Source organism: Topomyia yanbarensis, chromosome 3 (genome assembly GCF_030247195.1).
Source record: "Topomyia yanbarensis strain Yona2022 chromosome 3, ASM3024719v1, whole genome shotgun sequence".
Taxonomy (NCBI): domain Eukaryota; kingdom Metazoa; phylum Arthropoda; class Insecta; order Diptera; family Culicidae; genus Topomyia; species Topomyia yanbarensis.
In genome coordinates, this window is record NC_080672.1 from 89,737,358 (window position 1) to 89,809,446 (window position 72,089).

The following is a 72,089-nucleotide window of genomic DNA, read 5'->3' on the forward strand; positions in this document are numbered from 1 at the left end:
CACCAAAGACACTTATACTCTATATCTTATGTAGATGGTGCTACATGACTTTAAAAAAAATACTCGAAAAAATGAATTTTTGCATTGTTTTTAATGGAAAAAACTCTGGATTTTTTAATTTTCGTCCTCCTAAACGAGTAATCATACATGATATTTCAGAAGTGACAGGTAATTTTATGCAAATACCTGCTGTATCTCGTGCTTTCTACAATTTGCCAAATTGTAGTTCAGACATAAGCCAGTGCTTATTCTTTACAATAAATGTTTTGTATGAGCGATTGGAATTAAGCCACTTCCGCTGTATTTTTGAACACTCTCTCACAACAGCTTTTCTGACTTTTTTCTCACTTTTGAGATTCAACTTTTTTTTTGATCTGCTTGGAGGCATGTAAATACCTTTTACTCCAAGATTCGCTGATATGCTCGTTAAGCATTTCAAATATGGCTTTTCTGTTTGTGCGGAACATTGCGTTCATTCAACAATTTCACCAGTACTCACGATACACCAAATCAGTACAACAGACAAATCATTAGAATCTGACAGAAATAGTTCCGTACACACTCGTTAGAAATTCCTATAAAATGAGTTTTTCTCACGCAAATTTACACATTCTTTCTAATCAAAAAATCAGCAACTCTGTTTAGAATATATGAACTCGTCCTTACTATTGTCATGTATCTTATAGTTTGATTTACATAACCTTAAGCTAGCTTTTAACGCTTACAAAGATTATAGTTTCAACTGGCCACATACATAATTTCAGCTGCTGTCGCACATTAAGTAATGATGGCGAAATTCGAAAACGGGCTATTTATTGTAAAAATACATTATTTTCACCTGAACTAAAGGTCCTGTAGATAAAAAGCCCCACCTTGCCCCACTTTTTTCTCGTCGTGGTTATATAGTTCAAGGTCTCGACTAGTCACAAACAAAATTTCAGCTGCCGCCATCTGCCGCTTCTTAAGTTACTAAAATTTTTGTGGGACATATTTTTTCAATATTTATTATGAAAACTCCCCTTAAAGGTCATGATTACATTTATCACTCTTCACAACCTTTTTATTATTGTATATTTAAGAGAAATAAGAATAGAAAATAAAAAAAATCCAGAGTTTTTTCATTAAAAAATGCAAAAATTCATTTTTTCGAGTATTTTTTTTGAAAGTCATGTAGCGCCATCTACATAGGATATAGAGTATAATTGTCTTTGGTATATATGTTTAAAAGATCAAAACAAACAACTCTACTGAAGAAATATTTTTGATAGGACGCTCCTGTAAAAAGATAGAACTGATCTAGATCAGTTTCTGCTTATCTAGATCAAAACCAAAGTTGTCAAAATAATCCCAATTTGTACCCAAGATACTTTGCTGAAGACACTAATCCTTTAGGATGTATACCCAGGGCGCTAGAGGTTTTGAGCGTCGAAAATGACATTCTGCCCCACTGTGCGCCGTGAGCATTGGACAAACGATACCTGCTCGATCGTTCCAGCATAATTTGGAAACGAATGCTTTACCACATCGAACTCCCTATTCAGCGTTCCCGCCGGGTAAAGGAAAATTCTTATGCGTGTTTCTACCCTAATTCATATTATTAGTGGTAGACAAACGGAGAAGTTTAGAGGGGAATTATCGTCCAATGCTGCTGCTTTGGCTGTGGAAGATATCTACCTGCATACAACCATTGCGTTACGAAGCATATGACAGTTTTCATCGATAAAACGTGAAATTGATGTGAAATTCTCAACGGGAAAATTTTTGTATAAGACCAATTTCTCTTGAGCATAAGAACACAAGACCATACATAAAGTATGGTTTTTTTTAGTGTTTCGGATTCTCCTCGTCAGTAACTAACACCAACTTAATACCAGTTAGATTAGTCCAAATTACTTGTGTGCTAACTATTGAGACGTCTCGGTACCTGTGAGTTGTTAAGCGTTCACACAAGACGTGTGACTTTTTGTATTTTAGTGTCTAACTGGTGCTGGTTTGGACTTATCTAAGTAGCATTTAGTTGGTGTTATTTACTGACGAGAAGAATTCGAAACACCAAAAAACCAGACATTATGTGAGGTTGATCTATATCGTATATGAATACAGATCACAAACAACAATGAAGCTCATACCAATATTACTATTCATCCATGCATTTCTAAGTCTTATCATGAAATCTTCTACAAATCTTAATTATTTCAATTACATGGTTTAGAAATGCGCGGCGTAATTGTGGAAATTTCGGGAGACAGAATCATATTTTTGTTCTAAGGTTCCCGTACAAATAGTTCATGCTTTTAAGAGTAACACAGAGGCGACAAATTTAATATTTGGGATAAAAATCCGTGACCGAAGAGACATCTTTGAGAAGCTAAGAGCAAGAGTGGGTTAAAAAATTAACAGCGAGCGAAACCGGTTCAAGTAACAGTGAGAACAGAAATGGGATAAAAAATCTTAGTGCAAAAATGGATTATAAAGATATACGACTTTTGCCATTAGAGGAGAACTATTCCATTTTTATCATAAGCATGTTTCAGATAATCAATATGTGTGTCATTTTAAAGGCGTTGGTCAGTACACATTGGAAATTGGATGATTGACGCCATTTGGAAATCCAACATGGTGACCTCCGGTTACCACAAACCAGTGAACACCAACATCGAAATGGATGTCATTTAAAAGGGGTGGTCAATAGAAAGTAGTATTGTAGTAGTATTGTTGAAATATGTAATTTGATAACCGAATACAAAGCTTAGTAAGACTCATGGAAAAAACCGCAATCGAGCTTGACCTTCTTTTTTGATAGACTTCGCAACGGATTCTTAGTATACATGATGTTACATAACTAGTGCAGCGATCCTAGCCAAACTATGGATTCTTCCTGATTAAGACTTGAAATTACAACATTATTTTGTGATGTGAATAGATGACACAATTTGAATATAGAACATAATAAATATGCGTATTTTTATTAATCACAGATTTGTGAAAATATTTATCCAAATTTATTCTTTATTTAACGTCACAGTCGTCACTTGCATAGTCGTAATTTTTATTTTCAATGACTGATCTTAACTGCATGTAGAACGATTTGTTTATTGAGTCAATCCATGTGATCGGAGCCACCAAATCATCATATTTTTGTTGAGTTATTATATTCCCCGAGGGGTATAAAAGAAAAATCTCGTAGTTAGGAATCGTTTTCGTGCAATGTTTACGTGACGGAATTTTTCATCAGAGTCGTGCATAAGAAAAAGATCGAACAATTTCACTTTTTCATGTCGAATTAGCCAAGTTTTCATCGAGTTGATCTTCTGTTTGCAAACATCAATTTTTCTGTTGACAACCATGATTTCCAACATGTAAGAAGTGGAAAATTGTTCCTTTTCCATTCCTGCTACTTAAAATTTTTGTTCTTTAATTTCGGCATGTAGAATAGCTCCAATCGACTTCCCCAGTGTTTCAATACCTTTATTTTTATTCCTTGTCAACAAGGCAAAGATTTTATGTCGCAAATTGTTGTTTATAGTAGGCAAAGTTGTCCGACAAAGAGGGTCTATCCTGCACTTTTTGAAGATCAAACGTCAAGACGACATTTTCAGTAAATTCTTTGAAAATCTTTTCTGTCAAGCCATCATGCGCTGCCTCAGACTCCTTAAAGCTTCTCATAGACTTTTGTTGTCCTTGTTCGCCAAGAACGTGTCGCAAACATTGCATGTACCGGAATGGCGTTTTTTGAAGCCCAAGTTGAAGTCGATTAAAAATTTCATGGAAAATATTTTCAAATAAAAATGCAAAATAAGATACACAATTCTTATTCTGCATTCCCTAGAAGTGCTTCAAGTAAATTTTGCCACACCGAGATCCATGTGTAAGTTCCCCTTTTGTGGTGAAAACGTCCCGTAGTGCGACTCGTACGCTAGAAATTTCTTTATAAAAGCTCGGTCCTTATTTCTTGCTTCATTACTGGTGTGATTTCCCGAACTAGATTTTCCTCTTCTTTCTTCACTTCAACTACATCAAACCTCGTTGGTTTTGATGTTATTGAAGTGTAAAATCTGTTCAACGTTCTATAACTGATTTGGATACAATTTTGTAAGAAATTCTTGCAATGTTGAATGTCATTGTCGTCTGTCAAGTGATCCATAAAATAACGGCGATTTTTTTCGGGATAAGTGGTAAAAATAGGTTACTTTTTTGGCGAACAGAGCCAACTTCAACAGAGCTTCTAACCAGCGCAATCTTTTGAGAATAGTTTGCTGCATTCTAATAGCTGTTGAAGATAGTTTCTTGTCGCGTAAAGTCAATTTTGGAATCAAAATGCGTTTTACAAGTACACAAGGTTTGACCTTAAAATGTTTTTCCGATAATCGTTTTCTGCAGTTTTTATTCCGCTTCCTCTTTCATCCTTTTCTATGGCAAGGTATTTTTTGTATGCTTGCGGTTGTCTTTTTCATTTCCGAGAGTTTTTTTGCTGGTTGCGGTGTTTCCAAAACAACAATAGAAAATTCACAATTTAATCATTTTTGCTGAGAGATATGACGCTTGATATTTTAGATTGAGAAATGAGTATGTAATATTTTAAAGGGGTAGTCCATATGAGGTCATGGAACCGGGTGGAAGTTATGAGCGACACTATATATTTAAATCGCTAGTCGGATTTGGGTTTACAGCGCGTAGTACGTCTCGAGGCGAGCAACGAGCACCTTATGGCAACACCAAGCACTGTTTAGTGTATATCGGTCCAGCTGGATTCACAGTGCTCTACTGCGAGTGGCAACTAACGAGCACCGACGGGTAACATCATACACCACGAAATTAGTTAACGAATTTACGTTTCAACTTCGTCTCAGAATCCGACGCTAACTTAGTACAAGAACTAAGCTAGTGCCGGTTTGGGGCTAGGTCTAAAAGCGGAGACAAAATTCGTGTTCCTGTGCAAACCGCTAATAAAGCGTGATGTCCCGCGTGAAAAAAGTTCTCATAAGTTTAACAGAGCTTCCACGCTGCATTAGAGATTTGCTCAGTAACACAAATTGTGTCTCAATTTTTGGAGCTAGCATAGCAATTCGGCGCTAGCCTAATCCTGGCACTAAGTTAGTATCGGATTCTTATGAAACGAAGTCGAAATGCCAAATCCATAACTAATTTAGTTATAGGCTTAACGGGCAATCCAATTTTCTTCTTAGTGGAGAAAAATTGATTTCAACCTAAAACCTCCCTATGGCGAATTATAGCATAGCCCAGACCTCACGTTTTTGCGGTGCCAATTCGATCGCCCCAACTATGTTAATATTCACATGGAAGATTTTTTCTTTAATTTCTTACAAACTTTGGTTTGTAAGAGCCCCAAACCCTGCTCCCCAGTTCGGTGCGTATGGCAGTGGAATTTAGTAAGACAATTTTCACACTTAAAAGATTTTTTGAGAAAATAAAAACTAAATAAAAATTGAAATAAAACAAAAAAAGGTTCGTCAACAATTTGATCTAGAGTTTCTAAATTCGATTTCGTTGTGGTAGATACTTTTGTGTGTGCCCACGCAGTGTTTTCCGTAGAGTGGAGATTGCAACTCCGTTGAGAAAGCCTAGATATGGTAATATTCCAATTAGCATTTTTAGTTTTATATCACACTACAAGTGCATTTTAAGTTTTAAGAAGGGCTTCAAGAGTGCCATAAGACAACAATTGTTACTGGAGTATAAACATTGGATGTGCCTGAAGATAGATCATGTAGACGAAGCTCGATTGCATCGTCTAAAACGCGCACGGGGATTTTGAGTCTAGCATTATTACAACTTTTCTTTTCACTACTTTAAACAAAGATTTCTATTGCGATTACACCCAGACGGTTGGCCGATTTGGCCCCAACCAAAGGGGACAATAAAATCATGTTCTAGTTTATGTGGTTAGTCAGTATAATAGTGTTATTTCCAGGTAGATATTAATTTATTGTTTGAAAGTCGAACTGAAAAAGAAAGCCAATTTAAACACGAAAGGGGCAAATAACTGATATTCTACTAAAAACGCCAGAAGACTACGCTAAGACCATGTCAGTCCAATTAAGATTTATTCACAATAAACGGTGTTGTTCTCAAATATAAAGTGGATAGACTATTAAACAACGTGCGATTTCGAGTTGCGGGACCCAAAAATTTCAACTGTTCAAAATTTAAATAAATAGAAATAGCGAAAATTGTTGCAAACTTTATCGCTCGTTTTTCAATTTCATAAAAACAGAAATGGCATAAATATGTGGTCATGGGTAGATCGTGGAGCAAGCTAAATCAATTATCATCGCGAATACAACCCAACGCCAACGTTGCCTACGCCGTACCGTGAGAATTGAAGTCTCCTAGATGGCGGAAGGAGTTCATAACGCCTAACCTAGGCTCAATCAGTCATATGCTATGATAAATCTCTAGCTGAAATGTCAGTTGAGATTTTTGGTGTTTCTGGAAACGCTGCAAACTCCTTGTTTGGTCTCAAATATCTAAAACCACGGGCTGTTTGCTTGGGCTTTGTGTCGAAGTGACCTCGAGCCGCCACTGATGAGAAATAATTACGCCTTTACGAGCAATCTTATAAAAGTCGCACTATTTCTGAATCAACAACGTATTATGATTTGTCGTGGGGAATGACGTAACTTTTTTTTAATATTTCTTTGACCATATTGTTCCGGCCAGTGCGATTGCCATTCAAAATCATCGCTTACTAGAGCAGGAGGTCCTTAAAAGAGCCAACTCCGTGCTTCATGGTAAACTCGAATCGGTGACTACACCGTCGATCTCAACTTTATATTCGGGCATGTAGACGCGACAGTCCTTCATATATGGCTTACCGCCAGTAACGTAATCCGCTTATTCCGACCAAGTTCAATGTGTATGATTTTAAACGGGCAGTCGGAGTCTTCAATGACGAATCTTGTTCAACAAGCATCCTACCATCAGCTATTTTTTTGCAGAAAAGTATAGTTTTGTGCGAGCCTGGGATCCAGCGCAAAGTGATAATGTAAGATAAATGAAGGAAGAGACAAGATGTATTTTTGAGGTCAAATGTCTCTGAATGTCTTGAAACGTAGAGATTTGGTTTCGAAAGAAAACATTTTTTGAAAAAAAATGTCTCTCTGGAACATTTGGTATCAAGAAATTGAAAACTTCCTTTCCAAACTCTTCCCAAGTCTCAACTTAATTCAAAAAAGTATCATAAAGATTTTTTTTCGTTTCATTAATTCTAAGAAACTTGACTTCAAAAATACAAAATCTATTTCTGAAATTCCATGGGGTTCTTCCTTTGGTGTTCTCTCACGTTGACACCTGACCGTTCTGCACGCCCCACAGTTATTCCACTTCATATAAGAGTCGGAAAAAATTAAAAAATATGTTGAAATATTTCCAAGCTATAATTTCTAGGCTAATTTTTGGGTTTTTCATGTTCGAGATCTAAATAGCCCTAATCACTGAAAGTATCCTGATAAGAAACGGTACGGAATCTCGGTAGGGTAAAATCGTAAAAAAGAAGAGCTTGTGAATTTTTGATTGCGATATTGAGTGTTAGTATATTCAGTCAATTTCTGTATTAGAATGCAACATTTGAAAAATATTTTCCTAAATTTTCATTTCAAAATAAAAAAAAGTGAGCGAGTGACAATGAAATTTCGGTGACATTTCGAAAATAGTGTTGTTTGGAGGTGTACATCAAAATCTATTGGACCAATCGTTTTGAAATTTTGTATAATATTTCTTCACATAATTTTCCAAGCAACTACGCAGTTTTGATTCGATTAATTCGGAATGATCCAATTGGATAAATTAAGGTATGATTAGTTTAACGACGCACGTTAATCATCCGTTCCCAGTAAGCGTAGCACGATCAAATTCTAACAGATTGCAATTGTCGTAGATGGTAAATCATTATCATTTGCTGGCATTTATATGAGTTCAAGTTGTTTGATTGTATGTTACTTGTGTACTTTTTCTCTACATCATTAATCTGTTTTTGCTGTACTTCTAGTAGTTTACTTTTCTACTACACATGTATATCAAAAATAATATCGGCCAATTTATACGCTTTTATTTAATTTATTTGCATCTTTTTTTCTCTTTATTCGAACTGTTATTTTTCCCTTCATCCCTATATATTCAATTAGGTTCATACTAACACTTACTTACACCATCAATTGCATATTCACTCAGATACACTCACAATTCCAAACGTACAAACGCTCGCGGCCTTCGCGATAACCCGAACGCGAACATGCAATTGTTATCATCCACACATACTTACTTCCGCGATCTCGCCAATATTTAAACACCCCAGTAATTAAGTGAACGTTTCAGCATGTATACATTTATAACGTCGTCTCAAGCATTAACCCACCGTCCGCGCGATAATGAATCGCTCACGTCGGTTTTAGTAGCATATGTCCATGCCTTCAGTTGAATAAATCAAAAAAGTGACGCTTATATCCACTAAACAACGCGTCCCATGGTGAGATGACCGGGAACCCTAGTGATATGGGAATCTCACTCTCTTCTAGCATCCAGCAAGTTAGCATACAAACGCTTGAGACCTTCGTGATCATCCATGCACACCAAAACCTGTGGTCTCGCAAAGATTATAGCACCCCGATGATTGAGTGAATGATTTAGCACTAAAAACCTTACTACGCGGTTTCAAACGCGAACCTATTAACGCCCATATTCGCGCGATCATTCATCGGTCACGTTCTGAAATCTCTTCCTTCGATCTTGGCAGCCTTGATCCATGCCTTCAGTTGGACAAAACATGACGCTCATATTCACTAGACAACACGCTCCGTGGCGACATTACCGGAAACTCCAGTGATATGGGGAAACGTACTCTCTTCTAGTTTCTGAGCTACCACTAAAAAATACACGCAAATATGCGAATTGCCACAAGGTTAGGAACCATTCATAAATTACGTTACGCTTTTAGGGGTGAAGGGGTACGAAAAATTGTGACATGTTTCATAGAAGAAAAAAAATTTAAAGGGTTTGTTACGTAATAGGAGAGGGGAGGATAAAGAAATTTGTGACAATTTGTTGCATGGAGGTAGGAGGGAGTCTACTTTGGGCTATATATGCGTTACGTAATTTATGAATGGTCCCTTATAAAATCAAATTTATTCACGCAAAGTGTAAGTAGCGGGTTGCTTACTACTCTGGTTCTTATTTACCTGACCACTTTAATAGTGCAGCTTAGGTACTATTAGAATTCCGGATTTTCGTAACACAATTAACAAAACAGTAAACAAACAAATCCAAATTTTTACCGTGTTTAATTTTCACCGATCCTCTCCACTTCTGCTGCTGGGCGGAAAGGCATGTGCTCTCGTCCGACCAGCCGGGACAGCAACGACGAAGTTCTCCCTAAGCACCGCAGTGACCTATCTCAGGAGGAACCTTTGTCCGGCCTGCTTCATTCTCCTGTGCGATTAACTGTGAAAGAGAGCTGGACTTGTACGGTTGATCCTCCACAGCGAGAATGGTACTGGTGTCACTTGGGTCTTTTTTATTAACCCGGGGGAGCGAGTGGCTCCTTGTCGGTTAGCTTCCTGTATCGGCGACGCCAGTATGTTTTACGGATGCCCGGACCACACACCGACACTTTTAACGGATTTAAGTTGCGGTGAGCACTGAACCCAATGATATATTTCCACCCAGTGTTAAATTGTTACCCTGATGGGTTATTAAAGTTACATACAGGCTACCACACGCGACAAACACGTTAACATACAAATGCTCGAGCCCTTCGCGATAATCCTCACATGTACACCCTCGGTCTCATAAATAGAAAAACGCCGCGATGACTAAGTAAACGTTTCAGAACTCATAAATTTACAAACGCGTTCTCAAGATTGAAGCTACAAACACCCGTTCGCACGATCTCGTACCAGTTATGTCCGTAATTGCCTAGTCTCGGCCCTCGAAACCAAGGTCCATGCCTTCAGTTGAACCAATAACAAATGACGCCCATATCCACTAAACAATACGTTCCATGGTGACATGACCGGGAACTCCAGTTATATGGAAGAGCTCACGCTCTTCTAGCTTCTTCTAGCACAAGCGACATACAATCGCACACGCGATCGAACACGTTAACGTACAAAAGCTCGACCTCTTTCCCATGATACACGAGATCTACGCTCACATATATCTGAACCATACAATGAATATCCAGGCCCGCTGCAATTGGCCTTAAGCAGCGTTTTACTGGGGGACATTTCCCGTCTCGTCTGCAATTGTAGTGATTGATTCTGACGAGGAGCCGTTCCAAGGCCATAGCTCTACAGCTCCAGTAATTAACTGGATTAGTGTTTCAATATGAATAACTTAACATTATTGTGATTCTTTGAATTAGACTAAAGGCTGTTCTATATTGATTATTTGGGTTAGTACGATGTTTTAGCCTTTTTTAATTACACAAGCCTATCCCCTCCCTCACCAAAATTAAATTTCTGGTTACGCCACTGCAGCGATCCTAATAAAGCAAAAACGTCGGCACCTTAACGTTGCATATCCCTCCCTTCGCTTGTATTCGTTCGTAACTAAAAAGAAATGGACTCGACCACCCTAGCCCGTTTGTATACGACCATTATTATTATCTAGCTGCAATAGGAATAAAAATGTATCTTCCTTTTTTCCAGGAATAGCGCACCCTTTGCTCGTTTCTGTAATTATTGCTACAATTAGCCCGATGAAATTTGGAAATTATGCCCCACGCACACGCAAGTGTATGTGTGTGTGTATGTGAATAAGCGGAACGAAACGAACGAATAAAAAACGCCACCACCACCAGACATGTGTAATTATTATGATGATGAGTGAGTTCTCCAGTTTGTTCACCCATATCGGGCCACATCGAAATGACCAAGGGGTCGGCCGGTGCAATAAAGCTGTCTGTCCGCCCATATTGCTAGAGTCATTAATTTGTTTGTTCTAGAGAAACGTGTGCCGCGCTGGCTGCTTTTTTGTGGGTGGGTGGTAAAAGTGGGCCGGGAAGTAGGTGTGATGATAATTAATTGAATTGGGGTATGTGCTTTGAACTGCGGGTAGCCGGACATACTTTTGGGGTCCAGTTGCATGAAAGTTCAACTGGTAAGCTTTTTAATTGATCATTTGGTAAAGAAATATTATTGTTTAAATTTTTTCAATCAGAATTAAATTGAATTTAATGATTAGCTGTTCGATCAATAATTATAATTATAATTATTGTTTATTTCTTTAAAATATACACAATGTAAACACTGGTCTCACTAGACCATTCTGAACCTGACTCTGAACTTGGCAGAAATGGTTACAAACTAGTTTTCATCCAATACACACCTTGCTATCCCTAAAAAAGGCTTACTGTTTCCTTCCTTCTTTTGAAATTAAGACTATTAAAATGCATCTGATTAGCTTAATAAAAAAAAACCAAATCCTTTGGTATTATTCGATTAAAACTGCAAAATCTTCTGCAGACACCGCACGGTGTCTAATAAATACACCGAAGAAAATCACCTAAAATAAATACGAATTTGAAGCACCTTTAAATTACAGAGGCGACTGAGTGACGATGTCATCGTTCTCTGTTGCATGCGCATTAGAGTGACGCATATTTTGTAATGTATGCAGATATCTACCCAAACGAGTTTGGACCAAATCGAAGAAAGAAGCTTTCAAATTGGCACCTGAGATTATATGGAACACTTTTTGTAAAAAACTCTCAACAATCCGGGCAACAGGTTGATCGTTGAGTTTTTTTTAGCGAATCATATTATTTACAAATGCTCCCCGTCAACATTGAAAAACAGTAACAAACACACCACCCTAACAAAATTACTATCGCGCGACATTTTTGAAGGAAATTTATAGACAATGCAAGCAAACAATAACAAAATCATTCATAACTGTTGACCAACGGTCATCGAAACCCTATCGACGCGTACGTGCCCTTTTGAACCCTATGACGGTTCAGTTCCTGTGTTCGCATCTAGCAAAGGTATCTTCAACGGTGCCATTTTTTTCGACCTCAACACACTGTCAAAGAAACCCATTGACAAAAAAATAGTTTCAAATCAAGGAAGTGAATGCCAGTCACGTTTTGTTGCCATTTTATAAGTAAGACATCACTCACCCTCACCTTAGTCGGTTGGATACGTTCGCGAGTGAATTCGGCATCCACACGCTAGTACCACACGGATCACTAGCCATGAAAGTTAGGCAATGCGTGCTAAGTGCACTGCTTGTGGTGATTCAAGTGCAATCGATCTTCACCCAAAACTGCGTCAGTGGTCCTCCAGATTATATGTGTCCGGGTGTACCAACATCACTGGAGGTGTATCTTCAGCATGAAACATTCTGCAATCGGTTCTACAAGTGCATCGATGGGAAGGCTATTGAAGGACGCTGCCCGACCGGAGCGTATTTCAATGCGAAGGAAAACCTTTGCTGTCCCGACGAAACTCTCTGCTATCGGTCGAATCCCTGCGTTCAATCGATCGCTGGCTGCCAGTCCTGTGCCAAAGTGTTTGTAAATACCGGCCTATCACCACAGGATTTCTACGTGTGCAACTGTGACGGTACCGGTGAAGCACGTCGGTGCTCGTGGGGAGTTGACTCAGTTACTAAGGCTAATCTGACGCTTAGATTCATCAATGGGCGGTGTGAGAATCCTGATGCCACGCTGTCGGCAGCCAAGGGACAAGGAGGGGACGGGAACGGAGATGGAGACGGTGACGGAGATGGTTCGGATGGAGATGATCATACACTTTCCCCGGAAGATCTGCTTAAACAAATTCAGGACTTGATCAATCAAGTGTTGGGTCAGCAAGGGAACGGAAATGGAAATGGGAATGGAAATGGAAACGGCAACGGTAACGGAAATGGTAACGGAAATGGTAATGGAAATGGTAATGGAAATGGTAATGGAAATGGTAATGGAAATGGTAACGGAAATGGTGACGGAAATGGTGACGGAGACGGAGACGGAGATGATGGCGATGAAGGGTTGGTGCAAGGTCTTCTAGACACCCTATTAGGAAGCAAGAAAACGACCACAAAAGCTACAACAACTCCACCCACAACAACAGCACCAGCGACTACGCCAACTACTGAAGCAACGACAACAGATTCTACGGTTACAACAACCACCGTAACGACGACGGCAGCGACAACTACGGCGGAAGCTACTACCGAACCAGCTACGACAGCTGAACCACCGCTTTCCTCGTCCGTATCAACGCCACCGGGCGCAGGGTAATCAACGAGAATCTGTCAAATGGACAAGCAGCATAAATGAAAGGTAGGTAAATATATTTTCTTACTTATTAAAACTGATGAATCGAACTGTCTGATAAACGATTTCAAACCAACAAAAAATTTGAAGGACAGCTGTTTTGTTTATCAATATCTAAACATTTCACAGATAAAATTAACGCTGGTCACCAGCCGCTAGCTAGTCCTACTAAAGAACTTTCACACAAAAAACTCAACCTTTCTCGATTCGATCTAAATTTTTCGGTGGTACCTATTCGGATTATAAATCACTATGCCGTTCGTTACAAAAAAAAATACGCTGAAAAATAAAAACATATTTCAAAAAATCTAAAAATTTTCGGAATACTTTGGATTTTTTGAAATTTTTGCCACGGAAAACTACGAGAAAATGCTACAAATATAAGCTACCAGTAAAAAACTCAATCAACAACATTGAACATGATTTTGAACAAGGTCCCTTGAGGCCCGAAATTTAGTTGTTTTTTGTGGGACGGGGGGCTGAATCGATTTTGAATTTTTATTTGTTATTGTGAATTTAAATTTTAATTTTGAAGAATGTAAAAACATTGCACAGTGTTTGAAAACGTCGTTTTCGTGCTCAAAATTAATAGCGTCTAAACCGTTGACTTTAGAGGTATAGTTTGTTCGGAGAAGTTGTTGTTCTTATGATTGCGCATCCACAGGAGTATATCGTTCGGTGACTAATTCACCTATGAGTGATATACGAAATTTATTTTCCGAACTAATTAAGATAGAGACTTTGTGCCTTCTATAATGAAAATATCGACATTATTAAACACATCCAAAACTACACTTTGATTTTTGAAAAGCAAACCATATGCATGTTATAGGCGAACATGTTCTATGCAATTTACCATAAAAAACATGAAGCTGTTTGTCGCAGTGCGCTTGAATATTTCATTTTATACCACTGCGATGGAATATTGTATTGAACATAACATTCGGGGAGAATCGCGTCGACTAATAATCGGGCCACTATATGAAAGTAAAAAGCTAGTACTTTCAGTATGTTATGATGTTGTTTGCTCCTTTTTGCTCCTTAACGAATTATTTAAGGTAGAAGTTACCCAAAAAAAATCGTAAAATTTGGAATATCTTTTAAAATTCAACAGATAGGAAGTAACTATGTTCGACAAAAATATGTATTTTGATATCGCAAATAACTTTGTGGAAGATTCTAAGAAGATACGAGAATATCTAAAAAAGTTATCATGAAAAAACTAATTTTAAGGGGTCTTCCATATAATATGTTCCATAACTCGTAAACTATTGAAGATAAATATATGATGTCTTCAGCAATTTCTTTTGTAGTAATATTTTCTACAACTTTGCCGAAGACACAAAATCTCTATCTTAATTAGTTCGGAAAATAAATTTCGTATGTCGCTTATAGGTGAATTAATCACCGAACGATATACTCCTGTGGATGCGCAATTATAAGAACAACAACTTCTCCGAACAAGCTATACCTCTAAAGTCAACGGTTTAGACGCTATTAATTTTGAGCACGAAAACGACGTTTTAAAACACTGTGCATTGGCGACCTTGAAACGTCATTAATCTCATAGAAAAAAATTGTTTACAAAATCGTGAATAAAGTGCCATGAATTCTGGAACAATCACGTTTTTACGTTACGTAAACAGGACTATGAACAAAAATCATGTGCTTTATAATTATGATCAATTTCCCTTCAGTTACACCCGGATAACGCTTTTATTAGTGAAAATATTTGTTTCTATTTTGTGAAGTTCAGTCACGGTTTCCGCCATGTTATTATCAAATCTATTTTCTGTACGTGAACTAGTTCACAACTTTAAGAAGATTTTTCATGAAACCAAAGACTCATGAATTTATTCATAGATTTAGGAACATTAGTTAACAAAATCAAGAAACTGGATATTTTCTCGTGAACTATATGCATTAACCTATTCAATCCTCGTGAACTAAATCATTATTTAATCAAATGAATCAAATTAATCAAATGAATAAAATAAATCAAATGAATTAAATCAATAAATTATAAAATAAATAAAATGAATAAATAAAAAAAAACAATTAGTTGCGACATCGGCATGGAGTTGGGTCTTGAAAAATGCCCATCTGTTAAGCTACTATCTAGGCGATTGGTCGACACTAGTAGCGGGACATGGTTCGTAGCAGGCCCGTGCGCAAGGAAAGGGTTTTAGGAACTCGAACCTCTCCCATGAGGGTTTTGAATTACCTTTAAAAATTGATTAACTTCCTGTTCAGGTATGAAATTATACAGCGAGCCGTGCCATTCGAGATCGGTCACTCTAGAAACAAGTCGCTGAAAAAAAAAAACAAGATGAAACCTCGCGAAAGTAAAGGGATGTAAGTTATGTTGGTCTCTGGACCGGTTCACGTTTCGGCACGACCGGTTCACGGTCAGCGGGCTAGCAAAGAGATCTAGGAATAAAGCATAATGTCAGAGAAAATCGAGATATCGTTATCTGCAGAAATTTTACAGCCGATGATCTCTCCGGAATAACTGTCAGCTAAATGGCTCGTGGAAATGGTCATCGGTATCTGGAGAAGTACCGCCACCGAGAAATTCTCAGCAGCAGTTAGCAAATAAATAGGAACGACTAGCGCCAAGAAGGATAAGAAACCCTGCGAAGGTTGTTGTAAAGAGATTTAAATCATTATAGTCGATACCTCCGGATCGGTTCATGTCTCAACAGGTGACGATATTTGCAGCAGACCGGAGCACGTCGGAGAAGGTTGGACAGCAAGCAAGAAAAAGCATCAATGAAAAAACCACATCAACGATTAACACAAAATAAAAAGAGCATGACCACAATCCCTTCTGAAGTAATGCCTACATGGAAAAAATCTGTTCATAAATTCATGAAAAAATTATCGCTATTTCGTGAACTAAACGACGAAAACCGTGACCAAGTTCCTGAAATTATGAATAATAAACCTCTTATCCATGAAACTATTCGTATTTCCACACAACTAGTTCACCGCGACTTCATACATCGTCGCTGTTGTGCTATCTTATGACAAGCGCCATTTAGCACATTTCGAGAAAAACGATTTTTAAAGTTTGAGATTGAATATCTTGAAACTTATAAATGGTATAAACAATCCAAAGAAGACAATTGGTGCTTCTATCTGTTCTGCATTAATCTCTCAAATATTACGAAGATCGGTTGACTATGTTGCGAGTTTTTACTATGAATGTAAACAAAAGTCGCACTCACACGTGTCATAGGCGTGTATTGATGACAAAATTTGTATGACGTGTCATAATCGTGCATGGAAAATTTTCCATAGAAAAAAATCATCACTTTTTAACTTTTATTCATATCTTTGGGTTCATATGGTCTATAAACATTCGGTGAAATGCATTTTAAAGGAAATGAGTCAGGAAATCTAGAAAAAATGGTTATTCTTGATTACAGTGTTGCCAAATATATTTTATTTCCAGTTCAAAACTAAAACTGTGTTTTTCTCACAACTCGTATAATTTTCTTTCGAAAATGTTTATGCCATTGTGTTCCTCAGACATTTTCACACATAAAACCGTCTAAAACTTCAATATAACTTGAGCCAATCCCTAGATATAGTGATTTGAAGCAAAAAACTCACAATTTCTTATCATGTTTCTAGCTATATCTAAGTAACCAAGTAGAATTTCAAAATTCTGAAAACGCCACTTTGTAGAGATTTTTCAAACAAGTAATGTGGCATATCTAACTCAGTTTACCCCAAAATGGCGTTTGTCATAAGATAGCACAACAGCGACGACATGTCGTTACATTCTAATGTTTCGTTAGGTTGCTGTTGTTCGCTGGACATGTTTAGTTTTTGACATGAGTCTTGTTCATAATTTGAGAATACACAGCCGACAGTCATGCGATTTTGACGATTTCAGAAAATAAACCCCGATTTTTGTGTTTTCTAATCACGTTACCGTGTTATATTCATGAGTTTAGTCACGATTTTCGTAATTGCTTTTCACTTTAACGTGATATTTCAGTCATAAGTAAAGTGATTCATGTTTATAATTTCAGGATACTAGTAACGATTTTGAATATTTCAATCACGTGTTATGTGATTTACGTCCATGATTGCAGGAACTTTATCATGGTTTTCATAATTTCTATTCATGTTGTCATGATATTTTAGTCACTAGTAGGGATTCATGTTTATTTATGTACAATTTATGTACATTGTACATAGTTTCAGAATGTTAGTGATGATTTTTGCTATTTTTGTCACGAGTTGTGTGACTTATGTTTATTATTTCAGGACCTTAGTACGATTTTTGTAATTTCTCTTATCTTATCTTGTCATCTTATCGTGATATTTTATTCTAGAGCTTACTTTCGAATTTGACACGTGAAGTAATGTGGCATGATATCAGCAGTTTCATCGTGGTATTCGTAATTTCTCTTCGCTTTATCGCGATCTGTTATTTTTTGGAAACTATCGGTTTTTTACTCGGTGTAACGTGACAAGGTGAACTGGACCATAAAAGTGTGGTTCGCGGTATCTTGTTCTTTAAACTATATAACGAACACGATTTGTGGCACTCAGCGCTGTTTTCGTTTTCTATCCAGACATTACACTAAATTCTTTCTTGGTCGTTAGCAGCTGGATATTTCATGAAAAAGTAAATGAAACAAGAATGATTCCATGACTAATACTCCAAATTTTGTGCAATTAGTTCACGTGAAAATTTCATTACCATGTTCCATGAAATTAAGTATGATTAAGGATATCTTCACGCAAAATAGATCGTGATCGAGCGAGAATATTTATTGGATCGTGACTAACATATTAGGAATCATGAACCTGTTTGCGATTACATGAATAATATTTGATGGCTTTGTGAACTATTTTACAAGCACGAATGGCAACTTGTAACTATTATACTAGATAAAATGAACCAGTTCACGACATGAATAACATTTTATAATTTTGTGATTTATTTCACGGGTACGCATGGTCAGTCGTGACTGAATAATATTTCATGATTTTGTGAGTTATCTCAGGAGCACGAAGGGTATGTTTTGACAAATACATTAGGTATCATGAATTATTTCACGAGGATTCAATGGGTTCATGAATAAAATTCCGAGTTTCGTGAAAGAGATCACGAAAAAATATTCACAATGTTCTATGAATAACATCATGAGTCAATTGACATTAATGATTATAAACAGATATTACATTTATCCTCTCGCGGAGAGGATAAGCAACGTTTTCCACCATTGATGATAACTTGTGCATTTGAAGCAAGGAGAGAATGCCATATGCCTATTCAGTGTCTATCGTTAACATAGCATGCATGTATTTTTCCTATATTGTTGGAGGAACGATTCTGATTTTTCCTTCTTTCGTTTATCGCTTCCTTATGGACTTTGATCTTATCCTCCTTCCGTAAGAGATGATAATTCTTTATCATCAGTCTAGAGTTGACGGTAAAGTCAAATAACGCGCGGTATTGTGGACTAGCTAACGAATTGATTTTTTTTAGCTCATCTGTTAGTACCTTTGCATATTATAACGTCATTTTCGATGGCTGTGCACCGAAGTAGTTTGCCAATGGAAACTGTAGTGTTATTCACTTTTACTCAAAAGTTCACAAGAAGTACAAAACCAGTGCGCGTAACTACACGGGTACCCATTAATCCATATTTTACAATCTTCTGGGAGAGAGGATAAACTGTTCTCGAAGAAAATGGGCTGCTGATAAAATCAACTCTCTGCATGGAAGGCAAAAATATTTTTCGCTTACTTTGGACGGGAAGATAAGATACTTCGTCGTTACCATGGGGACATAACATGCGAGCGACCTAGCTGTATCTTACGTGTGAATGATAATTTTAACCACTGATCATAAAGTTGTGAACTAGTTCACGCACAGAAAATCGATTTGGTAATGCCAAGGAAACCGTGATTGAATTTCACGAAACAAAAATCAATATTTCCACTAATAAAAGCATAATATTAGGGCGTTACTGAAGCAAAATTAAACATAATTATAAAACACATACTTTATTACCTTATTATTACTTTGTTGAAAATACTTAACCCGACTTTATGCGTCTGGGACTAGCTGTAAAACTATAATTTGAAATTTAACCTGCCTCAAGAAAATATGGTATAATTTCAAATTATTGTAGCGTTGCTGATTCATTGAAGGCCCGATTTATCAGCCCCCGATTTTATCAGTTTTTTACTCGATTTTATCAGCCAGTCAAGGTTATTAGGCTATGTCGTAGGGAAATAAACAAATATGTTTTATCATTGTTCCCATTTTATTAATCTAACATAAACCAAACCAATACCTAACGATTCAGACAATTGCCAGTAAATAATTGTTATCAAATTTACTTGTGTGTTTCAATAATACACTATTGAAAAATCCTTAAATCTACTGCAAACAGGCAAAACAAATACAATTTTCACCAACATGCGCAAGGCCGCCCCTAACACAGACATCTCAACATTCATAAGCGTCATATAAATTTCATCACTTGTATACAAGGAATCGGGGACCGAAAATTGTGAAAGAAATCTGTGACGTTACAGAAAAGTTGTGAATGTAGTAACCCTTCCCGATCAGAATGAAATAACAAGATTATAACAGAATACAATTTTCGTAACATATTGTGTTATAAATTTGGTCTCGTTAGTAGTTAAAATAACAGAAAATTATAATAAGTAACAACGCATGATATTGTTTTGAAATCTTTTTGTTATGTGTTTCTGATCGGATTCTGTTGGTAGAATTCCAACTCTTATTTGATGTTCGTAGGTTCAAGCGATAATGGCACAACAGAGGTGAGATGGCGAATTTCTGATTTATCTTGTGCGTATCCCGTTCCGAATAGGTTTGAATCGTTTCATAGGATTCTCTATCCGAATCACAAGTCATAGTTATTAGCAAACCGTCCTTATAACAGTTTTTACATTATGGAAAAAGAATAGAATTATAAAAATTATATGAAAATAGCATAAATATTTATTTTGTGATGAATCATAAAAGAAATTCAGCGTACGATTGCAAACTGTTTTCAACCATTTTTTTCTGTTTCACTGTATATATTACCACATTTGTAGTGTTTCAGGACAAACGGTATTTTATCAGTGATGATAAAAAAAACAAACAACCAATCTGTACAAATATTTCAGATAATCTGGACAATTAACTATTGACAATCTAGAAATCTGAAATTCTCGTGCATTTTCAGTGTAACCATTGTCGTTTCCCTTCAATTTTCTTAGAATTCTGAAACTTTGAGATCAAATCTAACCCACAGGAGCTAAAATTTTAAAATCTTTTTATATTTTTCTTTCAGAAATATTAAATAGTACTGTTGAAAATAAGGAATTCAATTTACTGCGCGTCCATCTTATAATCAACTATGAAAAAGCAAATTATTGGTAAGTCGTATGCGCCTTAAAACTTAACTTTCCTGCAGGACAAATTTGAATTTTTTTAGAATTATCTTCGTTATCGACAACCTAGACAGGAATGTGAAAAATTAAAAAAAAACATCAAATGACACTACATGATGAATACTTTGAACGATTTGTTAGTTTGGCCAAAAATGTGGGCCTTGTTGATGTCAGTCATTAATTTTCATTTAATTTTGACCGTTGTCCATTTGAACTATCATGAAATTAGCTATACTATTTTAACTTCAAAACTAAAAAATGGAATATATACTAAAAATTCAATAGATAAACACCATCTTAAAATCGATAAATATACTGATGATTCCCTATACTAAGGCAAAAAATATAGTGAATTTCGTTAGAATATCGCAAATTTATAGCCACAATTAGCGCGTATGTAAATCTTAAGATTATCCTACGGAACGGCATTTATTTGGTCAAAACTTTTTGCAATGATATAATTTTCCATTAGGCATCTTTGATTTTTCATAAGACAATACTATACATTTGTCGTATGTTTATGAGAATCATAAGATGCTGGTAAACTCAAGCGACTGGCATATGTTATACCTTATACAATGTTGAGATAATCATAAAAGTTTGTTTTCATATTAATCTTATGAAAATATAGTTAATTCTTATGAATTTCGCAATATGCAATACTCAGGCAGAGTGTAGAGATTCCTTCATTTTCGTTCTTCGCTTTCAATCTAGTTGTACACTCAGGCAAAACATATAGCGAAAATCATACGAATCATAACAAAACAAAACGATGTTTTCATAAAATTAATAAGAAAACATACGACTTTTATGATTATCTCTACAATTTATAAGGTATTGCATATGCCAGTCGTTTGTATTTCATACGAGCATCTTTTGATAAACATAAACATCAGAGAAATGTACCTATAGTATTGTCCTATGAACAATAAAAGATGCTTTATGGAAAATGAAATTTTGACTAAATAAATGCCGTTTCATAAGATAATGTTATGATTTACATACGTGCTACTTGTGACTAAAAAATACGCAATATTCTTATGAAATTCGCTATATTTTTAGACTGAGTGTAGAAATATAAAAAATATTTAGAGTTTGCGTTTATTAAATAAAATTATTTTATCAAGTGAGCCGCACCCCTATCCTTCTCGGTGTTAACGAGGCGTGGAATACGTTTGGAATACTCATAGCTCTATCCAACCCTACTATGAAGCACTGAAAATGTCGTTTTTGCAACGAACCGCACATAGGTGTGGCTTACATGCAAAAAAATTCAATCCACATGCCAAAAGGTGTTCTACGCCGTCAGACTGGTTTTGAACCAAGATTTTACTTATCACATTATTAACAGCGTGACAAAACAGTATTTGACATCACAACAGTTGGAGATCCGACCAGGCTACTTTGTTCAATGATATGTATAGTGCAATTAATTTGCCAAATCCTGCCCCGCAATCGATTGCCACCTTCTAAATAAAATCCTTTTTAACGACTAGCAAACAAATATCTAAAAACCTGTTTTAATCAACCAAGTGGTGCGATTGTACCTTTTTCATTTATACAAACTATGATTCATTAGCTGATTATGTTCAATATTATTGTGAAAATGTCTATTACAATTTTTTTATACTTAGCATGTATCCTACGACTACCACGAAAGTCAACGCTGACACACGATAATTATAATATTTAACCCTTTCATGCCCAACTTTTTTCTAGTGCATCTAGGGTTTCAAAACTATGTTTCCTTGAAAGCGGTTGGGTCAAGAAACACGAAAAGCCTATTTTCATAAAGATAGGTGCTTCCATGGCATTGCTAGAAGCTGGTCAATTTTTACCTTCTAATGCTCAATACAATTCTCCTAGAATAATTTCAATAGTCCAATTACGTGGAAAATGTAGTCAACGACAGTCTAAATTGATAAGTTTTATCAGTTTTCAATAATATTGCACCATAACGAAGATATATGAAAAAATCATTTTCCGTCGTCAACGTAAACTGTTCCTGGCAGCACTGCTCCATCGGAATCCAATCAGACTAATTGCAATAACTTCAGTTCTAGAGCCGATCCTTGTAACTGTTAATACTCAAATTAAAGGCAATAATCACATTAATGAGTCTTACTTGTTTTTGTGAGCAAATCTCGCCTCAATCAAAAGTTATAGCTATTTAAAAACGTTGTTGTCCACAAACAACATGGACATGAATGGGTTAAATAGCTAAACCAGCATGAGTTCAGTGTTATCTTCATGTGATCATGTTTTAAAATGCTGTAAGGGTTGGGGTTTGGAAGGGGACGGGTTAGTGGCTAGTAGAGTGAGCTTCGAGGATATGTCAGCAATCATTTATCTTGTTTCGCTAAGCGGGGTAAATGAAGGTAATGCAGGTGTGAGAGCGGTCGAGGGAAGGGGAGGGTGATGAAGACGGGATGTGTAAGGGTAAGGGAGGAGGGGTGGGATGAAGCACCTAACTGCATATTATATCTTCCATTTGTGATTTGGTTTGAGAAAATCGGTTTAGTCATCACCGAAGAATCGATGTGACTTTAACTGAGGAGTATACAGCGAAAATTCGTTAGTTGGGTCACGACTGCGCCCCAACTAGCGAATCGTATCCGTTAATTGGGGCAACTGATAGCTGGCAAAAGTTACCCGAGGGAAACGCTGACTGTTTGTTTTCTTTCACTAAAAAACAAACAGAAATATTTCACTGTTCACGAAAGTTGGCTGTTTCCTTTCAGTTTAAAGTAGATTTTTGTGACAAAGTATGTCATTAGTGGTCTTTTTGCCATTAATTATTTTTTTGATAAATTTCTTCACTTAAAACAGGATATGGATACATCATCGGAAAAAAAGCCGATAAAGCGCAAGCATACTACGTTGCCACTAGCTAAAAAAAATCATTGGGTAATGTATTCACATTAGAGATTACCTTCAAAAGTTAGTAAACTAACCTCTCTTCGATACAAACTAATTGATGCTGAATAGAACAAGCGTAACATCTAACACATTTATTTCACTAAAAGCATTTCGGAATATGCATTCAAGAAATTGAATTCCATTGAATTTCAAAGTATGCTTTTTTTCTAGATCACCACAGAAATCAACCAATATGCTCCTTGAAATCAATGACTTTCAAACGTCAATCAGTTTTTGACTTTCAGTTTTGACATAAGAGTGTCTTTTAGTTGGGGCATGCCCCAACTAACGAATTTGCGCTGTACCCGGAAGCCGGGACTTCCTGAATTGTATATATAGAGGAAAATATATTAAAAGAACGTTTGATTGGCAATCAGTGATCTAGACCTGCGAATCGATGTAATTCCAATAGATTTTTTGGCTCTGTTACACACGTTTTGTTTCTGGATAAGTAAACCTTTATTGACAGTCGGTTACAAAACCCTAAAAAATATTTTGTTAGAGATAATTCAAATAGCATAATAATTCATACATTTCTCGACAAACATATGATTACGGCCTAAAAGCCAACTGTCAAAATCCACTTTGATTGGAAATTTCGGACAAACCGTTACACGCCAATCACAAATGTTGGTAGTAAACGAAAGAGAAAAGTTTTCTTTTTCATAAACTCTTGTGAACTGTTGTATCGATTTTGTTGGCTATTTTCGGCAAATTTGAGACTAAGAGAAACGAAAGCAATGAAATTGAAAGACGGATAGGTATTCTAGAGCGAATCAGTTATAAACTTAGAACGGAAAACTAGAACTAGGCAGGCTCATATGGGCATGATCGAAAGGAAATGTGAAGAATTTTTTTGCCTTCTGCAGTTTAGGAGTTGGGCGTTTCTTGTGAACTGTGTTCGACTAGTAACGATTCGTCCGGAATTTCCATTCAAAGTGGATTTTGATAGTTGGCTTTTAGGCCGTAATCATATGTTTGTCGAGATTTAGTGCATCCAGTCCAATACAATGCAATCAGCTTTTCCCATTGAGGTAAAATTTTAGGTTATCCTAGGATAAATGAGATAATTTAGACATTTTCGTAGTTTTAAGTATAAGTGTAAATACCTAGCATATATTACTTAGTTTTAAGATTTATGATAATTCACAAATTCACTGTACGATTAATTTTAATATATTTTTAGAGAAATAGAACGTCTTCCACGTGATCTTCACTCCTTCGCACGGATACGTTTTGTTCGCTGTCAATCTCTATCGCCAGCAGCAACGACGCTGAATCCCTCTGGATAAAGACTCGACACGTCCATCGTTTATTTACCATTTATCTGTCAGTGTTATTCCAATCGAGCACGAAAACTGTCACTGGCCCTCGTTCCAGAAGGATTCGAAGCGATTTTCTTCTGATTAAGGGCTTTTGACAGGTCTCGTGCTCGATTGGTATGACACTTTCAGATAAATAATACGAATAAGATAGAGATGGCGAGTCTTTATCCAGAGGGATTCAGTGTCATTAGCCTGTAGTATCGATTCTCACCAGGATGATGAGGGGTCGCACAACAGCTCCTGAGGTGCATTTGAATGTTTAATTTTCTACCACTGCGATGGCATTTTGTTTTCAGCATAACACGCGCGGAGAATCGAGTCGACAAACAAGTCAGTCACTATATGAAAGTAAAAAGCTAGTTCTTTCAGCATTTTATGATGTTTTTTGCTCCTTCGCGGGTTATTTAAGGTGGAAGTTACCCTAAAAATATAGCAAAATTCGAAATATCCCTTGAAATACAACATATAGGAAGTTATATTTCTCCTTAGTGGGGAACAATTTTGGTAAGAACTATTAACATACAAAAACTATTTTTTCTCCATTAAGGAGTAAATCGTTTAACCACCTTTGCGCGTGAAGAGCACAAAATCTATAACTGAATTAGTTAAGTCGAAACTTCGTCGGACACATAATTATTCTAGGCATACAACTTTAAAAATTCAAAAAAAAATGTATATTAGCCCTATCATTATGGATAACACCCATATAACAATGAATCATATAACACTTAATAGGCCTTGAATACAGTTAAACGAGTACAATTCAAGCAAATATTAATAACACGGTGTTACAAAATAAAAAAAAATAAGGTACTTTTTAAGTTATCTGTTAAAGGTTGTATGTCAGGTCCAAAATGACACAAAACCACGTTTGATCAATTTATTTTACCCTCTAAATCTTGATTAGTACCGACAAAACTATTTTCAGGGCTTTCGGTACTAGAAAAATTTCTACGCTATCATTTTTCTACCAATTTTCGATTTGAGTGGCCTGGAAAGAAGAGGAAATGGCCATTTTAACGGTATGCTATGTTATGTTCTTCTATTAAAAACACTATGCAGTTTTGGAACAACAATATGAAAGTTACCATTATTTTGCGATTTTTTTACATAAAATATGAAAATTGCTCAACTATTTTATTTAAAAAACGCATTTGTTTTAATAAAAATTCAGAGATAATCCAAATCGGTTGAAAAATGGCAGTTATTATTTATTTTCCGAATTAGAAACACAATCGCATAAATTTTTAAGAGAACAGTTTCAAAAAAAAATGGAGTGCAATTTTTTATACTCGATTACGTATACATTCAAAAGTATTTGTGTAAACTTTGAAGTTAAAATTGGAAAAAAACGGCAGATTTAATTTTAGAATCCAATAGTGCGCGACCATGCCTCAATTTTCTAATTTGGATAAAAATAATAACTATTCCATTCTTCAACCGATTTTGATGATAAACAGGTCGTTAGATGTGGAATCAAAGATCTAATTCTTTCTAAATTTTTACTAAATTAATGACAGTCGAATGTTGAGAAATCTTCATTATTTTCATGAAAAAATCCCAAAATAATGGTTGTTTTCATACTGTTGTCCCAAAACCGCATTACTACCGTTGAAATGGTCAATTTTTAAGTGCCGAATGTCCATAGTTGACCATAAATCAAGATTTTGAGAGTATACAACATTTTTCATACATAATTGTTCCCTTTGATGATATCTACAACCTTTACTAGGTTACTTGAAAAGTACAAAATTACTGTAGAACCGTGTAATCAGTAGTGCATCTTCGTGCAGATGTAATTTTCCAGGCTCTAATTTAGAGGTTTATTGCGAAAAAATCAATTTTTTCGCGAGTTTTTTCTCCCTTTTTGTAACAATTAACTGAAATCTTCGTTGAGAATAACAGGAAAGATGATTTATGAGTGAATAACAGCACGCGTTTTAAAATACGTCTACTGGTGAGGCAAGCCGGGCAGCCTTGATTAATTCGATTGTTTCAAAGTTATTGGAATGTTTCACGTATAGAAACGAAAATTTAACCATCAAACGTGGAGAACCTTCCAGATAACCGACATGCAGTAGACTACAGGATGTTCGTTTATTCGACCTAAACTACATACGGAATTCCTAGAATCTGGAAAAGGTATACGCAGTGTTGCCAATATTTTTCGAAGAAAACCTGGCTTTTCAACTAAAAATGTGTGGCAAAATCTATCTCTTGTTAGCGACCTCAAAGTCATCAAAACTAGGCATACATTTTGGTCTGCACAGAAGTGAATTTATCGAATATGACCCAGATTTTCAAAATATGCGTGCAACAACTTCTATAATTTAAAAATCTGATAGAATAAGACATTTCAACATTTGCTGGAAGCTGAAAACAACTCTGACTGTTCGAGATAAATCTTACATAATAGTATCTACGCTGGGGTGTAATGTAGAATACAAAATATCTGGAAAAATCCGGCAAAATTTTAAAAATATGGCAAAATGTCTGGCTTGAACGAATGTCTGTTCAGTTGGGGAAAATCTAGAAGATTCCAGATAAATCTGGAACATTGGCAACGCTGGGTAAACGGGCTATGTGCAATCGAGAAACTGGTGTTACCGATAGCAGCTTTAATGTATGACTTCCCAGTTTTTTTATAATAAGTGCTCATTGGAAGTGGTTTTATAGACAACGGTAAAAGCAATAAATGAAAATACAGCATTTGTTTCAACTCTAAATTTAATCACAAATTGTTGTTTTTCGTTTTGAATTGAACATATATACTAAGAAGAACCACAACCTATTTAAAACATCCATTTGATATTTTGTTTTGTGATCATCGTATCCCCAACATGTACGTTTCACCCGCAATCTGAAAAAAGTACAGATATTTCTTCGTTTTCTACTTCTTTAAAAACATACTTGACGATTATTTGTAATATAATTCAGCTGGATGCTCGAAAACCAACACAGGGATCTATAACATGGATAAATACATGTTTTTTTTTCTGTATCAAATTTGAGTATATCCTTAACGTATCTGTCTTACCCCCAGTTCTCCTAACCTCGAAATAAATTGTTTTGGCGAAAATTGACTTGATTGATTTCACACATTTTTGCTTATAATATAGAAAGGTTTTGTCAATCAAATCCAGATGAGGTATTTTGGATCTTAACAGGGATGTGTGGTTTGGGGTTACTCTCCCCACATATCACACCACTATTCCCTCACCCCCACCCCCCCCCCCCCCCCATCAAACCCACCTCAGACTACCACCCCATCCTATCTCCTATAGACTCGTAGCTCTCTTTTTCCCACGAGGCATACCAAAATAAGCTAGGTGGTAGTGACTGTGTTTAGTGGGTTTTTACTCACCCTTACACACCCACCGCCGCAGGATAAAATAAGTTAGTAAGAGGACCGAACTAATGCTGATTGAGCTAATTAAGTATGATATTTTTGTTTCAAGTGTTTCAGCGTTGACACGTAGCTCATAAAGTTCGTGGATGTAATAGATATTTCAACAATTATATCATGATATCACGCCTACGGAATGTATCTCCTTCGTTATGTGCCCAACAAAAAAAACTACTAGGATACTATTTGTGAATTTCAATGGAATCACATTCAATAAGCTGACTAAATCAAGAAGCCAACAATATCGGGGGTCCAGATCTTCAACGTATTCGACTATTACTATATGCAAAGCATTTACGTAAAACTGAAACATTAATTGATGCCGATACAATTCGATTAGTACATAGTATTATAACATCCTTTTTTTTTCTTTTCAGACAAACCAAAATTTATAGAAGATCTTCAGTATTACTATCCAACTAATGGAAGACCAGCAAAAAAATAAACCCACAGCAGAAATATCCGATTCCTGGCCTTAAATGTTTTGTATAAAACCAGTCAATAAACACACCAATAGCTATCAACGGTATGATCTCTCGACAAGACAAACAACTGTTTATCACATCAACTCTTCCACGATCCACACACAGCATTCCAAACGCATGTTCGTCTTGGGTGGCTAATTATCGCTTTGAAAATTGATGACAACACGCCTGCCTGCACGCTTTCGTAGAGCCGCCGCAAACGAAACCTGCACCGACAACGACATTTGCTGGAACAATCACATGCTCCCTCCCTCTGGTAGATAGTGTCACTTTGTCGCATTGTGCAACTATTTATGTACTTATGCCACTTCCCACTTAGGTTTCTATTTGTTTGTAGTTTTCAAACCAGCGTTTGATCAATCGTACTTTCCTCTATCCATTTCTTTGACAATTTACCGGTAGGCAGTTGAGCAAGTGTCATCAGAGAAACGTTCCTCGCTATGGGTGTATGGGAAACTCGTCAACTTCCCTGTCGCGATACGCATCGGCATACGACAGACCAGTGGAGTGCACTCCCGATAGTTGGGTGGGAACCCTTCCCGCTCTGTTTCACTAGCACCGGGCGGACCGGCTCTGCGCACAAGTTCTACTGCTGGGCCTAATTTGTAACGAGCTAGCGCAAATCATTTGTACCTATATGCTAATTGATTATTGCGCTAAACAGTTCGTGACGAATTTCGCTTTGCTTCTAATGCGCCCCTGTAGTTTGGCTCAATTTTTGAGAACGTGAAACTAGGTAAATACTATTGCGCTTGTGAGTGATTGTAGCATCTAGCATCGAACTGTTTTGATATAACATAGGGTAAAGTGCCTGTTTTCACCATACTAAGTTAATTTCTCACCCTACAATCAATGCAATGCGTAAAAATTTACATCAACAGCTTTGCTTCGTTGTTAAGAACCAATATAATAACACAAATGCGCTGATAACAGTAAAATTCTCGTGTTTGAGCGCAATGAAAACTCGAATCGAGTGCCCGTATTGTTGCGCTATCATTTGACTCAATGCGTTGAACAAAGATGGCAGACACTGCTCCAAGTAACACCTTCAAATGGGCAGGGTGATAATAGAAACATGGCACAAATAGGCTCACCACCCTATTTGTTTTTTTGTTGATATGCACTCACAAGTTCAAATATATTCAATAAATGCTAAAGAGGTGTGATTTTTTTAATCGCGGGAACGATTCCTTGTAAACGCACAAACCAATACCGTAAGTTGTTTACTTTGACACCTACTTCTTGGATATTACGACACCAGAAAATAATGCGATGACGAAAAATGACATTGAATAATAACGGAATACTTTTCTTGAGCCTACACCTTGGTTTTTTTTTACAAAAAGAAGTTAAATTCAAAGAGTCACTATTCGAAAGTTGGCAATTAGCTGATAGATTCCTGTTCTTCAAAGACCTTCATTTCTTACCTAGAAAATTCTTCTTGTAGCCAAACTGACCCTTTCATTCTTCAACATTTCAATCAATGGGATCAAAACCCAATTATCGTAATGAAGCGTAATCTGTGTGGATTCGTCTAGCCGTGTGTGTGTATCTGCACATTCGCGCACTTACTGTAATGTTCCTGTCCAAATCTGATTAGCATAATCTGCTTTCCCATTCCTGATTGCTCTTCGCTCGCCAATTGATCGGTGGATTAAACCCAGAGAAATACTGATTGCTGACTGACTTTCTACTTACCTGCTAGCATCTCTGCATCGATGGTTTGCCAATGCTTTTGATGGAATTGCTACAGCGATTTAGTGCCAACCCTGACTGCCGCACCGTTCCGTCTACACATGCCGACTGTCCGCCGGTAGCTATCATCCGGATGTTATACCTTTACGCAGACCAGTAGCGTGTAAATCCATTCTCCAAATGCCTTCATTTGTCGAAATCCGATTTACCAGTTGCTTACTTTGAAACTCTTGTTCCAGCAGTAGCCATTAGTGTCTTTCCCGTGGGTGATCAAATGTTGGGAGGAAATGGAAATAGCGTGACTTCACTTACGCAGATGAAGAAGGTAAATTCTATTCTTGACGGAGAATGTATATTTCAAGAGTCGCTTCTGTGTCAAGGTCGATTACATCTGTCACTAAACTTCCTACCAGAATACCAGAACTCTGGCTTGTTTATCTTTTTTCAAGGGCTCCACAAATTTCGCCCGTCGACTAGGTAAGAGACAAGTTGTTTCCTTTTAATGGGCCATTACATTACGTATGAAACGTGCTATGTATTGAACTTTTGGATACAATTTAAATACATCGACATAGGTACTATCCGTTTTCAGTTATGTATGTTTATTATTCTATGGCGATTTTTGGCGTATGCTGCATGTTATTGGTGGCACACCAATCCGTGGCCTTGTATCTGTAGTGGCAGGATGCCAATTCTGGCTAAAATCGCACGCAACATTTGTGTCGCTTCAGGACAACGGAAGAAATCTTGATCGTAACACCCTGTACAGTTCACCTCAAATCGACAAGTACACGTATGTGACAAAACAAGAAAGCACGGGAATACTATAGTTTGTCATTATGTTTAAAATTGTTTAAACATGTTTATACCACCTGTTGAGAGTAACAACAGACTCAATGCTTTAAAAGAACACTAGATATGTAAAATGAATTGCATATTATTGACGGAAATTAAAGCAGTAACCGATTTGTAGCTCAGAAATATATAATATAAAAGCCACCACTAAGTTTTTTCGTTAAACGTACTTTGCAGCGCACTGCGAATATTGTGATCGAGAATGCCTTTTACAGCTCCATCTCATCATTCATGACAATTGACCAAACCACACATTACACGTAGGCAACCTACGTCAACTATCAGCAACAGATATCAACAGTCCTTAAAATACAAATTTTATCGCGAAGCTCCAGTGTAAATAATTCTCGAAAACCTGCTTACAGTAACTTTTTAGTCTCATTACCGTACAAGGCCACAAGGAGTACCAGCGATTTGCACGAAGAAATATGCACCTTTAGACTTTAGTACTAATTGCATTCAGCACTAATTGCATGTACAGCCCTATATCGTAGTCACAATACGCCTTTTTAACTTACTACTTACATCATTATGACATGTCACAAGTGATCCAAGGTAAATAAATATTTTAGCAACCTCACACTACATTCCTTTCCACTTTGAACCAACACCGGTTTACCTACCTCGTTCTCATCCAGTCATCATGCAATTTATCTTGGCAGAGTTTGTATTCAGGCCTGCTTTCGTAACCTCTCTTTTAAAACACAAGAATGCCGTTCGCACTACTCTGCAATAGACGATGATGATATTGGGGCGACACCAAAGAGCATTCGAGATTTCGTGATGATCATTTCGTTCTATTGTACATCAGATCTTCGTATGGCGCCCTTATGCAACGCCTCTAACGTCTTAAACAAGCCGAATCTTTTTAGCTATCTTTGACTCGTATCAACGAACCGTACACTACATTAAAATCAGCAATCAGATGATGAGTACGCTTGTTGAATTTATAGAACTTATCAGAGTTGTAACATATGGTTACCATCCGGTTCATTGATTTCGAAGCTCGCTTTGATAATCGCCAGCTCGGTCTACTAAGTAGACCATATGTTAGCGTATGAGTGGCCTAAATAGTTATTCCGGACGAGTTTGTTTTCGATATGGGGATGCTCGTTGCAAATTCAACAAAAATGGTATGTAACGAAAAGTGGTCCAATTTTAAACGCTTATAATTCAGCCATCTTACGGTAAATTTACATTTCTTTTGCGCATATCGCTCAGAAATACTTCTAAGAATAGATTCCAATAGATAAACTCAAAGATTTTTGATATAATGGCATTAAAATTTTAAATAATGTTCAACATAGTTAAAATACCACGCATTTGCACACAGAAGGCTGCGCTTCCCTAGTCTGGCACGACAGATTTATGTACCTAACGCGCAATGCTTCTATGAATGACGTTACCATCGACTATTTAAAGAGCAGATTTGGTTGGGCAAGCTGAGTTGCCTCTTGGGCGGCAGGCAGAGCAGAGCACTGCGCTGCATGCTCCCACAGCCAGTGTAGCAGAGGCTAGCGTCGTGGTACTAGTTGTCTCTTTCGCACCACCCATCATCACCAGCGTTAACTCATTTTGCTTGGTGCGTATCTTCCATTCGTGTACGGACACGATGTACTGGCACAGCTTTTTGATTCAAGCACGGTGCACCGTTCGCTTGGGTTTATTGTTTGAGGCGAATGTGTAGGTATATCCAAGTGTTGCGTGTATGATAGAAATCTGAGCTTTCGTTGCGCGAAGCGAAAGCTTTCGGTTTTTCTTTGCGTTGTCGTCTCCATGACAGGCTAAGGAGACGAAAATTTCTTAGCAACAAATTCACGCGAATGGAGAGAAGAAAGTGCAACGAAGGTTTATTATTTACGTTTCATCAATTTATTGATTCCACCAGATTCATTTCCACTCAACCTATCCCACTTTGATTCTACCAATACATAGGTACTACAAAGCCTATTTATGATGCACTGTTACTCAAAAAATCGCTGCAAAAAATGCATCTAAGTCCATCCATAAAACTATTTTCAATTCTTGTATTTGTTTTGCTTCGATATATGATTAAGACCACTGCATTCGCTACATTTATGTGTACTTTATGAAAATTACAATAACGGCAAAATAAAACTGTGAAACCGTGAAAACTATACGAGAAATGTGACTGTAAAACATGATTTGTAAAACATGATTTTTAAGCGTCGGTCTGGGCTCACAATAGAATTTGTTTTAAATTTTAAAGCAGTTCCAGATATTAGTTCGGTTTTCCATCACAGTTTTCTGTCTGCTTTCTTTAATCGGATTCGATCGCTCATTGTAAATAAAATTACCTGATGAACAAGACGGTTTGATTCAGGAAGTGAACTGTAGAAAGAAATGTTTGATTAATTATCAATCCGAATGTAATAAGAAATTAAATATTTCACGTATTGCAGTCCTACGTCTGCAATTCGTACAACCCCATAGGGCTGTCCCTTGTAGTTTTTAGTTCGTCTTATAGTTTAAAAGGTATGCGGAATCAAATTGCATCACTTTCAAATTGCTGTAACTTTGTTTCCATTGGGTATTGTAGCCTATTGCATTTTTAGGCAAATTTAGTTCAATGTATATTATTTATATCACTAGTGCTTGTGCAACCGTTACGTAAATTGAGTCCGACGAACATCAGCAGCGTAAAAAAATTTGTTGCAAGAACTTATAAAATCCGAATCTTTTTCCCATTAGAAAGCTGGGCAAGGTTCAAGCTATAATAAGACGTGTTTTGAAACAGCACAGTGAACGCTTGACCGTCGATAGGACGGTAAAAGTGGCTAAAATGAATACAGGCCATATTCGATTATCCGTAGTCTCGACTATCCGTAGACTCGATTATCCGTAACTCGATTATCCGTAGAAAATGACTCGATTATCCGTAGTTCGACCATCCGAAGAAATTGTTTCGATTATCCGTACATTAATTTTTCTCATACTATATTACATTTACATCCATAATTTATTATTTGACACCAACTACAGTTTCCAAAGACTAAATATTTTCTAAAAAATAATGAAAACTGTGTAGAAATACAGAAATTTTTACTTATTTTTGTACACCAATCAATTACAATTGATACTAACTGCAGTTTCTGCAAGACCAGAATTTTATGTTCTCATAAAATATTCACAAAAATACGCAGAAATACAGAAATTTTACATTCTTAACAAAAAAAACTTTTTTTCTATCCCAATATTTAAATTTTTATTTTCTCGTAAAAATTATAATAATTTGGGAAAATAAAAAAAAATCTTTTATTTAAAAAAATATTTCAATTCAATACAATGTGCTATGAAATTTTATGCACCTATTCGATGGGCTACAAACTATAATTTCCTGTAAGCGCCAGCTATAATTACTGGAAGAACAAAATTTTAAAATCTGTGATTTTCTTCGTAATTTTTCGAATGATTACAAGGACCGATTTTGCTGCTCTATTATGTATTGAATGTGTCGTAACCTCTGTTTACTGAAGACACACACGCTCTTGAAAAAGTTACATTTATGTCACAGTGGTTGTGTCCTATAGGGAAGCCCGGGACTAGTTGGCGGTTGGGGTAAGTTGGCGGAATCCCCTTTTCTCCGTTTCTATTAGACATAAAGCGCTGTCTCTCGTTGTGAACCTCAAGTAATGTGAAATGCATTATACAATGTGTTTTTGTTGTAAAACATTTTGTTTTATAGAAGCTTTGAGTGATATTGTGTTTTTGAGCATACTTTGTAAATTTTCTTAATTTTAAACATTTTGTGTTATTTAAGGTGGTTTTAAATATATTCGCCGAATGATTATATTTTTCAATAGTGCGTGAAAAGAGCTTTCAATATCCGTATAGATATTACACCTATCTATACACAAAAGTAAGTTTTTAAATCCTTTTTTATAAAAAGTGCGGATGGGGTAAGTTGGCGGTGACGCACACGGGCAAGTTGGCGGTACTATTTACAATGCAAAAATAGTGATCAAATATTTTCATTTCTGGAATTCACTCCAAAGTAAGAGAAACTTTTTCTTGTATTTCTCGTCAATGCAGGGGACAATTATTTCGATCAATCGCCTGAAGAATTTTGAAAATTTACTTTTGAATATGGAGTACGCGTCGAAGTCAAAATGACGGGGTATTGAGACTGAAATATAACGAAAAGTGTCGAATAATATACAGTTTTATTGAAAAGACAATCGGCACATTTCATAAGAATCACCGATGTAATCGAATTTCCATTTGATTGCTTATTTTTTGGCATTCCGCCATCTTACCCCACACATACCGCCAACTTACCCCGGGGCTGGGGTAAGTTGGCGGCTTGCGTCACATATTTTTGTCTCTAGAAATAAAGACAACGTATGAAACATTTTCATAAAATTCAGAGATGTTGCCCACAGTCTGCCCTTTCATGCAACGTGTTCTATTTTGTAAGATCTACCAAAATCAAAGCAGTAAAAAATGAAAACTGAAAACACCGCCAACTAGCCCCGGTCTCCCCTACATAACCCTTTATTTTTTGTTTCATATAGATTGGGACTGTCTAAAGTATGATATAAAACCCTACACAACTCTTCGGAGTTGGTCCATTATCGCATCAGTTTATAAAAAAATCGAAACTTTTTAATCACTTTAAGAACAGGCTATTTATGACATTTTGAATTCTTAACACACTTTAGCAAAAGGCTTTCGCTTTAATTCTATCATGTAACATAAGAGAACTAAATCACAAGACTTTGTCTTATATTTGGTTGGAAAAAACGGGTCAAAAAGCTGACAAAATATATTGAAGCAAAATTAGGAGGCGGACAAACACGGGGACTAATAAAATAGGATCTTCACTGTAGTCAGTACATTGCACTGCTCTGAAAAGAACAGCGCTAATAATTCTTTACGAAGTAGATGCACTGAACAGCCTTTAAGACCAACGTTGATCTTTCGTTGGACAAACGTTGGGCGACGCCAAGCAGACCGTTCAGCAGGCGTCCATTATTGGACCTGTGTTGTTCGGTTTTGAAACAAATTTTTGGGCTTCTCAGTGGAATCTAGCGAGTTGCTTCTTTTAGAAGATTCCCGATGTTTTGTTGTTGTATACAAACCAGTGGTGCGTAATCTTAAATTCAGTTGTTATTTCTGTCTGAATTTACTTAAACCAGCATTAAGTTGGCTGAAGTTTAACGCAATGAATTTAGTTTTATGTGTCTTGATTGTTAGACTAAAGTATATTAATTCAATTAAATCGAACACAATACTTTAAAATAAAATAAGTTGGCAATATAACTTATGTCTTACATGTCTTACTATCACTTTATAGAATATAAAGTGATCGATATTCGTTTCACTTCTTTAAACGGTTTGACCAAAAAAAAGTTCCATGAATCAAACATTGTACCTTGTACCTTAGGTCCTGTTTTTCAACATATAGCAAATATATTTAATGAAGAAAAAACATTTGTTTTGATTCAATTATCCGAAGTGAAATTTTTCTGCACCTTACGGATAATCGAATCTGCCCTGTAGTAAACTTCCCCCACCGATATGCATGTTGCATTACAGACAGCGGGTGCTCTTCCAAGCTATCATCCCGACTGAAATGGTGGATTGAACGTTCCACTAATTTGAGAAGGCAGCTCAGGTTAATTGTTCTACAATACAAACATACCAATAAAGAATTTTGTAAGTTTAGGATTGTGTGTGTGTTTGAAACTAATCCCAACTCCCACTGGCTGGCAGTGGTTTACAGAAAAAAGATGTTTCCATGTATTTATTCATGCAAATAATTTGGTTCCAGGATTTCGGTAGGTGAATTCCGATGACCCATTTTGTATACAGGGCAAACCGTGTTTCGAAGCCATCATTCCATCAACCAGCCCCGCCTTAATATAATGTTTGCATCGAATGGATTAAACATTATTAAAAATACTTTCGATTCCTTACGGAAGGTAAGAAATCGACGCGTATCTAGTATATTTATTTGATTTTTATGTATAAATAAGTAATGTTGGGTGAATGTTACCAGATAGTTTATCACTCTTATTACTGTTTTTATCTTGTCTTCCTTCTTACGAGTGCTCTCTGCGGTTATACGATTTCGTTTCCTCGAACATTTGGTTCAGAGCTAACATAATGTTATTCCGTGTTAAGCAGAGAACAATTTGCCCGCGTATTTTTTCACTTTATCCCGTTATTATCCCGCCGTAATGCGGGTGGCGTCGGGAAAACTGTCGGATTGGAGTTGAGTGCAGCTTGAAGTAACATCTGATGTTATTCCAAGTGTATATAATTCAAGCTAACCTGTCTTGGATCCGCAGTCGAGCCTACATAGCCTGCATACCATACATAACTAGACTCACTGTTATCCCTTCACCCACAGTTACAGGACCGGGGTAAAGGTCATCTGATTTTCATGTCAATAGAGCTCGACGCGGCTTGTTGGAATATTAATTTTCTGCTGGTTTTTATTTATACTTAGCTTCTGGTTCCTAGCAAAATATTTTTTGTGAACAGAAATAATTTCTCTATCAGTTATCAGGTGTCGTCGAAATATTCCATATGAACATCATAGATGTGTTATTTATTAGTCGTCATTCGTTGATGATGCATGATTGCATCCACGTATGAATTGCATACGGGCAATATATTTTAAAATAACCTTAAACCAACATCCTATTCTAAATCGATGTGTGCTCAACCTCCAAAATCTGATGACATCCAAAATTACTTCTAGCGATCAATCCGACTTTTTTCGTCTACAGCTCACTCCAAAGCTCTCCTAAATAACAATTGAAGTTTTATAGAACGCTCCAAGTACAATCTAAGTTTTATGATTGGCTATAAAACCACCGTAAAATCTCAATTGTTACCTGGGCTCTGAATTTGGCACACAAGACACCGTTGCTAATGAGAACGTGCACTTTATTACAATTTCAGTGCGTATACATATTTGTATTAGTTTAGATCATTAGCTGGTGTAAAATCGCGCAATTCACTGATAAGCATATTTACGATAAAACCACAAGAAAAACGGTTTGGAATCCTGAATACGGATCAATCGGTTCAGGAATCTGTTGTTGCATTTGTGTACTTTCCGAATTCTAATTTGAACTCGTCGGATGGCGCAGCACCGAAGGAATGAATGAAACCCTCAATTCACTTCCGAGAATTTATTGCACAAAGCTTAGGTCACATTAGGCCGAAATTAGCACTATTTTCATGCACTGTGAAACTATTTTCCGTTCAGAAAACCTCACACTATAACTATATCACAACCTGAGAATCAAAACCATTACCTCCACCTCGATCATTTTTTTTCTCCATTTTCACTTCGAAACTGCCACCTATAGATTACGCAGTTCACTAATGCTCGAAAATGTAGCCTAAACGTACAAATTCGGAATTAAACAAAAAATCATAATTGTTATTTTACTATAAAATCTACCTACGATTGGTACACTGGCAGTGTTCTCCATAAATAGTACAAGTGAACTGCCATATAAAATCATTTTGTAAGCTTGTGATTTTTATACAAAAACCCGACTTAATCCACCTAGCAGTGAGATAAGACGTTGAATAATATAGAATGTTTGATACACATAGACTGATGTTGCGTTCATTATTCTGTTTCCGATATGCATTATTTTATTCGTGTGGCAGTTGTCGGGACGAAGGGACACAAAATTCCTAAATTCATAAACCGAATTAACCGTTATGAGTCCAACAAAAAAACACCTTTAACAGGCCAACGAGGGTACCCAGGCACCTACAAAATTGAAATGCTCATAACTATGGCTTCCTTCAACCGATTTGGACACTTTTAGATGTTTTGGATTCAGGAACTCGTCCACTATTTGATTCGGTAAAATGGAACTGGATGAATGGATCTGGCTCTTGGTAATCCGGATGTTCCGGAGTAATGTTCCAGTACTAGGGTATGATTTGTAAATTTTTATAATGTCCTAGCAATATGAGTATCAAAACTCTTCAAATTGTCTCGGAAGTCTGTTATTTATTGTTAAGGGAATTTGAAAAATGGAATAGGAATGGAATGGCCACTCACGGCCCCACGGGAACCTGCTCCAGAATGTCCGTTCTGGGGTCAAATCACCAAATGGTTCCAAAACCACGAGATACAGCCTACTGATGAAATTCCAAGAATTTTTAAAGTTACCCGATTTATTTTTACGAAGTTTAAAATTGGATGAGTTCCTGAATCCAAACACTTAAAAGTATCAAAATCGGTTGGAAATTACCTTAGTTATTGCCATTTCAGTTTTGTGGGTACCTCGATACCCACGTCGACCTGTCACGTAGTAAAAATAAATTCAGGAGCTCCTCCTCACTCCCCCTTACTATATCAACCATTTTATTAACCCAAAAGCTTGACTTAATGAAGTTCTAAGATGTCACTAAGTTTCAATTTCCAGCTATGGCAATTTCATTAATTGAAGCCTAAAAAGGTACCCGGGTACCGCGTCGGACACATAACGGTTAACAAAGTTTTTAAGGATACGTATTACAATAGCATCTGCATTTTACACACTTCGAATAAGATTTGTACTCGCATCGCGTCCTTCCAATGATGAATAGCATATTCCAGTTTAAATTCTGTAGGTTGAATCTACACAATATCATCCTGATATAAAACACTACTGGATTATAACCTATCGTTCATACGATGCTATCATCACTTGACATTCATACTCACACTGACTTCAATAGGATGTCATCTGAACTATGCTGGTGATGTTAGCTTTTCAAATCAAGTTTGGCCTATGAGGGTCGCCTACCAAGTAATAACCGAGAATGTCAATATTAAAGCATCGTAACGTATTGTGGTAAGACAGGTACAATTGCACCACTAGGTGGATTGGTACAGGTTTTGTGTGATTACGTTTATAGTATATTAACACCCATACTATTCAAAGAAACATCTTTGGTTGAATGAAATTTTCTCAGTAAATTCCGGAAAAGAATCAATCCCAATCTTCAACTACTCATTATTCCGAAATTGATACCATTAATCTAATATCCGCTCTAGTAGCACGACAAAAACAGATACCAAGCTACGAACCCGAATGATTGAGCGCTTTTGCTTGCGTCCGAACTAATGAAGCTCCTCAAGCAAGGGCACTACCCACTGCTGGAAACAAATTAGACACTGCGCCCGCAGTGGTTAATGTGCGCCTCTCGATATGTACGGGTCCAATTTCGAAGCTAGGCGAAGGTGACGCTGATGACCGCAACGCTTCCAGCCCCGTCGTCACTCCGTCAATCGTAGTAAAGCAGAAACGTTCCCAATCAACCGAGCAGAAATTAAATGAAGTGGTTCCTCCGATGAGAACTTTCTGAAAAAAACGAAGCAAAGAAGTAAAAAACTCGCAATCACACTCATAAAAACACAACTTCAAAGTTGCTTCGGCAGCGCAACGGATGTATAAATGGGAGTGTGAAGAATCTTCCAACTGGACCCGGATCGAACCGAGCCAATTGCGTCGATGCGACTTTAATTGAAGGTCATTTGCAGGCTACTCGGACTCGACCAGCCGGTTGGTCGAAAGCCGTGGAGCAGGGCGTGTAATTAAAGCCGGTAATTGTGTAACAGATTGTGAAATTGGTTTAATCAGCTAGAACGACCGCTTGATAGGCACTCTAATGGGATCAGACAGAGGATGGTTCGGGTGAAGGAATCAAATTGGCGCAGATGAATGGCTTTGTCTTTACTGTTAATCAGTTGCTAGAATGTATCAAATCTGGAGAGTCGTTGCCGATGTATTCCGTTGTTTTCGAGTATTTTTGTGGTAATTGAATAACGGGTTAAAAAATTCACAGAAAAAAGCTTGTGTTAAATGAATTCCACACGCGAATAAAACCACGAGCGGCTTTCCTTCATGTTCCACGCGGTCAATTCACCAATCGATACTGATGCTACATAATCGTGCTTTTAGCCGGACCCCGGACTGCAGCGGCGGTCATTTATCGCTTTTAGATTAATTTATACTGCCACGATTTTCAATGTGTCCTTTTTCAAAGCCAAATGCTGCCCTGACAACCGCCCTTTCGACCTTTGGTCACCGAGTTCCGTTGAAAAACGATCGGTCTGCTAGCAACCATCGGGGAACCGAAATTTATTCACAACAAAAACAGCGAACAAACTAGAAAAACAAGGGAAAAATGCAATAAAATGAAATTATCGTTAAATTAATTTGCGTTTAATGTGAATCGCTTTCTGTGTTTTAGCGGCGCTGCATGATCCACGGCGACGGCAAACGAAACACTGGAAACCGTGGCTATAGGGAAAATTATAATAAATATTTTCCATTAGCGTTTGTCCCTTAAATTGGCATTTACAGCCATAATCAAATGTCGTTAGGGTAATCGTGGAAAAATGCGTCTGCGAAGGAGCTCATTTGTCAGACAGAGAAGGAATATATCAATTCTGTTAAAGTTCCGTGAAATAATCGTGAGAATTAGAACGTTCGTTTCGGATCAACGATGCGACGCTTTGGATTTTCAAAACAAAATCCGTTCTACAGTACTTGGTCATTTTATTATGAGTAAGCTTTATTTTATACTCGTCGCTTAGTTGTACTATTTCTCAGAAAAACTCATATTTTCCCACTTGTGTTAATATTTGTACAGTTTAAGAGTACCTCCACATTTTTCTATTTAAAGGATGCTTTAGATTTTAATTGCATTGTTTTTGATAACTGAGTTGACTTTATTTTTTTTTTTTAATTACAAATTTTTGTGCATAAAATATACGCTTGAGCAGCGTCTCCAAATTTTGGAATTTTCTTTCATAATCAAATATAGGAAGGTGAGGAATGTTTTCGAGTCCTTTATTTGCCCTCATATATCAGAATAATTCGCTAACTTGACAAAAAATAATCTCCGTATCAGGGAAGATCAATCATTCACTCCAATCTGGACATAAAATCCCTCTTTCGGTATCAAGACAAACTGTCTAGCTTCTGAGCAAGTATAGTGAAGACATCAGATATCGACTTCGAATTTTTCATAAAATTATTCAAGAACATTGCTCGGCGGCTCAGTCAGCCATGGCTAAATCTGCACGGTAGAAGCCACTTCCCAACCGCCTCAATCCAACCAAAGGCCCAACATACGCGTCGTAATGCTTCAATTTCGTCGAGGCAATCAATCTTATCGCAGATGAATAGCGCATCATATGTAGGCTACACTCGACGCTATGCTGAAAGCGGTAGACGAAAAGATTGGATCCGAAAAATCCTAATCTTCATTTAGTGCAGGCTGAAGCTAGCTTTCGACCTCGGTGCAGAAGGAGAAAAAGCACAGAATTTTGAACCCAAAAAATAACGGAATGGCGCTTATCTTGCTACCTACATACACCACATACGTCTACTGATTTCGGTACAACTTGCATTTCATGAGACAGTCTGTCTTATGTCATTAGATTTGGATCAGTATTAAAGCGTGAAGCATCGTCTCGTTTTCATTAGCATAAACGGATTAGAACGTTCGCGTTCGTCTTGTTCAATGATGATTTTTTGTCTTCAGTTCATGCGGTGTCTGGAATTCGTTTGCAGTATGGAACAAGATGTGTTGGCTGAGCTATGCAGAGTAATGGCCATTTTTCAAAAACAATTAGTGTACTGTACCTACTTTGTAATGTGGATAGGAACATCGATTGTAAATTAAATGTTGGTTTAAGGTTCACCAATGAGCCGTAAATTCTTCTTGCACAAATCAATTCCGATTTGGTACCATCAGTATCTGATAGAAACGACTCTTTAGATCTTTGGATCTTTGAATTTTTGAATCTTTGGGTCTTTGGATCTTTGGATCTTTAGATCTTTAGATCTTTGGATCTTTGGATCTTTGAATCTTTGGATCTTTGGATTTTTGGATCTTTGGATCTTTGGATATCTTTGGATATCTTTGGATATCTTTGGATATCTTTGGATATCTTTGGATATCTTTGGATATCTTTGGATATCTTTGGATATCTTTGGATATCTTTGGATATCTTTGGATATCTTTGGATATCTTTGGATATCTTTGGATATCTTTGAATATCTTTGGATATCTTTGGATATCTTTGGATATCTTTGGATATCTTTGGATATCTTTGGATATCTTTGGGTATCTTTGGATAATTTTGGATATCTTTGGATATCTTTGGATATCTTTGGATATTTCTGCATATCTTTGGATATCTTTGGATATCTTTGGATATCTTTGGATATCTTTGGATATCTTTGGATATCTTTGGATATCTTTGGATATCTTTGGATATCTTTGGATATCTTTGGATATCTTTGGATATCTTTGGATATCTTTGGATATCTTTGGATATCTTTGGATATCTTTGGATATCTTTGAATATCTTTGGATATCTTTGGATATCTTTGGATATCTTTGGATATCTTTGGATATCTTTGGGTATCTTTGGATAATTTTGGATATCTTTGGATATCTTTGGATATCTTTGGATATCATTGGATATCTTTGGATATCTTTGGATATTTCTGCATATCTTTGGATATCTTTGGATATCTTTGGATATCTTTGGATATCTTTGGATATCTTTGGATATCTTTGGATATCTTTGGATATCTTTGGATATCTTTGGATATCTTTGGATATCTTTGGATATCTTTGGATATCTTTGGATATCTTTGGATATCTTTGGATATCTTTGAATATCTTTGGATATCTTTGGATATCTTTGGATATCTTTGGATATCTTTGGATATCTTTGGGTATCTTTGGATAATTTTGGATATCTTTGGATATCTTTGGATATCTTTGGATATCATTGGATATCTTTGGATATCTTTGGATATTTCTGCATATCTTTGGATATCTTTGGATATCTTTGGATATCTTTGGATATCTTTGGATATCTTTGAGTATCTTTGGATATATTTGGATATCTTTGGATATCTTTGGATATCTTTGGATATCTTTGGATATCTTTGGATATCTTTGGATATCTTTGGATATCTTTGGATATCTTTTGATATCTTTTGATATCTTTTGATATCTTTTGATATCTTTGGATATCTTTGGATATCTTTGGGTATCTTTTGATAATTTTGGATATCTTTGGATCTTTGGGTATCTTTGGATCTTTGGATATCTTTGGATCTTTGGATCATTGGATCATTGGATATCTTGGATCTTTGTATATATTTGGTTATCTTTGGATCTTTGGATCTTTGGATCTTTGGATATCTTTGGATCTTTGGATGTCTTTGGATCTTTGGATCTGTGGACCTGTGGATCTTTGGATCTTTGGATATCTTTGGAATTTTTGATTCTTTGGATCTTCGGTTTGAAATTCATACCAATGATGAGTTTCAAACTCAAGTGAACGAAAATACGATAAACTCAGAGGCAAAATAAGAACAACGGCTTCATACTTTTTTAAGCTTGTAGAGTCTTGATTTCCACTGCGACCATTTAAAGGAATATTGTGGTATGACTCAGTTTTTTCCTTCATAATTGAGATATGAAGAGACTTGGCAGATTTTGCATATTATCCCAGTGATAATTAACTCGTTTAATTATTCTTATTACCTTACTTGGATTTGATTGCCAAATCTCAGAGGGCTGTAGGAACCCTTTCCCTAGCATTTAATATCTGTAACTAACAAGAGCGCTGCAATTACAATGTAGATGAAACACAGAAACGACAACTCGGACTTTGAATCTTTCCAAACGGATACACACACTCAATATGCTTTTTTTCAAAAAATAATTATTCCATATTTCATACAATACTGACGCTGGCATGAGTAATTCCACTCATATTAATAGATTCGAGAAATTCCAATATTTCGATTGTAAAGATATTTTGGACCACTAATTTGTTAAAAAGCAAGCCAACATCGTGACAATAAAAGCAACTAACTAAAAACCGTAAAAGACCTCATAGATGATTCGTTTACAAGAAAGAGAAAACTAAAAAGGTGTCAGATACTTTTTAAGCATATTGCAACAAGAAGAACACGCTTTGGAACGAACAATAACGGAACGGAATATATTGAAGAGAAGAAAATATCAGGAATCAGAAATCAGAATGTATTGGCTCAATTAGCACGTTTCACATGTTATTCGGAGATTTGTGGCTTGTTATGTCGTGTCATCATTTTTCTGATGGGAAGGGAAAGAACTATGATAGAAAGAAGTAGAGAAATGGAACGTGAAAATACAAGGCAGACAGTGTTTCCACTACCGAAAGAATAATGAATCCTACTGATAAAGTATATAGCTCTTTTCCATACTGTGTTAACAATTATATAAAATCCTCCAGTTTTAACTAACTGCGCATAGGTTCATGTATGTTTGGAGAACCAAAAATCCGGATACGCAATTGTATTACTATAGGGCAGTTAAGTATCAAATGGTATGAAATTCCGAAATCGCATTCACAAAGATCATAAGAATAATATTCAGCACGCTGAATATTAGCCATGTGTTATTGAGTTTGCAAAATTCAGTCAGTGCCCTGACTAAAATATTGCAACTGTATTTGGAAAAATGAAACAAATTCAACACGTCCGAAACATTTTCGGACTCACATCCGATAGAAAATTGTCATTTGAAAGCAAGTTTTCAAGCTACGCCAATGGTTGGCATGTTCGAATATAGCCAAGAGCGGTTCTTGTGATTTATCCATATTTCCCGTAAACTCATACTGAGCAAAACATGCAAGCGCCCATGATCGATTCGGTTGTCATAATTCTACAAACAAATGCCCAAGAATTAGAACAACATGAAAAGAACCCAAGGGCAGTCGTCTGAAATGGTTTCGAACAGCCTGGAAAGTACTCATGCGCAGTACTATCAGAGCAGAAAGTTACATCTAACACCTCTTCCCGCCAGACCATGCAAATGTTGGGCAATTTTCTCTATCAAGAATATGAAGATTTGAACTGCCCAATTCAGTTCCTTTTCAATTGACATTTGAGCTGCCCCAAATTATGTAGTAGGCTCTTGCACAACTGCCGATTATGAGTGGAAATTATTTCTACCACAGTATGACACAATTCTTTTTCAACCATCACTAGGTAATGATTCATTACTCGTATCAAATATGCCGAACAATAGACGCATATCCTGTTTATGTCATATTAACCCTCCGGAAATCGCGCTTATGGCCCACTGAACGAGCAGCCGCTGGTGTCCTAAAACGATTTCGCTAGTATCTCAGAGCAGCGTGCACTCAGTGCACTAGCGCGACTTCCGGAAGGTTAACTGTGGCAGCACAAATATCGCGAGTTGTGAGGTCGGATATAAGGTCAGAGCCAGAGTTGTGAAGTTGGATATATCCACCAGAGCACTACACATCTCACTATCAGCACTTGTACTACAACTAGAAAATACCAAACTCATTGGGTTATAATCGCCTTTAGCGAACCCCAAAATGGGTACTAGGGACATGACCATTAATGGAGTTCCACGATTTGCGAAAAACAAACATCCACTGTGGCAGGGATTCGCTTCATACAGCATGGATAAGACCCACGACACTCCGTGTGCGACTGGCATATTTTAGTCATACCAGCCATTTAGTCCTCGGCACGATTCTCACGTATCGACTTGAGGACTGCTCTTTTCAGTCGCCTCTTCCGATATGGGAGCAGAAACCTAGTGTATCAATTCTTGGCTGAGATATTTAAACCCGCCGAATATCATACGGCCTTTAGGTTTGCTTTGTCCGGAGAAAGATAAATGGATGTTATCAACCTTCTAATGGACCCCAATCACATCTGTTGTCAGTCTCATCTTACGACATGGGAAAAAAAACCTTGTTGCTTTATGATGTGATTATGCTGATTTTATATCAAGCTGGATGGGTCCAAATCCTACTCGTTTGTGATGTTTGAAGAAATGAACTGGAGCGGACCCAGAAAAAATTTTCGTGTGGGGCTGAAAATTCAATTTAAAATTATTTAAAAATGAAACTGATTTAAAATTCCTGATCAAGTCCGGGGTTCCGGACCCACAGGACTTTTCTCTGGATCCGCCACTGTTAATAAATAATGATTTTTACGTAAACTGATTTATAAACGGTTTCTAATAAACTAACATTAAAAATCATACCCCATTAAATATCATCGAGGAAAATATGTGGTTCCATCAAGACATACACCACAGTCCGTACGGGCGTTTGCATTATATAGGAACCATCGTTTCATCCTGGGACAAAATTCAGAAATTCTCTTCCATTCGAACGTTTTGACCAAGAGAAATCAGCTCCACCAATCAGTATATACGAGTTTACCTAAAAGTCTGCTAACACAAGACAGGTTAGCTATCGAATCATTCCACTGAGACTGGCAAATATCATTTTTCAATCGTAATGGTATCGTATTTATTCGACCGAACACTGATGCAATGGCAAACACTGCAGTGTGGTTGGCTCCAACAGGACCAGAAAGCAAACCACCCAAATTGTGGCAGTCGTTAGCTAGGCGAAATTCTACGGCTCCTTCTACGAGCTGTTGAATTCCGGACCGTAAGGGACACTTCTGTCAGTCGAATACCGATGCATCGGTGCTGATTTAGAGCAGGTGATTTCTAGGCAAACCGCATTCTATTATCAACACTTTCACGCCTGTTTCGCTTTTTAATGGTTTTGAATTTCGGGACGTGAAGCTTGATGGATCCTTGCATGCTTGGTCCAACCTGGATCAGAAGGGAGACGGTTCGGTTTTATTCCCCAGATACGAACAATGAAATTGGACAATATTCAAATTCCGTGACTTTGAATAACCATTCGAATCTGGATCTCTTCCGGTCTGATAAGCTCCGTTGATTTGTTGATTTTAAAATCGGTTTGGGTTTGAACTTGTTTGGTTGTGCAGCGTTTTCCCTGCCGTTGCCCAGTTTGTCAGTAAGTCCATTCAGGAAGAACTTGAATGGTGGAAACATGACGGGGTTTAGGAACATAATAATTCACAGTAAACTTATTGATAGAGGGCGACACAGCGAAGGTTATTGGCTATGTGACGTCTACACAACCGACTCGAATTCCATAGAGCTAGAGATTTTTCTAACACGAAGAAACCCGATGACGGCTACATTTTCTATGATTAGGACCAGAAGAGAACATGAGTGTTATCTGCCATTGGTTGGTGCAGCAAGATGCAATTTTAAGCTGAGATGGATTAGCATGACTATAATTTTATTGTGACAGAGTGTTGAAGGATACGTGACTAAAAACGTTATCATTTTTGAACGTGCTTGAAATTTGTATGGGATTTTTCGACAATTTACATGAAGAAAATTCGTTAGCTCGCATTTTCTTTGCTGGGTGACACTGTATTCATCAGATTACCACTGAAAGTGAAAATAAGATAACTTAATTGTCTACAACTTTGTCGAAAACTGCAAGTCAATCCAACTTTGTTAGGAGAAGCTATTACATTTTTTACGAAGCAGATGTCTGACTAAGGCCGCTTACAGAGTGGCGGCGAGAAGCTGAGCTGGTGCTGGTACTGACATTAGAATGCGAGATGCGAGAAACCTGCCTGCAGCAAAGTAAAGGGATGATGTCAAAGTGAAAGCGGGCAGTCGGCGCAGATCCGCTCGGCTTTCACTCTGACACCACCCATTTGGTTTGCAGCAAGCAGGTTTCTCGCATCTCGCATTCTAATGTCAGTTCCAGCGCCAGCTCAGCTTCTCGCCGCCACTCTGTAAGCACCCCAACTTTCCATGGGGCTTAATCCTCCGGCACTCGCGCCATTACATACATTCAGGAACTTGGTGAATCAGTAGTCGATTCTCAGGAACTAATAAAATGGTTCAGTTTAGAAAACCAGCATGTGCAAAAGAATTTTAGTACATAATAGAAGTCATATTTTGGTTACAAAATTTTAGTTCCGCATTTCTTCGAACAAAGGGTACTATCGCTATCTTTTCAAATGAGAGAAATTGAATATACTTACAGCTTACATACTTTGTTTTGTCAAGCCTTCATTATCAGTTGGATTTTTGGTCGAGTTTTCCATAACAAAACAGTAATTTTACATAGTTTTTGAAATTCGAGTTATTCGTTTATTTCCTACATTCAGAAAATCGTTCTTTAAATAAAGATTACCAAAGAATTTCCCGCGCAGTAATTTTTTTTCACCAACGCACAGTGGTCAAAATGTGTAAATTCATGCCTTTAATTATTTAGCGGGAAAACTATAAGGTTCTGTGTTTTGGTGACTTCGGAAAAGTTGTTGGACCTACCAAGGCGGATTTTCGGAAGTAGACAGTCATGTTCCAAGATACAGTGTAAAGACATTTCTGAAATCTAACTATTTACTGGTAGCAGATAGACAGTTTCAGTCTTCAGCAAAGTTGTAGAGAATATTATTTTCAGCAAATCTTTCATTAGAACTGACTCTCTAACTATAGCCGTTCCAATGTTATGCGGTGTTTTCATGAGGACCCCCTTCAAAATTGGGTTTTTCATGATAACTCTTGTCGTATTTATTTCTCCACAAATATGTGTTCTGAAGTGTTTTAGATATTAAGAAAATGCACAACTTTTTTGAATATTTCAAGACGCTACTATGTTTTTGGAGAGAGTTACAACTTTTTTATGACTAATATTATCAAACTTCGTAGCCAGTTTCCTTAAAAAGTTGCAAAAATATGCAGATGAAATATTGTTATATTGAAACTATCATAAATCCCCTACAAAATCCTGAAAAAATGGTTTGTATCCGATAGTATCCTAAGATTCTATGAATAAATACGCATATATGTAAATATTCAATTTACACAACATTTCGAACGTTATTTCGTTTTCAATACAAGGATTTTGTTGATCGAAGTTACCCCGAAAACAACACATTAAAATTTACAACTAAATTATTTTATTTTTATGGTAAAAGGACATAAATCACTGAACAATTTTAACATGTTCAATCTAGTAGGGTAGACGAGCCCTTAGTCATCTCATTAATCAGGATGTCACACTATTTCGTTGATAACTCGACTTAGAGTGACTGGATTGCACTTAAATAGGTTTCATCATATTTGCTTCGTTCCTAAGAAGCAGTACAGTTAAAAATCTTACCTGTAAAATGTAAAATGCTCGCGGTTAAGCGAAGCGAAAAGTCGAGTACAACGTATCCTTATTCATCCTACCATTTGAGCTAATGCGTTGAATAGAGATAGCAAATACTGCTCTAACTGATGTGTTCAAATGGGTAGAATGAATAGAGAAGCTAAGATGAATTAGGGATCAGTAAGCCTACTTGTTTTAAAAATGCAAAAAGGACATCTGTAGGATTTCAACAAAGTTATTCGAATAACTTTTGAAAAAGTTCCCCCGTTTTACGTTTGATCTTATTTTTATTCCAATTCAATGAGGCTTTAAAATTAATTTAATATTGAGTCATTCCAAGCCAGATATACAATCCAATTTTTCAACTTCTCAGAAAAAAATTCCTCGCGCTTTTTAGCGCAAAATAATCAATACGTTTTTATCTGCAATCTTTTTTTTGCTTCAAGTTTAAAAAACATTTCAAGAATATGAAATTAGCTATTTTTGATTCCATGATAACTCATTTAAAGCATTGAAACTTTTTTACAAACAATAATAGTTGTTTTATATAAGCTAACCGGAATCTTTTTAAATACTTTTCGTTTATAATTTAACTGATGAATAGATTAAAGCCATGCCAGTAAATAAAAGAAAAATAAAGCACTAAGATGTTACACATATTATGTACTCGACGCATCGAAAGAATACAACCTGTCATAACACTCTGACCAGTAGCGTGTGGCAACATAATATTGAGAAACCCACTCAATTATGCAAAATTCAATAAAAGCAAGTGAACTTAAACTTTTGACTGGTACTGTACGTACACGGTGTGCGTACACGGTGTGCGTACACATAGGTTCGTGGAACCAGTTTTCTCTTTCTCTCATCATCACTAACGTTGACACTTTTTTTTTGCTTTCTGTGAATCGTTCTCGTGTACACACCCGGTGTACGTACACGGATGTTTGAACTACAGTTTGAACATCGTTCGCTTGGGTTCGATGTTCGAGGCGAACCAGTACATCGAGATGAAGCATGTTTGAGCTTGAACGCGTGCACGAAATTTTGTACACAGGTACAAACTTGTCGATGTTCATTGAAAGTCTGGTTTCCAAGCCCGTGACTTTCCAACCGTATTTTCCCGTTCGTAACGATTTGGAGGAGCCTTCTGTATTTTGTGCGTATGCAGTCCTTCCCAGTCCTTGATTCGATCAAAGCAAGCGTAGTGCGTCAGACGTGTGAAAATGTTCGCTCCCGTCAAGATTTGTTTAGAATGGATAAAGATTTTGAATGTTAGTTTTTCTCACGGTTTCCGGTTGATTCATAAATCTTGTCATTTGTTATTTTTTTGTTTATGCATAAATCACTCAAATATGAATAACGGTATGTGTAAGGCAAAACGGTAAGTCATGAAAACAATCAATTAAAATTTTAAAATACACGTCAATTCCGCGCACACTTATTCATGGGAAGGAATCGAAAGTTTGATTATAATACTGGTATAAATTTGATACATACATTATAACTGAACGGGGCTTGCCGACAGGAAAATGACCTCGGAATGTACTGCTAGGTCTCTGTCGCTCTGAAATAGGTCATTGGAAAATCGGAAAAGCTAACACCTATTAAATCCCGAAATCAGGTTATTTGCATGGGGTAACCAGACCTTATGCAGAAAACTTTTTTCATAATATAACTGTCGGACAGTGGGATTTAGTAAGTTCCCACACACACACGTATGCAGTCCTTCCCGGTCCTTGGCTCCCTGAACGAAAGACTTGGACAAATTCAACTTTTTGGCCAAATCCCTGACCGAAGCATTAGGATTCTGCTATGTTTAGCTTTCCATTTTTCAGTAGTTTTACACGTTTTTCTCAAGCTTTAATTCTATTTATTATTGTTATTTCCTATTTTTTCCATTCAACCTGCTTTGAAAATACTTTTTCTCTTGACCATTTTCGTATTTGTTTACTTTTTCCTTTTTTATATCTTCCTAAAAAACATTTGATTTTTTTTGCCATAATGCACAATTTTTCTTTGTTTTTACATTTTACATCGTTGTTTGAATTTATTTCAAATTTCATTTTTTATGTTTTTTCCTATCCTTTATATTTCGTCCGATTTATTTCTCCTATTCTCTCCATGTAGCGCGTTCTTATAGTATTCCATTCTGATTTTTTTATTATTATTTGCTTTTTATTCTGGACGTTTGCGTTCAATCTATACCTTCCAAATTTCTTCATTCTCAACATTTGACTTTGCGATTTTAATTTATTTTTCAAAATTTTCCGTTTTGCTAATTTATTTTTTTAAATTTTCTATGTTAATTTTATTATTATCTTTTATGTCTATTTCTCACATTTTTTTTGCATTTTTAGCGGTTTACTCACTTTTTCTATTACTTTAAATATTTTTTGGTTTTAATATGAAATATGTTATTATTTTCGATTCATCGAGTTTTTCTTTTTCATACAATTTTTATAATAATGTTTGTATTTTTTCAATAGGCCTCCCATTTTTTTATTCTAACAATTTTCCTACCTTTACCGATTATTTCATAATTTCCCACATGTGGAAAAAAAATTACAAAAAAAGTGTTTTTTACGCTGAAACCCTTACTCCCCTTCAAATTTAAATCGCAGCAACCTTTATGTTAAAATTCTTGCTTTTTATAATATATTCCAAATCTGGCACCAGTAGAATGTAGCCGAAGAAATTTTTAATCCAGCGATATCATTATCTCAGTTTTTTTTTTAAATTTGAGATTTTCCAATGTGAATACTATACCCTTCATTTACGACTAAGATTATGAGAATCGAGCCAGAAATATATGAGAAACAGGTGTGAATCTAATTTTGAAAATTGGCCATTTCCTCGAATTTCTGGGATCTTCAACAGATCTCAATATAGTCAAAGAGGCTTTGTTTTGCAATTAGTGATCAGAACCAAAAATTTCAAGCAATTTAGAACTCATTTCAATTAGTTTTGCATCATTTAGATATAATGATAGTACCGGTTTGTATGGAATTTCGAATGTGACCGCATACTTTAACCCGTAACATGGGAACCAGAACTCCAATTCCAATGAAATTTAATAGCAGTCAATAGGGATGCTGTAGCTTTTATTTAAGACTAAATTTGAGAAAATAGAGTCAGACATTTCAAAGAAGCAGATGTGACTTCACTTTAGGAACTTAGCCACTTTCCCGAAATTTGCAGTTCGCCGAAGATGTTTAAAATGGCCAACGTAGGTTTAATTGGGATGAAGTGAGCCGAAACTATAAATCCAAGCAATTTAGAGCACATTTTATGAGCATCTTTTAGATAACAATACCAATTTATATGGAAATTTCTTGTGTGATCGTAGTCCACAACTCGTATCTCCGGAACCGGAGGTCGGAATTGAGTGAAATTCAATATCATGGGGTGGGATACGCTGTACCTTTCATTTGAGACCAAGTTTGAGAAAATCGGTTCGGCCATCTCCGAGTAATCGATGTGCATATTTTTTATCACATACATACATACATTCGCACACACACAGACATTTGCCGAACTCGACGAGCAGAGTCAAATGGCATACGAGACTCAGCCCTCTGGGCCTCGGTTAAAAAGGTCGATTTTCAAAGTGGTTGCATAACCTTTCTATAGGAGAAAGGCAAAAATCGAATTTTTATTTTTAATGCAGAATATCTTTAAAATGCAAGAAACGTCATGATTTTAAGTAATCTGGGAAAAAATTGACAAAAATTGACAATTCTCATATGGAAAGGTAATGCAATCACTCTGAACATTGTCAACCTTATTTTTTCGACTGACATGGTGTTTTGAGGCCTAGCTACAGAGAAGGGTTTCGCCTCCCCCCCCCCCCCCCTCCTTTAAATTCTCCTTAGATCTTCCTTCAGTACACCCCCCTCAGACCACTACCCCATCCATCCCTCATATTCCCCCCTCTCTCTCAACTACATCATCCTTTTCCCATTGCTATATTACAAGGCATCCCAAATTAAACTGAGGAGTAGTTCGTTCGTGGCTTTTTCACCCTGCTCACACACCCACCCCCGCATGTCAAAATTAGTTATCAGGAAGACAACATTGAAGTAGTGCTGGTTAGGCTAATTAAGTTTTATATTTCTTGTTTCAAGTATTTCATCGTCGACACATAGCTCATCAGGTTCGTGGCTGGCGAGCCATTCTGTGCAGGTACAAGGTATACTAAGAATGTACTAGACATTTCCACAATTAAAACCAATATAACCAGCCATGGAATCATAGCTTGGAGAAATGAGAAAGGAACACTTGCATCACTAGGTGGATTAAAACAAGTTTTTGTACATTCTTTCAACATTCAGGTTTCTCAATGTTTTTTTATTTTTCCATTGATCTCTGTTTAGCTAACATTTTTAATTTTTGAAATTATGTATTACATTTCTAACCCGTCTATTTCCTCACTATTACTAATATTTTTCCGTTTTATTTTCAGCTCATTATTTTTTTAGTTTAGTCATTTTTTTTATTTTTTTGAACATTACCATTTTGATGTTTATATATTTTTCTCTATTTCTGATTAGTCCTCCTTTTGTATGTATATATTATATTTATCTTTGGGTAACTTATTTCATTTCATTGCTAAAAAGTGCAACGATTTTTATATAAGTAAAAAAAATAACTAGCATAAACAACAAATCAGGCATATTATTTTCACAGAAAGACTATATATTATAGTAATGTAGTCCTTTGACCGATCAGTTTAACAGACGAAACCATTGACATTAGGCCCCGAATAATCTTTTGCAAAACACCAACCTGAATATTCATGATAAATTGACAAAAATGGCTCTTTTCAAAGTCACCATAAATTTCGAAGAGTTATTAAAAATATTCCAATGTATTAGCCCTGCGTTTATTCTGTCATTGATACTACAAAAAAGTAGAGCAAAAACTGGTGCATAACCATAAAATTTCAGGGTATTTTACATAATATCAGTAAACTCCAATGGATTTCAAACTTCAACTTTCTGATACTCGGGCAATGTATAGTGGTGGGGCCGTACGTTGGACTCCCCAAGGTACTTGACTCGAGGCAAATTGACACCATTAACTCAAGTGCCGTATCAATTCTAGGGATGTTCTTTTCCACTTGACGTAAAAACAAACCACGAATATATTTCATCTATCATGATGTTACAAGTAACCGATAGAGAGTCAAACAAAAAATTTACCCTAAGTCGTGAAAAGTACGAATTACGTGCGACCAGACAGTGAACGTCGATGCTGGGGAAACAGCAAACACGAATCTAACCAAAAGCCGACAGGGGTAGCAAAACATTTCCTAGTGAAAACAGACTACAGTTAGCAATTCAGAACATCATCTTGCAACGGTTGTACAGCCCTGATAGTTGGGCATATCAAGCTCATCGTGCTGACATGTTAACATATTGGCCCGATATTTCAAACTTATTTGGTAATGATCTTATTTTCACCCTGTTTCCATTATCATCCTACGCATTTGAAGCCGTTCGTTAGAGCCGCCTCTGCGATCTTCATTCGTCTCATTGACTTAAATGGTGAGGTGGGCTCACGATTCAAGTTTTCGAGTGTTTTATTATTTTCAACCTATTGTTGTTATTATGTTGGGTCTTAGAAACGAAGGACAAATATTGATCGATTGAAAGCGAATTTTTTTATTAAAACATTGCTGCACCCTCCCTAGTAGTGTCAAAATAAGCCCATTACCCTACCAGCTCAATTTTTGTGTGAATGATAAGGTCTGCGCGTACCAATCTACAAAGCAAGGAAAAAAACGTACCGATAGGAATCAATGAGGGTGGTTTTGAGCATACAATGAGTAAAATACAGATTTTGTTATGTACAGGAGAAAAATCGCTAAATTTTTTGTGTTCTGGGGACGTGAGAGGAAAACAGTTGGTGGACGGGAATGATGGATTAGTGGTAATACATTTTTCATGAGATTGTTCTGTGTTACTTTTAGGTTTCTTTTGTGTTGCGGGATTCTCACTGCCTGCAGCTAAGATAAGGTTGATTACTTATCAGCATTAGCCTTACAAGAGCAGGCACGCAGTTAGGGGAAGAAAAAATAACACCATATGTTTCATTTTCCTATGCTCGAGGCATGACATATTGCATTGTTTGTCTGTTTGATGGTGGGCTTGTAGTTCCACTCCTACTTTGCTTGCATTAAAGGTGGGTTCCCCCTTTTGGTGTTCATATCAACCAGAGAAATTCTACCAAAAACTGAAGTGGGGTGGGAAGTCAACAAAATTCCATTTCCTATTTCCCATTCTTGCTTCAAACAAATCTGGAAAATGTCTTGATTTTGTCCAAAACAACCCTTACTCGTAAAAAAATAATTTTCATGTGAGAGCCATTAAGTCCAACCTTTTGTCTACCAACAGCCCACGCACGAACAACGTATGCAGTAGCCACCCAAACCAATCTCTCAATAAATATTTTCAAATTCTAATGTTTGTTATCTTTCGCATGAATAATGAATCAGCCGATGGAGCATACCATTCAGCCAGGATAATGCACTATACCAGTGTGGAGGGGCAGGCTCCCGACCAACGCCCCGACACGGCATGTTTGTGTGTATATAGCAAAGTCTAGGCTAGCCAGGACATGTGTTTCTGTCCTTCCCCCTCGGTTTGCGGTGGGTCACCACCAGACGGAAGGGGTAAAATTGAAATTTAAAAATGGTCTGTCTCCTAAATCTTATTATGCAGACTGTCCGGAACGGTGCGGCTTACAGTCAGCCCCTCGGCTTCGGCGGTGGACACTGGGGGATATGACCCGGTCTGAAACTCAGCCGTCAGGATAATAAAGTTTAATAAATAATGCTATGTAAATTATACATTTTTATTGTGGACTGTCCTTTCAAGAGCGTTGCCGACGGCTGTTGCAAAAACACCCCTTGCTGATCCCGACTGGTCTAAGGTGGAGGTGTTAATTAAAATAGGACTTCTGGGAAGCTTATGGTAGGCTGCTATGCAAATCAGGATAGGACATAATTGGAATGCAATGTCCCCCTTTTTCGAACGAAAAATTATGCTGATAAAAAACTGCTGTGGGGTATGTGTAATGCGTTTTTTTTAATATTCCGCGAATCATAGAACGAAACATTAGTTAAATCAATCTTTTATGTGTAACAATTCAATACTAGCCAATTGATATCAACATAAAATGATCAATGCCCCCTTCTATTTCCAACCCAAAAAAACGCCAAATTGTCCATTTCCGATGTGTGTCGTGTCAGCAACCGGAAATCGGGCGTGCTCACTGATATTTATTCCTCAACCTAGCGCACAAGTCACTGTTCTTTCGTGAGTCAGATTTTTTTCGATAGACAATCCCCACTCCATTAGCCACCACGCCATACCACGACAACTATGGAAACAATCGCATGAATCGAATTCTTGTGTTTCTGCTGACCAAGCCCATCTATCGGAGACAACTAGGTACTATGTGTATATTTGCAGGTAGCATGTCGGACTGCGGTTATGGAAAATGTATCACCATCCATTTGTGGAGGGTGCTACCACCGCTTTTATTTATTTAATGTCGTTTCAATCAGTATCATTCAGGCGGTGTAATAAATTTCCGTGTCCATCGGAGGTTTTCTTCTGTTCGTTCGGAGGATTCTATACGCCGTGAGCGCAGGGACAGGCAGTGCGGGATCCGGTACGGAATGACATAATAAATTTCACCTTTTAACAAAACAAATTTACCCCGGCAGGTGGTCACCTCCGTCAGCCGCAGCACGCCGCCACCGTCCAGGTCGGGTCATCCTTCTAGTTAGTAGTAGCTACGTGGTGGGATCGAGCCATCGCATTTGCATTGGACAATTAATAAATCGTATTCGATGGTATCGTCGATTTCATAAATAAACAACAGGGAAACTAATGCGCACACGGTAATCGGATATCGGGTTCGGGTCGTTGGAATTTCGGTGCTTGATAGTGTCCAACTGTGCACTGGAGAAGGCTTTGCAATCCTTTCTCGATTAAAGCAAATGTTGTGATCAATTTGGGAGAGGAGAACGGCTGCGAGACCAAAAGCGATCGGAGTGAATATGGGAGGATGCAGCGGGTCGAGAATTAGCGTAATTTGATGAAGTTTAAAATCGCTTAATCATCACATGATGAGCATGTCAGATAATGACTCTATTGGTTAAAAGTTTAATTTTTAATATTACGTCTCTAATATTACCAGTCTTCTGATATTCGTTATTTTGGCAAGATTGAGAAGATAGTTGAGGACTCAGATCAATCAAATTAACTTAAATAATAGTTTGTGCACGACACGAGCAGGGTCGTCGAGAGCCGCTCCGGGCCCTGGAACTTCGAATACTGACGGGCCCTACTTTAGATAACTTCTTATTTGAATATCGATTAGCACAATTGTACAATTTCAAACTTTTAAATAAAACCATTTTTTATGCAAATCGATTATTTGATACGGCTTAATGCGTTAGCTTAACGGACCCTTGAGTATTTTATGAATTTAAAAATTAGCAGTTAGTTGCTGTTGTGCTATCGTATGAAAAACGCAAATTTGAGATATACTAATGCTGATTTTGTTTTTGGAATCGAGCCTCTCAAGGTTCGCTCTGAGTTGTCACTTTTGTATGGATTTTGTAAATATTAGAGCGAACCTAGTCCTAGAGCAACTCTGATCTAAAACCGAAATCAGCATATGTTAGGTATGCTACCCAAACAACATATTTTGTTGTGCAAAAATGTTTAAAACTAATAATAAAACCAAATCACGTGTAATAGTCCAGCTGCGGTGAACATATTCTCAACTGTTTCATCACCAAAAAAGCCCCGAGGCGGAGTCTATTTGTAACATGTCATGAAAACGAACGCTGTACTACAAAGCAATTTTACCACCTAGTTTCAAATTAAGTTCAATTATGTTTGGAAAGTTTTCGGTGTTGGAATAATACGATGTTATTTTTCGCAAGATAATATTGAACTTTTGGAAGCAAATATTTTTCTCTTTTATACATAAATTTCATCGGCGCGTCTAGATTTACTGTGAGTTTTTCAATTTTACTTTTACATTTTTAATGCGCCCTCAAATAAAATCAGAAATGGATGAAAACATTACAATTAGATGGAGCACTCCAGGCAAATGACGCAGTTTTCGATTGCGCAAGTGTCGGCAAGTATTTAACGAGTTTTCAAGTGTTTTGTTCTTTATATGAAACTTATTGCAAACAAACACTGAATATCGTATAGAATCGGTGTGGTAAAATGGAAAATAATTCTTTTAGTCAACAAAACCACTTTTTACGGATTGATTAGTAGCAACAAACTTATTTGTGGTCTATTAGCAACAAACCACTATCTGAAAAATGCTTTTATACTTTTTTACAACTGATATTCAACCAAATAGACTAATTTTTTTCGTAGACTTGTTACATATGTTGCTTGGGTATGTTACAGAATCTCAAAATCTCTACAAAGTGGCGTTTTCAGAAATTTATATTCAGCTGAGTTACTAAGATATTGCGAAACACGATTATGACAAGTGCCAATTTCTCGATTAAACGAGTTGTGCTATCTTGTGACAACAAAAAAAAAACAGACAACATTCCTGGTATCAAGTGCACATTGAACCCAAAAAGCCAACAGATGTCTCTGATGACATACATAATTCCTAGGCACATCAACCATAATCGTTAGCTAGGTTCTTGTCTTGGGAGCAAACATTTTCGCACCATTGTTTTTTCTGCGCTTGGTTGGCATGTGTTTTCAAGATTATTGAACAAATTTACTTTTGAGATCTCCCTTTTTTTTGGAAAGTATGTCGAAATGTAATTATGGATTATGCAGTGACAGGGGAGGGATTGGAGGTTAAGCCACCCCCCCCCCCCCCAAACCCAAATTATTCAGAATGAAAAAAAGTTATTGACGCTAACTACATTAATTTAATATTGCACAAAATAATTTTGGAAGAAGATTATCTGATCACTACATTGAAAACCTACTGTTTTAAGCATCATGACGACTTTTAGAAAATTGGGGGAAGGGAATATTGACCGAGATCCCATAATTGTCAAACTACATCAATATAAAATAAAATAGTTCCCTGAATTATTATGAGTTTTTTTGGAGAGATATTCTAAAATTTGGATCAGATTTTAGAATGTGAAGCTAAGTTTGAATAGGTTGATTGTCTATAAAACATAAACTTGCTTACCACAAACGTTCCTACATTTCAACATTTGCTGAAAATGCATTTTTTTTGAGATTGCGTAGAGTTAGGACAAAAACTAAGTATGATTAAGAACAAGAATGACATTTCGGAAAGTAGATGAAAGATGATAAAAAATTACGTTTACAGTTTGTCTCTAGCAGGTCATTTATGGGAATTTCATTGTTGTTTTATTATCAATTATATGAATAGCCGCTAAGCAGGAGTGAAGTTAACAAAAATTGCAATATATTAGCGCATTTACCCAAAATTCCACGTGGCCTGTCCCGATCGAAAGGAACGGCCGCACCTAGCCGATCTGTCATAATATTGAAAATTTACATAACAAAGGGCTGAATGAGAACACAAGTTGTCCCAGCCCTGCGTTATACAACGTTTTGTGCAGATTGAGTATACCAGATGTAAGTGGTGCCAAATGGACCACATTCAGTAAAATTATTTTTTTTTTGATTACAGAATTGTTAAAATTGCTTTAAAGAGCTATACTTATCAATTAAATTCTGTTTTAAAAATTGTCTTTGCGTTTAAATCGAAATGGGAGGCTTATTACTGCCGCAAATAGCAAATACAAGTACTAGTTACACCAAAAACTTGTTGGCAACCTTTGAGCGGTCTTTAGTAAGCAGTTGGTGCGGCGTGTACGTGTCGGTGAATGTCTCAATATTTCAATTTATTAATGGTGTATATTTCAGTGTTGAATTGAGTGGCGCAATAATTGTTTTTTTGATTATAGAGTTATTAACCTTAAGGTCATTTGCCTCTTAGGAATGACGTAATAAAATGTTGTGTACTAGGTACTAAGACTCGTCAATTTTTGAGCTTAAATAGTTATGAAAAGTAAAATAAATACTGGACAACTTTTTTATGGTCACGGTCACTTTCATTTGGAACTGTCTAACTTCGATGTAAAGTATCATTGAAGAATTTTACAATAGCACATCTTCTGATGAAATAATTTTGGGAGATAATTCTTCTAGAAGTAATTATAGAGAATTTAATCTTCATGAAAATTTAGCTCGAGACTTAATGTGTTCAGCAGTATTTTCGAAAATGCTATTTCAAACAACTGTTTTGAAGGCATTAATGCTTTATGTATTCATCAAAATACAGTGAAGACCCGTTTTTATCATCCCCTTGGTGAATTTTAGGATGATTAAATTGGGTCATTGAGAAAATCGGGACATATATTTTTCTTTCCTTTTAAGAAACAAAGATATTCTTTTTCAGTCCCTAGATATAGCGTCAAAACCGTTTTCTGATTATTTGGCTTAAATTTCCGATAAGGGGGTCTGACACAGCACAATTTAAAAAAAATTAAAACTTTAGACATTGAAAATGTCTTATTGCACTATCTGGGGCGGGGTGTCATTCTAAAATCTAAAATCAAACGATGTCACGTTTTTGCGTCACTATTTTGAACGGTAATAATTTTGTCATTTATAAACGGATTTCCGTCTGGTCATCATCAAGCAATTCGGAATTAACTGAAATTATGTTTTATTGCTATAGTGTTTTTGTATTTCAATAGCACACTATTGAAAAACAAGCAAAATGAATAGATCTCGGAGAACGTGAAAACTCCCATACATCAGTCAATCTATCCCCGGCAGAGCCGTCAATAGGGAGCACCTTAGTGACTCAAATGAACACGAAAAGTTATAAATAAATGTGCCGTGTGCCTGTTTGAATTAGTTGTTGCTCTATTGCCACACAAGTAACATCGTGCCTATAGCGTCTCGTACGACAGATTTGAGCACCCAGCACACTACGCTTCCATGAATGACGTCATCCTCGACTATTTAAAGAATATCATTCCTCGAGCGAGTTCATTCTCCCGTCTAACGTCGGGCCGTAAAGTACAGCAGTACCAATTAGGCATGTTGACAATGCGCTGCGATGAGTGCTGCATTTGATCACTACTACTGCTGGAGGTGGAGACGACGGCAGGTCTAGGCATCCAGCGGCCTAGCGCTCGTGTTGTCTCCTTTCCATGGCTCTGATTGGCTGTATTGATTTTGCCGATAACGTCATTCTCTGGTCGAACGTCGGAGCGGAGACGCTAGCAGTAGCCGACAGATATATTTAAATTATGCAGTGCGCTGTGTACTGCTTTGCACACCACAACTTGGGAGTTACGTCGCTCAGTGCTAGTTGAGAGCATACCGTTGCGATGAATCTAGTACCGCGTTGCTTTTTGCGACACTACAGATTATAAACTGACAAAAAATAAATCGACGGTTCTCAAATTTTGAAAGCCGATTGTTTTGAGCTTCGTGCATTTATTTACACCGGCACACTCTCGCTCATTTCGATTTATTTAAGTACTCGTTCCGCAGAAAAGATTAAAATTTGTGCGTATCGAAAATGTTGAGCCCTAGTTAACTCGACTCATATCATATGTCCATCTTACCCATGCTAGATATCCTTCTGTCCAATCCCAGTTTTGAAATGACGATTTTGTTCCCATTTGTAACACCTTTCTATTTGAAGATTTATCAGTATTATTTGTTATTATATTGAAGGAATATAATCTCAAATCATGGGTTACGTACAACTTACGAGCAATGAATCAATAGAGGTATCGAATTTGCCTTTTAACCTGAAGGTCTTCGCCTTAGACGCAGATCCCCTATGGAAAACGTAAGATCCGGATACGCAATTGCATTACTGCAGGGCAGTTACATATCAAATGATATGGAGTTCCATAATTAGAACCACCAAGATCGCACGAATCATACCTAGCACGCTGAATAGTAGCCATGTGATAATTGAGTTTGCTATGTCCAATCAGTGCTCTAACTAACATACTACCATTTTGCTTGGAAAAATGCAACAAATTCTTTGACATTTTCGGCCTCCCACCCGGCCGAAAAGTTTTTGTTTGAACGCAAGTTTGCAAACTACGTCAATGGTTGGCATGCGCGGACGCAGCCCAAGAGCGGATCTTGTGCTTTGTCCAACTTATCGTTAGTGGTAAAATTGATTCTAAACCAACGAAGTCAGCGACAGCGCCTGTTCTAGCCAATTTGTCCGCCAATTCATTTCCAGTACTACCGGAATAAAAGGTAGGCACCAATAAAAGGTAGATAGCATTTGAAATGCTGAATTCTTTAATTTGAGTTCGACATGCGATTACTAATTTCGATCTCGAACCTGTCAATCTAATTGAATTCAAGGTAGCCTGACTGTCAGACCAAAAATAACTTCTTTTACCATCAAATCACTGTTGAAATGCTGATTTGTGTACCACACAGAATCGCGAAGATTTTCACTTGAAATACGGTTCAGTATCCTTCAAGCAAAAGAGATTGGACTAATCTTGATTCTAGTCTAGTCTAGTCTAGTCTACACATACACAGCCAATACATGTAGGGATCCTGGAAAATTGCAGACGTTCGTCCACAATTTTTCTTGTCATTATTAACGTTTGTGGCACATATGGAATATGACACAAGCATTAAAGCGGCCAGGCCAACTGTGCAGCGTACAAAATGAAGATGATTCAAAATTATACGGCAATCAAACTATTCATTTAATGAATAATTTAATCAACGAATCATTTTGAACCTTGAATAAGGAAGAAACGTGGACAACCGTACACAACCGTTTCAATTTGATAGGGGTTTGATAAATCGTTGGGAGTGACTTGGCTAAGAGGGTTAATGTCACTCCTTTGGTTCCGGGTTCCTGGGATGGGGCAGAGGTTATTAGCCCTGTCCTGGCTAATGAGCCAAGGTTATAGCGCCTTTACTCGCTCTCTGAAATAATGATAGAGAAAATTGACACAGCCATGTGAAGATGACGTAGCATAAAATTTGTAGCTTATTGGAAGCATACCAATAAACAATATATTAGAAAGATCTCACCCAATATCCTATGAGTTGCTCCAGACAGTAGCTCTCAGTTTCAGCAGCCCATCCTGCTGCTCAGTGTCGTGGGAGTAATTAAGAAACTGCTCACTATGAGCGAACCTGTCAAATTCGCCACCAACATCAATTGCACGACGCTTATTCTTGTCCTTTGATTTTCCAATTTGATTGATGGTCGAAGTATCACTTTCTCTAATGCATCCAGAAAATCTTGTAGAGTACGGCACCTGCTTCCATCGTCCCTTGCCTAGAATGTTGCAACAACCCGATCAGAACATCATAACAGAAAGCTATCAAATTTATATCTCATGTAGATATTTATTACTCTCTGATATACCGATATGATATACCGAGCAGGAATGCAAGAAAACTTATATCAAGATTATATCTTCTGGTGCTAACATAGATTAATAATATGATATTAATGTACGCATACAACGATGATGTTACAGTAAGTTATATATTCTTTCACAATCATCTTTGAATGCTAACGGTTACACAAATGATAGTCTATTTGCTTATACACTGAAGTCTCTTTTATGCGTCGAAATTCAACTTTTTAAAGCGAATTTTCGAAGTTTTTGATTTTTTTATTTGGATTTTCAAAATTCCGCGTTTTGAGTATAGACATGTTTTATATGCAAGTGGTCGGAGAACTTGTCAGTGAGGTGTTTGATGAACTTACTTGGTTGCAGTTGGATTAAGAGATGACACTTGCCTATTTTCTGAGACACTCGTCTGACACATTACGTCGAGTAGGAGGTAGTATGAAACAGTCCACATGAAATGAAGAAACGCGAATTGAAATCAAAAAGCATTTTAAAACTAGTTTTTATGGCTTACTGAAATGAGTATATAATTAATTTTCCTCTAATCTAAACTGCATATTGCGAAAACGAATTTTCAGGTCACAAAAACTATTTGATATATACTGATCTCCAAATATATATTATTCTGATCTCCAAAATTTTCGTAGCGTATTTTGAGGATATTGATAAGACTTTCAGTGCGATTTCTCTAATTTATGCGGGTTTTTATGAACACTCAAACCTTATCCAGTTTGTGGGTTTCTAGGTTATGCGTTTTTTTGAATTTTTAAACTATCGCGACTTTTTTTATTTTATCCTCCGCATAAAAAGTGTTTGAGTTTACTTGAGTATTATAACTCTTCATGCCCCGTAAGATAAATTTGATATTTAATGGTTGAACTGACAAGTGATTTGAATGCGTTTTAGATAATCCTTGAAATATCTAAAAACTTTAATGCAAAAATATTGTTAATTTCCTCCTTCAAATTTAATCCAATTTGGAAAAAATGTGTAACAGAAAAAACATGAAATATTCAAGAATCCGTCCCATCAAAGAAACATCAACAATTGCTCGAATTTTCTCATACATCTGTTATATTCGCAGTTGATAGATATAACTTCTGTGAAAGATTTTGCATTTCTAGCAATTTATTAGGTACGAGATAATTGTACTGGTTTTTTAGTCTTTCCCACATCAAAAATGCCAAAAAGAGACAAAATAATGAAACCTCAAAACTCATATGTTGCTTTGAATTTACGAGGAATCCTGGATAAGATTTGTCGTATTCGCCGTAAAATAATGTACGTAAAATATCCGCTCAATGTTACCATGTCGCATCAACAATATTTTTAAAAACCGTGTAAAACACATTAACGTACAGGAGAAGCGCCAAAGCACACTATTTGGAATCTAAAAATAGCCCCTCTTTCCTAATCTGAAAAGATATTATAAAGCTATTCAGTCTATCGTCATATAGGCAGCTGTATTAGTGAGTAAAACTGAATAAAAACAAAGCGTATGACACCAGGAAAACAAACAGCACGTAGGCTTGGGCAAAGTTCAATGTGTGCGTTCTGGAAACGTCTTCTGCATCTATAATCGTTTTGCCCTTGACGGATGCGTGGAATATTATGTTAACATTAAACATCAGTCGAAAACAACGTCGTTGGTTCATGCAGGAAACTTCCCCATCAAACACAGAACACCCAGGTTCAAAGCGGCAATATCGACAAATAATATCTGCGTGTCATATATTCACAATAACAATCAGCGAGCAGGTATGCAATCATTTGGCAATGCTATAAAAGCTTTTGCTGCGTGAAGCTTTTTGCTCCAAAGCAAAAAGCGCCCTAATGTATGCTTTATTTTTCTCGTATTCTATTTTTAGACGTGCACGCTAAAATCGTTGATATTATACAATAAGTAATACAAGCTATGTTGGGGTCATTTAAGCTATCTCAAGTTGTTATGATCGTGTTATTTTGCTATCAACGTTTGTTATAAATTTGATATCAGTAGAGAATTTTTTGTTAGAATTTTTGTTATTTTAACACCTAACGGATTCTACTTTATAACAAAATTTGATAGGAAATTTTTCGTAACAAAATATCAGCATGAGTTATAATTGTGTTATTTCCTTCTGGTCGGGGAGGGATAAGTCTATTCTGCCAAGAGACATGCGAGTAAACTTGAGTGATTCGTAGTTATGCTGCCTAAGCTCGATTCTCATCAGCAGAAGACAAAAAATTGTGTAGGAAAAGTTATGCAAAATAAATTTTCATAACTTTCCCTACCCAGTAATCTCTAGCTAATTGAATGTCGTTAAAATGTAAAAAATGTAAAATGTGTATCAAAAAGACAATTGAGTGCTTCATCTTCGTCAGATGAGTCGTGCAAATGCTGGACGATTTTCCACATTGAGTATATGCAGATTTGTGCTGCTTGAGTATGCCATCAATTAAGTACCTTGATTGCTGCCCCAAATTATGTGATGGGCATTTGCATAACTGCCCATTTCTACAGAAGTATGATATAACCCTTTTGAAATCATCAGAAGATGATGATTCATTTTGCGTCAAAAATTCCGAACCATCAACTAGTTCCTACCTGCGTCATGAACAGTTCGATTAACGGAAGGGAGTCCGTTCCCCATACGTTATGCGGCAACAAACGACTGGAGCCGTTTTGAATTCTATCTTAAGTTAGTGTTCTAGTGAATTAGTGAACCAGGCAGATATACGAGCAATGAAAAAAATCTAATTTACGAAGGTATCAGAATTATGTTTCGTGTTCGGTCCTCCAAAGTGAAACTAAAAGTTCCGAAAAACTCATTCAAATATTCCACAATGCCCTAGTTTATCAAACAGCCTGCATTCATTCTGAAACTGATTGATTTCTAGTTCACCATTCAATGCCTGGCGAGCACACACGACTGTAACAAGTGATTTAGGACCATCAATAAATCTGCTATGAAGGTTTTGCGCGAAGAAAAAACTTGCCCGTACCTGCCTAGGACACGTACCAGCAAACGACGTTAGCCTCTCAATTCATCAATCATGAAGCAGTTCCACATGTCAAATCAAAGTATGTTTTTGTGTGTTCCTACGATGGCAGAGATTTTTCGCATACGTTCCGTGTTTCCGGCCGTTTAGTTTTATTTTGTACTGCGGTCAGTTGGTCAGCCGGTCGAGAACAGCCAGCGTACGACTTTGCGAGGCCGATGATTATTTTTCCGACGCTCCTACATTCGGCCTGGTCGGGAACCGGTCGATGTGTGATCTGCAATCCGCTTTGTCCATCAAGCAAAACTGTTTTGACTTCCGTACGACATTCGTTATCCTACTTTTTCGTTCTACTTTCATCGGCAGAAGTGAACAGCCGTATCCGTATCAGCATTGTAGCTATTTTCCTATCAATCAGCGAATTGATCTCGGAACCCATTTTCAACTGCGTGTATGTCACGCTGCCACAAATGGATGTCATACGACATGTACAGGCAGTAGTAGGAGGTTATCGTTCCGAGAAAGGACACGAAATGGGATCGGTTCGGTCCGGTCCCGGTCAGTAGTCGTTCTCTTTATATTCGTGAACTGAAAGTGGAACCGATTTAGCTTTTGAATGACCTCGGTACGTGAGTCGGGCTAGCACAGAAACAATCGTCTCTGACATGCACGAAATGATGATTGATTCAGTAAGTCGTTTCGGTAGAGCGAACGGTGCTTTCTACAATTGGTATCGAAATGGTAAACCTGTTAAACAGAAAACTTTACTGCCACACTTTAACTATATGTGACATTTCTGAGTGTATTCGGTTCCATTCGTTCGGAAGAACCAACTTACAAGGAGCTCCACTCAAAGTCACCGGGTCTGGCAGGAAACATCAAACACCACTCGACCACTGGGAGGAAAATCATAATTAGGATTAATTTCCTCTCTTGCCGTTTCCTCCTTAATTCCGAGCAATTCCGCACGCAAGTAGTTGCCATTTTATTTTTATGTTAATTACTAGTGCAAAACGGTGAGTAGGTGAGCACCGGTTTCTGCCTGTCGTTTGAATTTGCAAGCAGCTACAACCGCACGGCTACAGAAAAGTTCCAGACTCAGGGCAGGTTTTTTCCTTAATCGCTTTCCGGTACTTGGTTCCTGCAACCGGAATAGTGGCACAGGCAGGAAAAAACATAAACCGAAGTCTGTCAAGCCAACCTGCATACTAAGCTCATAATTTGCGTACCCGAAGACTCATTGCACTGGAAACACCCTACCGTGTGGATTCCATGAAACTTGAATCGTATTGAGATGGGCGTGAAAAACGACGGGAAAAGCATACTTTTTCTTCAATAGAACATAGGTACATTAAATTTCTTCATGATTTCAACCTTTTAGGGGACGGTGAATAAGGGTTGCTGGTGGCCAAGTGTTACACATATGAGCGTGCGTGTTATCGCCAATTACCGCTTGTTTCCAGTTTCACTGTTCGGACGGAACTACTCAACAACACCCGTGCCCCGTGACCGGAAGTCCGTGTACAATCGTTCAAAATCGGCAAAAATGAGTACACGAGCTACGTTGTACTGTGGAGTACGAAAAAAATACTGAAGGGTGCTACATCTACTTCTTCATATTTATATGTGCAGTTCAGTTTATCCGCCAACGCCGGGATCAAGTATTTTTAATGATTCAGAACGGCACCGAGGCCTGTTGCCCCCCCCCCCTTATCTGAAAATACTGTGTAATGGTTGAGCGTACGTGCGAAAAATTGCCGTATAAAGTAGTTATAAAAATTTGATGAGGACGGGAAAATGAAACAAGAATTAATGGTATTATTAAGTGTATTAAAAATGGATATCTACAAGCGTGAAGAAGCAATTGCAAATTAAAAGGTTTTAACTGACCCCTTTTCTATTTTTGCTCGTAGGTATAGGATTGATTCCGAGAGTATTTCTTTTCCATGTACATTGGCGTAGGTTTACGGCAATCAGTTCTATTGCCTTCGTAGGACCTAGCCAGGTTGGTTTTACGTCAACAGTAATAAAACCATGAATACAACCATTTTACGAAAATGATGAAACACTAGACAACAATGCAAGAAAAAAACTAAGTTGTTCTCTGAAGAGTAGATTAACTTGAATATATAGCACTCGTTTGCTCCTGAAACGTAAAAGGGATTGGCTTCCTGCCCAATGATATTCAGCACCGCAACTCCTTTCCACCTTTTGGTTCCCTTATCGTGCCATTTAGAACCACTTCCTCGTTGAACCATTCAGCTCCCAACCTGTTCACCAACTACTCGGTCTAGTTCCCGACGAATGACCTAGCCCACTCCAACGGAGAATTCCCCAGCGAGAGAAATTCTCCTGAAACGGAGGCAACCAGCTTGATCACAAGGTCGATTCGGCGACTCCGGTAGAGCAAGGCGTTCGCTTCGCTGGTACCCAAACGACCCGCGACTGGTAGTGTCTCGTTGCTATCTACTTAGTCTAGTCCCCATGGGTGAATCTAGCTTTCGCCGACGAAGAGTTCTCCGGTGAAACAAGTGCACCCGATACCGATTCTCTTCTGTTTTCACTAGATTTCTCTCGGGACAACAGATAGGGTGCCGTGGTAGGTCCGGAAATTTTGGGTGGAACGTACGTTCGAAGACCACATACTCCGGTGTCTCCTCGACGTTCTCACACTATGGCCGAACCGATGAAGATACTTTCTGAAGCAGCCGTGGATCGACAGGAGCTGTTTCAGGTGGAAGTTCATCTCTCCGTGCTTTCTATTGACCCACGTCGACAGGTTTAGGATGAGTCAGTAGCTCTACATTCCTTTCTCCGTATTACCGCATTCCTTTCCAATTCCTGTATCATTCCTGCTGCTTTCTAGTCACCAAATCTAATCGCACCAACTTCCTCACGATCCTGTTGTTTCTCCGATATCCTCCGCCAGCGTGATGCAGATGTGGATCATCCCGCCAGCGTGATGCAGATGTGGATCATTCTGGCTCCGACGACATTTTTCAGCGCGCTCGCGACTCGACCGGCCATCAGCCAGATAGTCCTGTTCAGCTTTCGTCTGATCCGCTTAATTGTCAGTGCCGCACCCCAGGCAGGTATTGATTGGCAGTATTGATGATGAAACACTAGCAGCAACCTACCAGCTAACCAACTACACATCCATCTTATGGTAAGTTACATGCAGCTTATCCCAGGCAATCCAGGTCTCGATCGTGTCTATGGTCTCCGTCAGTGCAACCTCCACTTCTTTAAGTGTCTCACCCATCACCGTTAGGGACATGTCATCCACAAAACCCACGATTTTCACTTTCCTGGGTAACTTCAGTGTCAAGACCCCATCGTACAGCCCGTTCCAAAGAGTACAACCGAGAATGGAACCCTGAGGAACACCAGCTCCCTCTGCTCTGAATGTAGATCTTCTGGATCCGGCATGGATTGTCGAGAACCCTCATTCTGTGCAGCGCTGTGGCGATGGCTCCCCAGCTGACGCTGTTAAATGCATTCTCCACATCTACCGTGACCACAGCGCAGAATCGATCTCCTCTTCGGCTCCGTAAAGAAGCCTTCTCCGCTCTCTCGAACACTGTCCGAATTGCATCCACTATCGATGCTCCTTTGCAGAATCCGAACTGCATCTTGGACTGTCCGCGCTCGCTCTCCCTGTATTTCGTCAGCCTATTAAGCATGATTCTTTCTAGAACTTTTCTGAGTGTACATATAGGCTTCTACGAGACAGGATCTCCCAGTGCTTCCCCGGTAACAACACCAACTTCTTCACCTTCCAAATTTCAGGGACCGATACTTTCATCTAAACACTTCTGCAGTACCATCCTGAATATGTCCGGGTGTGCCAGGATCGCAGCTTTCAGCAACATGTTTGGTATTCCATCCGGACAGGGGGCTTTGTTTGATTTCAGTCTCATCGACGCTTCTGCGAGGTCATCGCTAGTCGCTTGCCGGTCATCCGTGCTCCTTCTTCTTCGCCATACGATGCCGGTGGCCAGGTAGTTGGATCGTGCTTCAGGAAGAGATCCTCAACGATTATCATCAACTTACCCGGGTGCATTTCAGCTGGCTCGGCGGCCTCTTTATATTCGCCTTCACGACACAGTACGCGTCTCCCAGGAATTGGTGTTTACTTCCCAGCACAGCTCCTTGTGGCAATCTGACTAACTTAGCCTCTAATATCCCATTTTGAAGCTACTCTAGCTTCCC

At 37.3% G+C, this 72,089-nt stretch overlaps 1 protein-coding gene across 1 annotated transcript; it reads left to right on the forward strand.

Annotated features, from left to right (window-relative positions):
* The first annotated feature begins 12,173 nt into the window (after positions 1 to 12,173).
* LOC131692651 (uncharacterized) lies at positions 12,174 to 28,884 on the forward strand. Its single transcript, XM_058979814.1, has 3 exons — positions 12,174 to 13,303; positions 20,638 to 20,722; positions 28,765 to 28,884. The coding sequence occupies exon 1, from the start codon at positions 12,212 to 12,214 to the stop codon at positions 13,259 to 13,261; it is 1,050 nt and encodes a 349-aa protein (XP_058835797.1). The 5' UTR covers positions 12,174 to 12,211; the 3' UTR covers positions 13,262 to 13,303; positions 20,638 to 20,722; positions 28,765 to 28,884.
* The last annotated feature ends 43,205 nt before the right edge of the window (positions 28,885 to 72,089 follow it).

Coding starts and splice junctions, on each gene's coding strand:
- LOC131692651 (XM_058979814.1), top strand. CDS start 12,212: ATGAAAGTTAGGCAATGCGTGCTAAGTGCACTGCTTGTGGTGATTCAA.